General features: G+C 28.3%; 8 protein-coding genes and 1 long non-coding RNA gene across 16 annotated transcripts in view; 7 read left to right on the top strand and 2 right to left on the bottom strand.

The window, feature by feature from the left end:
• Nucleotides 1-17,057, top strand: part of LOC122520103 (protein tyrosine phosphatase type IVA 1) — a 53,411-nt gene extending 36,354 nt beyond the window's left edge. For 3 of the 5 annotated variants that reach the window (XM_043640056.1, XM_043640057.1, XM_043640058.1), the window contains exons 2-6: nucleotides 14,059-14,518; nucleotides 14,913-15,618; nucleotides 15,971-16,102; nucleotides 16,513-16,679; nucleotides 16,872-17,057. In XM_043640056.1, the coding sequence (XP_043495991.1) occupies nucleotides 15,502-15,618; nucleotides 15,971-16,102; nucleotides 16,513-16,679; nucleotides 16,872-16,983 (528 nt within the window). In that variant the 5' untranslated portion in view covers nucleotides 14,059-14,518; nucleotides 14,913-15,501 and the 3' untranslated portion in view covers nucleotides 16,984-17,057. Of the gene's footprint in view, nucleotides 1-173; nucleotides 249-1,284; nucleotides 1,369-14,058; nucleotides 14,519-14,912; nucleotides 15,619-15,970; nucleotides 16,103-16,512; nucleotides 16,680-16,871 lie in introns of those variants that run through there. The other 2 variants (XM_043640060.1, XM_043640059.1) reach the window with 2 other exon arrangements.
• Nucleotides 17,058-21,377: 4,320 nt separating this feature from the next.
• On the bottom strand, nucleotides 21,378-22,866 carry LOC122519726 (proteasome inhibitor PI31 subunit). Its single transcript, XM_043639392.1, has 5 exons — nucleotides 22,569-22,866; nucleotides 22,206-22,355; nucleotides 21,880-22,130; nucleotides 21,633-21,788; nucleotides 21,378-21,547 (listed from the first exon to the last, which is right to left on the bottom strand). Exons 1-5 carry the CDS (start codon nucleotides 22,716-22,718, stop codon nucleotides 21,418-21,420), a joined length of 837 nt encoding a protein of 278 aa, XP_043495327.1. The 5' UTR covers nucleotides 22,719-22,866; the 3' UTR covers nucleotides 21,378-21,417.
• A 434-nt stretch (nucleotides 22,867-23,300) lies between these two features.
• LOC122519093 (G patch domain-containing protein 4-like) lies at nucleotides 23,301-26,143 on the top strand. The gene is made up of 4 exons (XM_043638287.1): nucleotides 23,301-23,513; nucleotides 23,691-23,813; nucleotides 23,893-24,076; nucleotides 24,165-26,143. Exons 1-4 carry the CDS (start codon nucleotides 23,441-23,443, stop codon nucleotides 25,945-25,947), a joined length of 2,163 nt encoding a protein of 720 aa, XP_043494222.1. The 5' UTR covers nucleotides 23,301-23,440; the 3' UTR covers nucleotides 25,948-26,143.
• A 123-nt stretch (nucleotides 26,144-26,266) lies between these two features.
• LOC122519089 (eIF-2-alpha kinase GCN2) lies at nucleotides 26,267-32,593 on the bottom strand. Of its 2 annotated transcripts, none has more exons than XM_043638282.1 (13): nucleotides 32,520-32,593; nucleotides 31,915-32,084; nucleotides 31,574-31,835; nucleotides 30,953-31,495; nucleotides 30,470-30,844; nucleotides 29,843-30,385; nucleotides 29,558-29,715; nucleotides 29,060-29,493; nucleotides 28,698-28,974; nucleotides 28,091-28,610; nucleotides 27,549-28,031; nucleotides 26,583-27,475; nucleotides 26,267-26,436 (listed from the first exon to the last, which is right to left on the bottom strand). In XM_043638282.1, the coding sequence occupies exons 2-13, from the start codon at nucleotides 31,983-31,985 to the stop codon at nucleotides 26,310-26,312; spliced, it is 4,686 nt and encodes a 1,561-aa protein (XP_043494217.1). In that variant the 5' UTR covers nucleotides 31,986-32,084; nucleotides 32,520-32,593; the 3' UTR covers nucleotides 26,267-26,309. The 2 variants fall into 2 exon arrangements, with proteins under 2 accessions (XP_043494217.1, XP_043494216.1); XM_043638281.1 differs by having other exon boundaries at nucleotides 32,194-32,587.
• Nucleotides 32,594-32,651: 58 nt separating this feature from the next.
• On the top strand, nucleotides 32,652-35,043 carry LOC122519091 (nucleoside diphosphate kinase 7). Its single transcript, XM_043638286.1, has 10 exons — nucleotides 32,652-32,907; nucleotides 32,976-33,131; nucleotides 33,216-33,382; nucleotides 33,465-33,623; nucleotides 33,698-33,905; nucleotides 33,978-34,098; nucleotides 34,179-34,303; nucleotides 34,394-34,507; nucleotides 34,700-34,807; nucleotides 34,882-35,043. The coding sequence occupies exons 2-10, from the start codon at nucleotides 33,015-33,017 to the stop codon at nucleotides 34,915-34,917; spliced, it is 1,155 nt and encodes a 384-aa protein (XP_043494221.1). The 5' UTR covers nucleotides 32,652-32,907; nucleotides 32,976-33,014; the 3' UTR covers nucleotides 34,918-35,043.
• Nucleotides 35,044-36,293: 1,250 nt separating this feature from the next.
• LOC122519092 lies at nucleotides 36,294-46,408 on the top strand. The gene is made up of 2 exons (XR_006304243.1): nucleotides 36,294-36,400; nucleotides 46,336-46,408. It is a non-coding gene; the product is annotated as an uncharacterized LOC122519092 (long non-coding RNA).
• A 3-nt stretch (nucleotides 46,409-46,411) lies between these two features.
• On the top strand, nucleotides 46,412-51,575 carry LOC122519090. 2 transcript variants are annotated; one of them, XM_043638283.1, is made up of 11 exons: nucleotides 46,412-46,593; nucleotides 46,961-47,115; nucleotides 47,241-47,455; nucleotides 47,897-48,041; nucleotides 48,136-48,360; nucleotides 48,470-48,839; nucleotides 48,921-49,101; nucleotides 49,219-49,382; nucleotides 49,491-49,694; nucleotides 49,785-49,952; nucleotides 50,548-51,575. In XM_043638283.1, exons 1-11 carry the CDS (start codon nucleotides 46,497-46,499, stop codon nucleotides 51,108-51,110), a joined length of 2,487 nt encoding a protein of 828 aa, XP_043494218.1. In that variant the 5' UTR covers nucleotides 46,412-46,496; the 3' UTR covers nucleotides 51,111-51,575. The 2 variants fall into 2 exon arrangements, with proteins under 2 accessions (XP_043494218.1, XP_043494220.1); XM_043638285.1 differs by lacking the exons at nucleotides 46,412-46,593; nucleotides 46,961-47,115 and having other exon boundaries at nucleotides 47,373-47,455; nucleotides 47,886-48,041.
• Nucleotides 51,576-52,357: 782 nt separating this feature from the next.
• LOC122519088 (histone-lysine N-methyltransferase set1) lies at nucleotides 52,358-54,687 on the top strand. 2 transcript variants are annotated; one of them, XM_043638279.1, is made up of 4 exons: nucleotides 52,358-52,723; nucleotides 52,975-53,124; nucleotides 53,289-53,625; nucleotides 53,841-54,687. In XM_043638279.1, the coding sequence occupies exons 1-4, from the start codon at nucleotides 52,563-52,565 to the stop codon at nucleotides 54,387-54,389; spliced, it is 1,197 nt and encodes a 398-aa protein (XP_043494214.1). In that variant the 5' UTR covers nucleotides 52,358-52,562; the 3' UTR covers nucleotides 54,390-54,687. The 2 variants fall into 2 exon arrangements, with proteins under 2 accessions (XP_043494214.1, XP_043494215.1); XM_043638280.1 differs by having other exon boundaries at nucleotides 52,720-52,808.
• Nucleotides 54,688-56,938: 2,251 nt separating this feature from the next.
• On the top strand, nucleotides 56,939-58,275 carry LOC122519408. The gene is made up of 3 exons (XM_043638815.1): nucleotides 56,939-57,006; nucleotides 57,217-57,448; nucleotides 58,057-58,275. Exons 1-3 carry the CDS (start codon nucleotides 56,939-56,941, stop codon nucleotides 58,273-58,275), a joined length of 519 nt encoding a protein of 172 aa, XP_043494750.1.
• The last annotated feature ends 13,518 nt before the right edge of the window (nucleotides 58,276-71,793 follow it).

Raw genomic sequence — 71,793 nt, 5'->3', positions numbered from 1 at the left:
GTGTTCTACTGTGTGTGTATGTGTGTGTATGTATGTGATAATTTCTTCCATACAGTTATTATCGTTTTAAAATTATTGACAACAAAATATTTCTATTTATGAATCTGTGTAATATATAGTTACTTTTCGTTTTAAAAGGAGTAACATTAGTTACACAATCATCGCAGAAAGGAAAATAGAAAATACAGAAAAAGAGAGAGGAAACGAGACCTTAACCCCTCTCGGTTTCAAACAAGTGCCACTTTGAGGTTAGCTCATTTGCTCATTCTTTCACTTTCGAAATAAACATTATTTCATTTTTTTTCACCTCCCCGTCCATCGTTTTACTTCTAATTCTTGATTACCCTTTTGTAAGAAATTTTTAAATGACGATTAGAGTGAAATTTTCTTTATCTAATCTAAAGTGTTAAAATCGATTAACGTTTCTTGAAATAATTTGATAAAGTTATGAATAAAATCATTGAGGAAGCGGAAAGGGAGGAAAATACGGGTCAACGATTTTCGTTGTATAACAACGAGTCCTAAGTCAAGTTCATTTTTAGAAAGAACAGAGATAGAAATAAGAACCGTGACATTTGAATCTTCATTTGAGTATGGGCGCCATTCTGGCAGAAGTCTGAAGTTTGGAACGATTCGTTGCGCGCGCAATTCAATTTCTATATATTTAATACAACAAAATAATATTGTGTTTTTACTAAAATAATTTAATTCTATATACAAAATTACTATCATTACACAAATCACCGATAGTTGATAGATATTACTATAAAATATTATTACATCGAATATAATTTAAATTTAAGAAAAAAAAAAAGAAAAAAAGAAAAAAACAAGAATACAAATTTTATAGCAACATGTAATTTGGAAGCAAAATCTACATGAAAACAAAACTGCTCGGCTTTAATAAATTGAACAAACGTTTTACAGTATGGTTGTAAAAAAAAAAATTTGTTATATTAATTCATATTAAACTCTAACAATAAAATTATTACTTTTATCGAATTTTCGAATAATCGTTATCATCGTTACTTGGAAAAATAAAAACAAAAATAGAGAAGGGGGGGGTAAAATAATATAATAAAGATTAGAACGGATATGCATTGGCATTCGTGGCGCCAGACTTATGTTAGTCACGTGGCACGTTTACGTTTCGATTCTCTCTCTCTCTCTCTCTCTTTCTCTCTCAATATGTCTGTATTTCATAAAACGAGTCCATCGCGCAAGATCGTAGGAAGATCGAGAACGAGTATACCTTCCTTCCTTCCTTCTTTGACATTGGTGAGAACGCTTTGGCACGCGGATAATATCATCATCTTATTCTTCACTATCCTCAGTTCATACAACTGTGGCTGAAATATTTTTACACGCGTATGTAAAATTTTGAACAATATTTTTTGTTTTCTCTCTCTCTCTCTCTCTCTCTCTCTCTCTCTCTGTCTCTCTCTTTCCATAAAGTCAAACATTTTTTCGTCATTTTATTTTCTTTGGATCTCTTTTTTCCCTCGAGAAGAAGAAGAAAATAATAATAATAATAATATTATTATTATTATTAGATGATTATCGTCAATCATTTGGAAGAATTCGTCGTTTTTGTTCATTGAAATTTGTAATAATCGATTTTGTTTCTTTATTTACTAGCATTTTTATATTTTATTCTAATTGAATCTTATGTAATTTTTTAACGAGCACTTTATACGGAAATATAGTAAATTGTAATACGTCGTCATCGTCGTCGTCGTGTGGTGCACTAGCATGAGTGACATTTCGATAAAAGAACGTCATCGTATAGCTGACGTTATTTCTTGAATAACAAATAATATTTTTCCGGTATATTTTTTTTTTTCCGAGACTATCAGCTAAGATTATTTATTATGTTTTCTTTCGTTGTTGTTGTTGTTATTGTTGTTGTTATTATTATTGTTGTCGTCTTATTTTTGTTTGTACAATATGGAGAGATTGATTAATTTGTTGTTTTTAATAAAACAAGTAGGTACAATCAATACTATGAGTGAATATATATACTCTAATGTTTTATTGGTGACACCTACTCGGCCAACATAAATGTTTATCCGATTCTGTTTTCATAACATCAAACAGATTAACCAGTGTGGTCGTTCTTATCGAATTACAAACTATGACGACGAACGGTCACAAGGATAGATTTCTTTCAACGTAGAAAACATTTTCTAGCTGATTAATATATATGTCGTCATGAAAAATCATCAACTTTTTAATTTATATATATTTATATTATTTATTTATTTAAAATTTTTTTTTATTTTTTTCTTTCTCTCTCTCTCAAAACTCGTGAAACTTTTAATATTTGTCAAATAAATGATTATTATATACGTCTTATGCTAGACGTATTTTGAAAATAAAAAAAAAACTAAAAACAAAATAAAAATTAGAATATAAAATGATTGCGATAAGATGATGATATTTTTTGGTTTTGAACTAATTTTTTTTTGTTTTATACAAGGAAGGAAGAAAGGAAACTTATAGTTTAGTTTGTGGAGAATCTTAAGAATCCGAACTAGCATACTTGAATCTAATAGGAAAAAATAAACTAGAAACACGCTAGAGCTTGTTCGTTAAGATGCTTATGTAATATTATTCAGACTATTATCGCGTTATGTGAAGAACTTGGAAGGATTTTTATTAACAGAAACTGAATTTATATAGAACCGACTATGTAAATGTTTTTTTTTGTTTCTTTTTTTGCTTTTTTTTTTCTTACGAGTAAAATCACAAACGATTATTCAAAAATATCTTTTTCTCTTAACCGTCGAATTTGTCTTCGTTTGATTGTTTCAATTCTAGAGATTGGAGAATAAAATTGATAAAGAAAAACAAACAAACAAAACAAAACAAAAGAAGAAAGAAAAAAAGTAAAAAGTTAATTATAATAATTTATCCGTAATACTTGCAATATAACTTATATACCCACTTATCAACACTTTGATCACGGTGCATCACGTTTTTACGCGGTTACAGTTGCACGTTCGTTGACTTTTGTTTTTTTTTAATGCGTGTGTACGTAGTCAATTAATTTGTTATTTTTTGTTTTGTTTTGTTGTTTTCATTAGATTGAACAATCGTGACAATCAAAAATTTCCTCCATTAAAAATCACGTATGCAGTTTCTTTAATAAGAACGCGTGCGTGTGTAATCACTTTTATTAAAAGATACTTTGCTATCGATCAAGTCGCATGATTTTCTTCTACGACGTAAGAGAAAATACAAGTCACCTGTCTCAGTCTTTTACGCTCTGATGATGCTTTTTTTATTTTTAATACGGTAGCGCAACAGTTGTTGCTTAAACGAAACAATAGTTCCATTGCGAATGCTTGACTCTTGTTACTCTTGTTATAATAGAATCATTGATCATTGTTTTACATATATATATTTTTTTATTTATATTTTTGGATCGCTATTGCAGTTAATGCAGTTGCGTATTTTATTTCACTGTTCTCTCCTTGAGATTGTTCTTTCTTTTTTCTTTTTACCATTTATTTTACGATACGAATTAGAAAATGCAATATGCAATATTTCGTATGCAACGCACGATCTTTAAACAAAAAATATATGAAATTATCATAAAACGCAAATCATATGATATATATTTGTTTGAACAAAACGAATGACGAATGAGACAAAAAACACACACACAAAAGTGAATATATTCAAATTGAATTCTTTTTTCTTATAAGTCATTTGAGTTCTATCGTTAACTTTAGCAAATAAAAAAGAAAATCCAATTTGCAATTATTTATCATTGGAAAACATATATTTTTCGATATAATTACTTGTCTTCATTTAAAAAAATAAATACTATATGCTTATCGCGATTATTTAACCACGTGATTAAAAAAAAAAAAGGGACAATTATAATTATAGATAATATAATATATTAACACTCTAATGTGTTAAACGAAAATAATTGCACTTCCGACTAGTACGTATGATTGAATATTATAAAAAAAAAAATTTGATAAGGACGTGTGTAATATTTAAAAAGAAAAGAACAAAAAAGATATCAGTTTTTTGGGTATATTCTATTTGATTCTTTAATACGAGACACAACTTATGTCAGAAGAGAAATCCATTCGCGACACCAAGGTCTCGTTCATTAGACACCCAAGTCGAACACCTTGAGCGAATGCACCTGCGAGTAATGCTGAAACACGTATGAAAGCGAGTAAAGTGAGAAGAAGAAGAAGAAGAAAAAAGAGATGGAATAGGGAGAGAGGGAAGGGGGTGGTGAAGGGGGAGGAGGAGACGTATTATATGAACATATCTCAAGAAACGATCGACCTTGTCGTTAGTAGTATGCTTAACGAACAGTACCCTCTCGAACTTTGTTAAACGAGTGAGGGGGAAGAGAAGGGGGTAGAGGAAGGGGAGATCTAGACCTGATGATCATGCTGTTTTATTATAGATCCTTCGATATCTAATTATTTTATACCGCAAATTTTACGATTACTATTTTAACAACAAAAATATAATGGTTTCCGGTTTTTTATTTGATTTTTTTTACAATCATTATTCAAACGTTGATGTTAATTACGCGTTCGTCGAAAATGTTTTTTTTAAATTGAAAATTAATCTATCTTTTGAGATAGGTTTTTTTGTATATGTGTTACCGTCAAAGTGAGAAATGCCAGGAGGTTTTTAGGCAACGTAAGAAACAGAAGAATTGTTACGGACTTTTCCTAGGCATTGTACATAATACTTAAGCAATTTAGGGAATGTTCAGAAGAATACATGATCGGACAACAGGCACAAACATACACATAACACACGCATAAATGCGATCATGGAACACAGTAACAAATTAAATTTTTTTTGTTTTAAATTATTTAACAACTTGACTGCTACGCGAGTTTTTGAGACTGTGCGTGCCGCTGTATCATGCGCACCTCCATAAACTGAAACTTAGTCAATGTTGGTGTGTTATTATGTAGGTCCCACTGTTACTTATCGTATTAGAAGATTATTACATTTAGACTGTGATATTCATAGAGATCACCATGAAAAATCTGTATCTTCTGCTCGTTATCATAGTGGAAGATAAATAGGTTTAATACGAAATGTTTCATATCTGCATTCCATTGAAAATCATTCGAAACGAATAGAAGATGTATTTCTTACTTTATCGATTTCTCATTTGTCATTCTACGGAATATCTAGGAAATGTGAGAAATGTGAATACATTTCCTACATTGCCAGTTAGTTTTTGGCGTTGTCAACAATGCTTAGGCATAGCTCACAATGTCGGATTTCTCACGTTGTCTGTAACATATATATTTAACTGGTATTTTCACATATTTTTTATGTCAGTCAAATATTAATGGGTTGTCTTTTTTTCTTCCAATAATTAAAAATTATCTATCTTTCGGAGTTGTCGCGTTACGACCAGAAATATTACGTTTATTTTTTTTTTATTTTTTTTTTTTCCAAAAACCAAGAGAGGAAAAAAAAACATTGTTGTTTCTTTCTCAACAGAGATATTTATTACTTCGACACAACTTTTTGGTCATTTTTATTTATGATAAATTACAGTGTGATTCTTTTTTTTTTTGACATTCTAAAAATGTGTGGTTTAATCTGATGTAAAAAAAAATGTTGAACCTGAAAAATTGTTGAAAACGAACGATTCGCGTGATTAAAGCGTAATAATCAGTCGTTTTACGAATCATCGGAATTATATATTCATAGTATAGGAAAAACGATGGGGAAAGAAAAAAAAGAAAAGAAAAGAAAAAAATATAAATCATGCGAAGTAATAAATGTTTATACGCGCATTATCCTTCATGGCAATTTGTGTCGATATAATTGCAATAAATTGCATTTCAAATTGTTATCGATATATTCGGTAATTTATTTGTGTACATTTTTGTTCGATAATATTATTATTATTATTATTATTATTATTATTATTATTATTTTCTAACAATTTTTCTAGTTCTCACTTTGCATTAAGTTTCGTCGAACGTGTTACGTGTAAACGTAATACGAGCTCAAATATTTAGCAACTAGTCTTTGAGTTACGTGTTTAAGTTCGTGTTACTTTAGAGTTATATACGATGTTAAATTACGCACACTTTTCTCGTACCTATCCGATAGCGGATAATGAAAAAAAAAAATAACGAAATGCGATATTGTAAATTGAATGAATATATACATATACGGGATATTCCACAAATTGCTTTACCGAGAAAACACACGCCGATATTGATTTATTAATAAAATTACAATATTTTCTTCTTCATCTCGTCATATAATAATCGACAATTTTTAGTTTTACTATTTAAGAAAAAAATATATATATGTATATGTATATGTATATGGATCACTTCAAATAACTGGCAAACAAATTTTCTAAATTTTCGGTTCGGTAAAACTAATTTTTTTTTAATATTTTATATATAAAATTAATAATTATATTTTTCATATATATGTGAATGTATAGTACATGGAAATTTAAAAAAAAAATAATTTTATATATAAAGATACTTTAAAAAATATATATACATGTATACTACTATATAACTATGTATATGTGGATACTTTAAAAAAAAAAAAAAAAAAAGTAACCATTTTTTGACTTCAACTATAATATCATTGGACGTATCGTTACCGTAAACTTATCGGTTACCACGGGTACTGTTGAGATTAATTCGACGACACTGACGCCGTACAAGGACAAATCCGTTTCACGCGCTTTATATAGAAAAGCTTGTGGGCGATAAAAAAAAATGAGAGAGAGAGAGAGAGAAGAAAAATGTCTAACCATCGATACGATAAAATAAACCTGAAGCATTTTCATTCACATAGTTAAAAAGAATGGATGTATTCTCACACGGTGTTGAAGGGTGGATGGTGAAGGTTGGTGGAGGATGGTGGGTGGAAGACACACGAAATATTTTGATGATGGATGTGTTAAACATTGAAAATCATGCTAAGTGTCGCATCAAATAATACTTGCACACATTTACACATATAAAAACCTGTTTGCAACGTATTTGACGTAACAAATATGGGCGTGTTATGTTAAAACGTGATTTTCCTATATTTTTTTCTTTTTTTTTTTTTTTAAATAACATTCCTATGCAACTTTCGCGAATTGCGCTTTGTTTATTATCGATAGTTTGATAAAAATGAATTTTTCATCTATCAGATTTTATACTTTAATTAAATTAAACTAACAAAATAATTAACTAACGTTGATATTAATTAATTCGCGTTATCCTTCTATTAAATTTTTCATAACATTTTTCTTTCGTGTTTCGTTAAAAAATTATCGTTTATATTGGTTATCTATAATTGTTGTTATATTACATAGAAACAAATTAGATAAAGAAATGGACAATGTGGTGTAGTGGTAGTGGTATATTTGTGGTTTCTTTAGTTGAATGTAAACTTTTCGATAAAAAATGATCAATATTATTATACAATTATTCATCTATCTCTTGTATTATAACTCGTTACGTTTTAATCTTTTGTTTAAGTGCAACAAATTATGCTAATAATTTAACTTCTATTTATGGCATGTGTGTCGTGCGACCGACGTTTAATGAAGAATAAACTTGATAAAACTTGATGTTTTTAGCTTAACTAGATTAAAGCATGTTAATATAATAAATTTCATTTAAATATTGTAAAAATCATGCGATGAATTCTGCGACGAGTAAAATTACGTAGACGTAAAATCAACGACAAAGAATTTTTATGCGTTAATTATTTCCTATTTTTTTTTTCTTTTTTTTTTTCTTTTTTTATTCATTAATATTCTATAACACCGTGTGTAACTTTAAAATCATATAATTAAATATGTTCATATATTAATATCTATCGCTATAAAAATATTTTTTATTCATATCTTTTATTTATATTATATTATTATTTTTTTTATTTATGTTATTTATAATATTTTTTTTTTATTTATGTTTTAATTATATTTAATATAATATTCTATATATATTTGTGTATATAGGGAATTTTTAAAAATTTAGTATTAAAAATGACCTCAAATAACATTTTGAAGATATGGTTTCACATGTGATGCTTGGCGTAGGGTATAAGAAATCCGAGGTTTCGATATTCCAAGTCAAGCGTCCTGCGTCAGAACCCGGAATGGATGGGTTACCCGTCTCTGACGCACGCACGTGTTACTCTTCCTTGTGAAACCTTTCTCCCATAAGATTTTTCATTGAAGTCTCTCTTATCCCATAACTTTGCAATCCTACACTTATGGGTAATACCTAAATCCTAATCACCATTCAATAATTAACCACCCTTCGTTATAACACATCGTGTTTTCTGTCTTAAAAGGAAACATGATTCAAAACGAAGGAAGAATAAAATTGGTATCAATCCACCCTGGTGTTTCTTGTATCATGAAACGATCAGGACTAAAATGGAACCAACAAATATTTTTTTTTTCTCTTATTAAATGGGAACTTATATTTTTTTTTTATTATTTTTTTTTTTTTTTTATTTTTTTTTTTATTTTTTTTATTTTTGTTTTGTAGAATGGTGACATTTATATCTCACAAGGCAACTTTTCTAATATCATTATTTTTTATTCTTTTTTTTTTTTATCATTGGCTATTGTAGTTTTTCGTGTTGTTTGTTCACGCTTCGTTTTTCAATAGGAAAGGAAAAGAATAAGTTGAAGTTTATTTATCATGTATGCCATTGTTTAATCGTAAACGTGTGATTCGTAAAATTATTCCCATTATCATCGACACTTTACAACCTACTACTACTACTACTACTACTACATTGTAATTTTTACTATACTTCTTACATTGTTACGATTTATAGCTGTTTTCAAATTGTTCCCTCGACGTTACTGATCGATAAATCTTTTACGACATGATCGACCTTTGACCATTCGAATGATTTCCTTATAGCCAATCGTATATTATTATCTATAATGAAAAAGGGGGGAGTGGGGGGTATGGAATAGTTAATCGCATTTCTCTTGTAAATAATAAGCACTCGATTGTTACAATTTTCCAAAGATACGCCAATAATTATGAAAATATTAAACCAAAATAAAAAAAACAAAAAAAAAAATATATTTTACAATGATTTATTATCTTTAAATAAAATTATCTTATTTGTTTCTTTTTTTAGTTACAAATGCATCATGACAAAGTATTTGATAAGTGAAAATATTGAATAAAAAAAAAAACCATTATTTTATGATTTATCTTCTATTGCAATGATTATTATCTTTAAAAAATTGTACCATTTGTTCTCTTTTCTTTTCCTTTTTTTTTTTTAGTTACAAATGCACCGCCATAATTATTGATGCAATTAAATTCTTTGGAAAAAATGATATACTATATCGAGTCAAATAAAAAATTCTCATTATTCTTTTTGATCATTTGGAAAATTATTAATTACGGATCGTCGTGAAATGATGCAAGATCGGAGGGCAATTGCTTTTGGCGTAGTAAGTCTTTTTCAACGGTCTTGAGATCTATCTTTTGCAAGAGAAATAATGAGAAAGAGAGACATCGAATCGAAAGTCGAGTAGGAGTCGGTTAATAAATCAATTACGTCGAGCGGTATAAAGATGACACTTCTATTTCTATCCTCTCCGTAAATATAAGGTCTTTTGTTTACCACACACATTTATTCTACATATCTTATATACTGTATATTTCTCATATACTTTATTACTGAATTTATACTATATAAAGATTCGTTGAAATGAGTCTCCAAAAAAAAAAGAAAAGAATTTACGAGATATAATTGCAGAAAGAACAGAATTTTTTATAATAATAATTATAATAATAATAATATTATATTTATATTATTATATATAATTTATTATATATAATATTATTATATAATAATATTATTTATATTATAAATTTAATATAAATATTATTATATATAATTATATATAAATATAATATTATATATATTATTATATATATATATAAAATATAATTTTATAATAATAATAATAATAAAAGAATGTAATTGTAAAATCAAAATCAAATATTTTCTTTGATCAATGACAAAGTTTGGAACCATTCTGTCGTCGTCATCATCATTTCAATCATCAGAATTTCGTTTAGTTTTGAGGTAAAGGTAGTGGTGGTGGTGGTGGTGGTGGTGGTTGACTCGTGACAGATGCCACTTCGAGCATGGCAATTTAAAGCAGATTGAAAATGTGTGCGTTGTCATCGTGGGCGGATGTTGCATATGTATATGTGTACTACTACTACCATCACCACCAAAGTGAAAATATATTTACTCGAGAATTTTCTTCCTGTTGGCAAGGGGCAACCTATCCTAAGTATAATTAAAAAGTAAAAAAAAAACACGCGCGTCCATTGTTGCTTAGTTTTTTAATTTTTTCAATAATAAAAATCTATTATATTTGTATTGTTTATATTATTGTTTTTTTTTTGTAAATAATAATGCATTTTTAATGTAATTGGTTATTATTGGGGTGGAGGTAAGGAGAGGGGGAGGAATTGTTCTGACGTATTTCAACCAAACATAGTGTTAATGAATCTTCATTGTCTTCAATTAAATTCTCTTTTTTCCTTTCTTTCTTTTTTGTTGGCTGACTGGTTAGATATCTGTCTGTCTGTCTGTCTGTATGACTGTTTCGTTAAAGGGTTTCTTTATAAGAAAGGCAATCAAGTTGGCGATGACCCATGAGTTCTCTCATTCTTTGCCTTTCTCAGTCTTCTAAACGAGTGAACTGCTTTTATCGACCCTTTTAAATACATTTCAACGATTTCTATTAATTAACCGTACAAATTGTAATTATATTAACTTAACTATAGTATCTTTTATATATATATTTTATTAATAGAAAAAAAAATATAATCACATAATTTTCTGCGAAAATATTATAAGTAATTATTTGCTATGATACATTAACACGAATATGATACATTACAATGATAAATGTAAACATATATCACTTTATTAACATAACAAAATTATTATTAATTAGCCAAATCTTATTTCTAAATGAAAAAGATCAATAGAATCTTTTTTTAATCAACGTACTAAATTAGAGTTATGAAGCAAATTATTTTCTAGAGGGTTCGGGATGATTTGCTAAACGATTTTTTATACCTTTCACTGAAATATATATATACATAATACATATATGTATACTAACGAGATATATTGAAGTATGAGGTAATGTTTTTAAATATGCGCATCAATGTATTTTTGTTTGGTTATCCCCGTCCAAAGATAAACCACGCGTTTGAAAGTGCATACAAACAAATAGACATACACATACACACACATACACACATACGCACGTATGCACATATCTTTAGGTACACCATTACGTCGTATATATATATTTATACAATAAAAACATTATCACACAAGGACACGTTGAATTTTCCACGAAGGATATATGGAACACATGCGGAAGCACGTGTTGTAAAGGGGTTGGGAGGAAATGAGGGTGTTCAATTATCGATCAGAATATTATTATCTTTCTTTTGATTATAAATTGAAAGAAACGCGTGATGATAATAAAAATAGTAGTAGTAGTAGTAGTAGTAACATTTTTACACGTGTAAATCGTTTCAAGATGAAATAGAAGATTGTTGGCAACTTCGAAGAAAATTTTGGTTAAAGTTTCGTTCCAATGAAATGTCATTAAATATATATATAGTCATCACAATATATATAAGGCTATTTGTGAAATATTTAGACTTAATTTTATAGGGCTGATTTTATTTATTTATTTATTTATTTATATATTAGATATATATTTATTATAATAAAATATTTATTGTTATTTAATGAAAATACGTATATATGTCGTATGTCGTATTTTTTAACATTGAACATGCATATAATGTAATCTTAAAAATTTTCTTCGTTTCAATAACACCTGATTCTAACAGGTTGGAATCAAGAAAAATAATAACAATAAGGATATAATACCTGACACTAGCAACAATGCATTTAATCATAAAATTAAATTAATTTAATAATAATTTTTAATTAAAAATGCATATAAAGAAAATGAATATTAATAATAATAATAATAATAATAATAATAATAATAATAATAAAAGGAAAAGTAATTGCTTCTCAAACGCAGCAAGTGTGATATGTGTCGATAATGGTGACACAAATGATGACAACTAACGTTAAAACATTTATATACGTGTATATATAGGTGTTTTCACTCACGTTTAAACGGGTTGAACCTGAAGTAGGTTTCTAGGTTGTTTCTCGGTGAATCTCTTTTTTTTTCTCTCTCCTGGATCGGGTTTTTAGAGAGCTGTGACGTTGCTTATTCACTTCGTTGAAACAAACCGCAGCTTCCTTCTATCTTAATCTTTTTATTTGTTTTAATTTACTTTTTTTTTTTCATCATCATCTTCTTCTTCTTGTTCTTCTTCTTCTTCTTCGTCGTCGTTGTCGTTGGATCTTAGAAACTCGACATTCATTATTGGCACATGCGTTAAAGAATTTGAAACGATAAATTCGTATGTTTATATAAGAGATGGAACTTCGCAAAATATCTTTCATTAGGTCAACGAGTGGCTAGTTGAACTCTTTTAAAGTAACAAATTGAGACGATGATTCGTAGAAAATGTTTTTTTTTTTTCATTTTTTTTCTTTTAACGATCTTAAACGAGGGTTGTTTAAGATCGAATTTAAAAATATTAACTAATTGTAAGTATTATAAAAGGAAAAATAAGTTTTAACTTCAAGTAAAAAAACACACACACACACACATAACCTGATATAATCTAATTTTTCTTCATAATTCTATTTGTGATATTATAATATTGTTTATAATAATACGGTTATACTACATTGACAATGGATATAACATATAGATATAATAATTAACAAATATTAACTTTTTTTTGATATAATCGTATAATACTTTGTTTTACCAACAACAATAAAATAAAATAAAATTCAAATAATACGCAATATAATATATAAAAGTTAATCGATGTAACAATATACAAGATGTAATACTAAAAATCTTGTTACCAAACTAAAAAAAGAAAAATAAGAAATTCTTTTGACAGACATTTGCGAAACGGTGACAATATTCTAATTAAAAATTCATATATTCAAATTTTGAAAAAAACTAAATATTGTAATTTTTATATACATGCGTCGTGTGTATATTATAATAGTTAAATTTAGAGTAATATTGACCTAGACATTCCTTTCGAACGATCATTGGACGCACCAAAGATATAAAAACCAAGAGGGAGGGTTTCATCCGAAACGGAAACCAGGACACAATTCTTGCACGACCGTGGGGGGTGATATATAAACTTATGTTAGACTAAATCGTCTGTTTTCTTTGGCACGAATGCAAAACTTTAAACTTGGATTCAAAGTAAAACAACGCAAAGGCCTAAAGTTTAAATGGATAAACTCGTTGCTTGTACGCGTTACTTTTGAAACAAAACAAAAAAGAAAACACAAATTGAAAGAAAAACAATTGTCTCTCTCTCTCTCTTCTTGTTTCTTTTTTAAATGATTTTTATATATAATATATTTTAAATATATATTATGTCAAGTATTATACTTTGTAATAAAATTTCACTAAATTTTTAATTTACTGATTAATACATTTCAAACACTAAACATATTACCACGTGTTTAAGTCAAGTGACCCGTGTACTGTAATTTGTATAAAAAGAAAAAAAAATAACTACGTATAAAAACCCATATATAAAAACATACATTAATTTTTAAATAAAAAAAAAAATAATTCGTTATAACCCTAACCAATTGGCTTAAAATCTTATTTTACATTAGGATATATTAGGTTTACATTAATTTTTAAATAAAAGAAAATAATTCGTTACCCTAAAACCAATTGGCTAAAATCTTATTTTACATTTAAGATATATGATTTTTATTTATTTTTGTTTTAAGAAGTCATTTGATCATTCACGATAAGAATTAAGTTATCGGTTAGGTTTGATTGTTAATATGAAATTTAATTGAATATCTAAGATTTTGATTGAATACTTTAAACCTTGATTTTGTTGTTTGTTCTGATTACAGTTTCCTAGTGAGTGCATCCTCACATACATGGAGTTTCAGCTGGATAGCGCAGAGTACTGCCAGGCTCAACACAAATAGAGAGATACGTCCAAACATCGTGACAACACCTATCATCAGGTATCATTTAATCGTGGAGTGAAGGTTGGAAGGTAGGAAGGAAGGTTGGAAGGTTGGAAGGTAGGAAGGAAGGAAAGAAAGGAAGAAGATAAAATATCTAGAGAGATAGGTGAACATCCTGGGAAGAGATCGAGATATTACAAATATTTGGATCATCATCGAAGTGTATATTGTCAGAGAGAAAGAGAGAGAGAGAGAGAGAAGGAAAGAAGAAAAATCATCAGCTAGTCATCACGCAAGACATAGAAGAATTTAATAGAAACAATTGTTAATTTACATTAATAAATGCAAACGCCATAGTCACCGATTCGCGCCTGATCCAGGAGCACTTATTGCCAAATAGGTAAAATATCCAAAATATTATATAATTTGTATGATACGTGTTTATTAACACGTTAGTGATTCACCATTATTTGGTTAAAGTTTCTCACTATGTCATATTTTATTCTTAATCTAAATTAATCAAAAGTATGATATAACCTATAATATATTTCATTTTGTTTGTTATTTTGTATATTTTATATTTCAGTGATTTTTTTTTTTCATTTCAATTTAATTTGAATAAGAAGAACGTCATCCATGTTTTGAGTTTTAAAGGTTGAGTTTAAGAGGGCCCCCCTTCACCCCACCAATATGGCTGACAAATAATGGCGACACTAACGTGTTAAAAAATTATTTAATTATATATATTATATTCTATTATTAAAAATCTTATTTGTTCGTATTTTCGTTTACAGATAATCTTCCGAATATTAGTCGAAGAGAAAGATTCCTTGGTGGGAATAATAAAATCGCATATCAACACCGCCTAATGTAACTTAGTCCTCACCAATCCCCCTCCCCTCTTCCTTCGGCGAAATTCGCGCTCAGCAAAAACCCTCTTCCCCTAAAAATCTACATGTAAAACACCCCTAACCCCCCCTCACTGTTCTGTCCTCTGTAAAAAAAAAAAGAAGAAGAAAACAAATTAATAATTAACAAAAAAAAAAGAAAAGATTAACAAAGTATTCGATTAGTTAAATGAAAAACAACTTTATAAGACTGACATCTATGGGCTAAGTTGTCTAAATTCAGCCCAGCTTCGCATTAGTGTGGCACATTTGCAAAAGATTCAACAAAAAGAGAAAAAGAAAAACGGAAAAATACAAATTAAGAAACATTATAAGTGTGAGCAACCGTTGTGTCGGGTATACAAAAAAACAAAAAGTCACCCGGTCAAGAAGAAGGAAATCCTTTTAAAAGAAATTTGAACTTAAACGATATAGAAAAAAGGGAGAGAAAAAGGAATAAAAAAATAAATTAAACACTTGTAGTTGTAAGGAGGAAATGAGCAACATGAGGGTAAAGGATATCAGGCCGGCGCCCGCCGAGATTGAATACAAAAACATGAAGTTCCTCATCACTGATCGGCCCAATGATCAGACCATTCATACTTTTATTCAAGTAAGTTTCATTTATAATACGTAAATAAAAAAGAAAAAAAGAACACTTTCATGGTCCGATGGTAAAGAATATTATTAATCAATTAAATATTTATACTTTTGCCAATTTCGAATATTCCTCTTAATTTAACAATTTGTTATAATATATTGTAGCGAGTATAAATCAGGTGAAAGTGGGATATTGAAAATTGTTAACGATTACTATTTCCCTTTCTTTTTTGTATCTTTTTTTTTAATAATAATTATTTACAAATGAATTTGCTAATAATTGCCGGAATTAATTGCGGACGTGAAAGTGTTAAAATATATATGCATTTATAAGAAAAAAATGTTCATCTTCCTTTTTCTCATAGGAACTGAAAAAGCACAATGTGAAAGAAGTAGTGAGAGTCTGTGAACCAACGTACAAAGTTGAAGAACTTAAGACAGAAGGGATCAATGTCATAGATTTGGTATTCGACGATGGGACGTTTCCACCAAACGAGGTCATTAAATTCAATTCATTTCATATATATATATATATATATATATGTTTTTATTTCAATATTCTTTTTTATCATTTCAAAATATGAATCTCCAGTTACAACGTTGTTAAAATACGAATTCACGATACCACCGTTTCAAAAATATTCAAAATATATACAATAATAATATATACTGAAAAATATTTCTAATTTTTTAGTAGATAAAATGATTATTATTAAAGAAAACACTCTATATCATTGTGTCGATAAAATTATGATAACGATACAAATATTTATGATATTAAAATAAATCATAAAATCCAATTTGTTCACAATTTGTTGACTCTTAATTATTCCAATTATCATAATTATCGACACATTTATGAGTAATATATAATTATGGTTTTTATACGATAACGTTATAATTACAGGTAGTCGATGAATGGTTCGAATTATTGAAAAATCGATTCCGTGAAACACCTGATGCTTGTGTAGCGGTACACTGTGTAGCAGGACTCGGCAGAGCACCCGTATTAGTTGCCCTAGCTCTCATCGAATTGGGTCTCAAGTACGAGGACGCTGTTGCTCTGATCAGAGAGTTAGTATGATTAACCAAATACTAATAATAATAATAGTAATAATATTCAATCAAAAATATTTGTTTGAACAATCCTTTCTATCTTAAATTTGAAGTTTAATTATCATTGTTCTTCAATTAATAATAATTGAAATAGTATTAATAATGAATATAATATAAAAATCAATTAATAATGAAATAATTCATTTTTAGGAAAAGGCGAGGCGCTATTAACTCAAAACAGCTGGCCTACCTTGAGAAGTATCGTCCCAAGTCACGATTGAAGCTCAAAAATGGACAGAAGAATTCTTGCTGCATTCAGTAGATTTAAAAATAAAATTAAAAAAAAAATTAAATAAAAATAATAATAAAAAAAGGAAAGGAAGAGAGAAGAGAAGAGAAGAAAAGTAAAGTAAAGTAAAGTAAAGAAAAAAAAAACGATCTTTTTCAAATGAACTTAAATAATTCATACTGATTGGTATACCTAATTGTATGGGTTTCCTCGCCTGATAACAAATGACATTGTACCGACTCTTTCAAATGGCCTACCAGTGGAAATGCAACCAAACATGAGTCATTGCCAATGGCGATGTTTATACCATCCCACGTGTCTAAAATAAGCAATCGAGAGAGAAATAGAAAAAAAAGAGAGAGAGTGAGAGAAAGAGAGAATAATTCAGGTGCTTTAAATCGTGGCACTTTTCATTTACGAAAGTTGTATATTTATTTTTGATACTTAACCCATATTGAATTCCATAGGACAAAATAAGCGTTTATATTGTAAGAACTGTACCTCTAACATTAAAGAACGAGTATTACCGAATGCCGAAATAATAATACATTTTTACGCACTATTTGTCAAATTTCTAATCGCAATTGAATAATTATATTGTATTATTGTATGAAATATATGGTCTGAGATTTTATCTTTTATTTTTCTTTTATTTTTTTTTAAGTTTTTCTTTTCTTTTTTTTTCATTTTCTTTCGTTTGATTTTACAATATATACAATATCTTCGGAATATCTATCGATCTATTTTGTTAGAGAGTTCTGGAGGCCAATCCACAGACTTACATATTAGTACAACAACATCACGTTATACGATCGACGAAATAATATTTTTCAGCGTGCGACTGAATTGGAATGCTTTATCGTTTATTATTAAACCGATCGATCTCTGATAATGATGACGATGATGATGATGAAGATGATGATGATGATGATGATGATGATGATGATGATGATGAATATGGTTCCTTTCGCGTTGAAATTATACTAATAAATAAGCTGTGTGATAAATGATGCAGCTTTTCCCGAGGAATTTACGTGCAATACGAATGGCGCATAAGATTTTTTCCGAGATAAATCACACCAAGCATTAAAATAGCACCCGTGTATATATCCGTTTAATATTTAAATGAAACAACAACAACAACAAAAAAAGAACCATCATTTGACTGTTGCTTTTGCTTTCTTTTTTTTAATAATGAGGAAAAAAGAAAAACCAAAAAACAATTTTTCGTTGTGTGAAAGATTTTTTTCGTTGTCGACGACGTTTAGGGAGGGGGGGAAAAATTAAAAGTATCGCACTTTGCAAACGCAAGATAAATCAGAATTGATTTGTTTAAAAAAAAGAAAATAAATAAATTAAAGAGAGTCTTCTCTTCTACGATATTAATAATGAAAAATAATCATTTATTATTAAAAAGAAACATATATATAAAGGCATATATCGACAAGGTGTGGTACTTAAGCTAACAATATTTAATTATTTCTATCTTATTTGAATTACACACGAGAAGATCATGAAAAGCAAAAATTTAATTGTTGCAGAGTAAATTCTAAAAAAACGATCACACTTTATTCTTGTAACGAATACTTACATTTATCTTGAGATATTAAAAGAGGAATAATAATAATAAAAAAAAAGAAAAAAAAAAAAGAAGAAATAAGAAATAAAGAAAATGTTTATAGCTGTAAAATGTAAAATATTTGAAGCTAACATAAAGCGCGATTCATGCAATATATATTTAGCGAAGAAGCTGTAAAGACGCAATGTTCCCATGTACGTGTACTTAAATGTACCCATCACCATTGTGGAGAAAATGCCTAATCTGTACAATATATAATGTAAGAGAGAGGATATCTCGACCGTTCTTGACAACACTAGATTATATAATTACGGTAATTAATAACAAGAAGAGAAAGATTGCGTTGCATTTCCAATGGAATGCCTAATTGGTGGGTGTTCTTAACTCTTATTGGACTTGGAATCTGCGTTAACTTGAACGGCAAATATTGTGAAACCAATGCGAAGTAATTAATAAACTCCAGAGCTGTATATCACTTATCGTAGCACAACGACAATTTTATCAATACTTTTACAGCAGCCTCCGTTCTATAAAATAATATAATATACAATTTTAGATGTGTCATAATATGCGTTTTTAAGTATATAACATTTTTCTAATTCTTCTCTCCGGTATATATTTGATAGAATTGTCGATGTCACTACACGCCACACTAAACTGTGTTCAAAAGATTAGAAAAATTTCACTCCTAAAATAATAATGAATGTAATAAATTAGATCGTTTCATTATAGTCCGTCGATCAGTCGTGAACGTGCACATATTTTTGAAATAAAAATAACGCGTCCTATTATTCGCGTTCCTTATTGTCCGTTCCATGCTTATAAGCTACTACTAATACGTTCGTAACGACTATTGACATTTTTGTCAATCGGCCGTTTTTATAATTTTTCATTAACAAAACGACTGCTAAAGTTGCCTGTTAATAATCTTTAATAAACTAAAGACAAGTTTTGTCATTGTTTTTTTGCATCTAAGTATGCATGCATGTATGTATGTATGTAAGTATGTATGTATGTACAATATTGTGCTGTACACATTCACCCACGATCACGGACTTTAAATGAAATGTTAATCTGGTACACCTCCTGTTTTGTAAGATTGAAAATAACTGCAATATTTTTTACCAGAGGATGGAACGAGGGATATTCGTAAAATTAACTTAATATTTCAAACCTTTAAATCCGAAATTAATTCATAATTGATTCCACTATTCTGATCGCTACCTTAGTTCAATTACCGTAATTAACATAATAAAATGACATTATTTTAAGCATGCTATTTGCAAACAAAATAGAATACTAATAATACATATTTTTTAAATAATTAGGTATACCTGATATATTTCTTTGAAAAAGTTACCATCTCTCTCAAATTTGTATTATGTATTTTTGGTTTTAGTTTTATTATATATACGTACATCGATTCACTTCTTCAAGCGGCATACTTCATCAATGAAGTAACAAGGTAAATGATTCATTATAAATTTTTATCTGTGATACAGTTTTTATTTTATTTTTTTGTACGGGAGAGAGTCAAAGTAGAAGGAAAATTCAATTGGACTTATTGCGATCTCATTTTTCATAAATAATTGCATTAAAGTTATATAAAGAGGACGTATATATATAGATTATATATATATATATATATAAATAGATAGAGAGAATGAAAAAGAGAGAGAGAGAGAGAGAGAGAAACAAAGAGATAATAAATCGAATTTTAAAGAAGAATTTATAAATATATCTAAATTAAGTTTAATATAAAAAGAAAAAAGAAAAAGAAAATAGTTGTTCTCATCTCTATAAACACCAAGAGAGGTGTTTAAAAAAATAATACCAATCTTAATTTCTTCCCTTTTGTTTTCTTTTTTCTTATCTTTCTGCTTGGTTTTTCTTTTTTTTTTTCTTTCTTAAATTAAATCTGCTGATAATTTTTGACTCGTGCAAAAGTTTCTGATAGATAGAAGGTGTGTAAGGAAATAAAAATAGGGAATGATGATCCTATTTAATGAGAGTACTCACAGAAATATGTATATTTAAGAATCACGGCACTCGAAGAAATGAATCGAATCGCTTCTAAACATTTGTCTTAATCAATTAAAGACATATTAGTAATGTAATTTATCTGTAAATCTTTTTATAGTTACCATTTCATGATGGTGACCGTAAATCACGTTTGTGTAATGGTCAATATGCTTCATTTTAAAATAAATTTTCATCCAATGTGAATACCCAGAACAGGAAAAACTTAGGTAACAAAGATATCCTCTATTTTGAACAAGACGTAATATGAAATAAGGGACAGTCACGCCCTTCAAATCGATTAAGTAAGAAATAAATAAATTTAACGAGTTAGCGCAATTTAAACAAGATTATTATAATTATTATTATTATTATTATTATTATTATTATTATTATTAATATTATTATTATTATTATTATTATTATTATTATTATTATTATTATATATTTAATTTGTTAATGTAATTTACTATCTGTCACCATATTATTGACATTGATTAAACTAAATAAGAAATCGTTTTGTTATATTGTAAACATCAGTAATGAAATAAAAAAAAAAGAACAGATAAGACGTTTTTGTGAGGAAAAAAAATGTTTTACGATAATTTTCAAAAATTAGATAAAGATGCTAAAATAAAATATGTTTTTACAGACTACAAAGATTCATGGCTATAAAAATGATTATTATTATTATTATTATTATACAAAACGTCGACAGTATCAGTTTTAATAAATTTTCTTTTTTAAAACAATATCATTATAAAAAGAATTATCAATTATTAAACAAAAAAAGTGTAAGAACTAACGAATGAGAAAAACATCAATGAAATTTTTTAATGAACATATTCTTTTTACTTAGCTTTCTTTTTTTACATGAACATATCATTATATCCTGGTGGAGGAAATTCGTCGTTGTCAGGATTTTGTGATCTACGTGGCATTGGATTTACATCAGGAGGTCCAAAAGGATCAAACCTTGCTCCAGGTGGCACTGCTCCGCTAAAGAAATATTTTTATAGTTATACAATTATTAGTGCGAAACTAAAAACAATGCACAATTTCAAATGATATTTTTTAAACGTACTGCGGTAATCTTCCAGGTACTCCTAAGCCACCGATTCCTCTCGGATCCATACCCCACCTGAATGGTTCGAAAAGCATTCCTCCACCACCACCCCTACCTCTTCCAAACGGATCTAAATCTGCTCCACCTACTCTTCTTGGATCTTCTTCAGGTATCCTTTAATAAAAGCATGAAAAATTCATAAGGTAATTTAAAAAAATTACTAAGAATATATAGACAGACCAATATCAATCAATATAAATATTACCAATGTCGCGAAGGATTCCTTGGAGGTGGATCAAAATGAGCCTCTCTAGGTTCTCGTTCATTAGGAAAATTTGATGTTTGTGTAAATTGATCTTTACAATTACTAGGATTTAAAGGTTCTATAAGTTCTTTATGTAATTTAAATAAAACTGTTGAATACGATGGTATCATAACTTCTAATGGACCATGAAGCTCGTTAACGGTTTGTAATAAAGGAAAATCTACATTTGTTATTATTTCATCTTCTGTTCTCTGAAAAAGTATCCTATTAAAATAACGTCTGTACGATAAAACACATAAAAGACTTAAAATATATTCTTATGTTACCAATAAATTCATAAGCATATCTTCATCGGATTGTATTCCATGGAAAAGAAACAATTTTCCATCTTTTAAATAACGCAGCCTATAATTAGGACCTTTGTTCCATTCCTCTGGAAGTAATTCCGTGCCTCTCTCGGATGGATCAAATATTCTCTGAAATATTAAATAAAATAAATATTATAATAATTTCTTGGAACGGTGCATAATCATAGGTATTTGGTAGAACTTATAATGCAAGCAGATTAAAGGTTAAGTCATAATGCAATATTATGCAATGATAAAAAATGACACGCAATAGTTTGTCCAGGAAAAATATTTGTATCCTATAAGAATAATAAAAAGTATACTAATACTTAAAATACTTACAGAAATTCCGCATCCTAGACATTTAAAACCACACTTTACGAGATACCAATGCACCAATAATATAATAACATCTTCCTTTTTACGAATATCATTGTCAACAGTTTTTTGTAATAATTCGAAACCATATTCGACCTTTATATTGCCGGCCATTGTCAAACAATGCAATGACAATTATCTTTTTACAGTTTCAGTGCATAAAAATCTTACTGAGAACGGCACTTGTTAGATTTATGATAACACTAGGTGACCTGACAGACGTTGTCTTGTCTTATCAACTTTAAATATATCTACTGTAGGTATACCAACTTTATTTTTATTTTTTTTCAAAGTGCGCTTGCACCTTAAATTTGAGGTTGCGCATGCATATAACATATCTCCCACTCATGACGCGCCATTTCATAATTATTCAAAATGTAATAATTATTTTCAACTAATTAACGATAAATAAAAAATGTTTAATAAAGTAGAATTAAGGAGCTAGACAAACAAAAAGTAAGCAATTGTTTGAAAACAAAAAAATAATAGAAAACTTCATTACTTTACTTAGAAATAAGAAAAAAGTTTTTGTATTTTCAATTATTAATAACTAATTAAATAATTAATTAATAAAGTTAGCAATTATGGATTTTAAATTAACAAATAGCTAGCAATTAAATGCACTTATTTATTTTTTCAGCTGTTAAGGTTCTATGTCAACTTTTTAATGCTCTACAGAACTGATGATGTAACGACCTATGCACAACGTAATCTGTTTTGTCGACGCAGACTAATGGCACATGTCTAGCATAACCACAATTTAAAACACACTTTTAAGATATAAGATATTATTATTTTATAATTTCTTTACAAAGAATATTTTTATCAAATAAAATATGTCTATGCTCGCAGAAGCTCGAAGGAAACAAAAGTGGACGTTAAATCCACGTGGGAAAGATTGGAGTAATGGTATGAAAAATAAAACAAATAACAATAAGATTTTATAAGAATAATAATGTGCTGTTATGATAAGTCTTTTTATAATTTATTTTTAATTAAAGAATAATTAAATTTATTAATATTATTAAAAATATTATATATTAAATATAATTTAATACACTTCAATATAAATATATTACATTTTAGATACTAATAAATTTGGACAAAGAATGTTAGAAAAAATGGGCTGGACAAGCGGCAAGGGTCTTGGTATTAATGAGCAAGGTGCAACAGATCATGTAAGAGTTAAAGTCAAAAATGATACAGTTGGTATGTACAATCTTATACGTACATTGCATTAAAAATGTACTTATTGTATAAATCTAACTAAGTTCTTATCTTTTAAAAGGCATTGGTTTTAAAAATGAAGAAGACAAGGCATGGACGGAACATCAAAAAGCATTTGATGATTTTTTGAGTTCTCTAAATGAAAATGCTGACTCTAATACGATAAGGAAAATAAATGCAGAAAATTCTGGAATCACTACTCAATCCTTAGAATTGAAATCTAAACAAAGTCGTGCAAGAGTACAGTATGTATATTATATTATTATTATTATTATTGTCAAATGAAAATATTAGATACATTTAGTTCTAATCGATGAATATTTCACTTCACAGCTATCAGAAATTTACACGTGGTAAAGATGTAAAGAAGTACAGCGCAAAGGATTTAGCTGATATACTTGGAGGTAGAGATATTTTAAATAAGGAAAATCAAATTGAAGAACCGCAGGACAAAAATACAAATACTGGACACGATGTTGAAAATATTCCAGGAAGTACAATTACTATAAACAAGGGTAGTATTACTGATTATTTTAAAAAGAAAACTTCACAGTTTCTTAAAGATAAAGATAATAGTAATACGAATTCTGTGAATGGGTCTGATGATGAAGTTGAACAATACAGAGGTTTCGGATTTTTATCCAAAAGTCCTAACAAGAAAAAAAGTAATAAGTCAAAGCTTGAATGCAATTATATCTTTGATAATCCTGCTTTAGATTTACATAATAGTAATGATACCGTATTACAAGAAAATACAAAATGCTTGAACAAGAGGAAAGGGGATACATCAATTGAAAATGATACACAAAATTTAGATTATGAACAAAATTGTGCAAAAAAGATAAAAATTGATGATAATGATCAGAATTGTAAGGAAGGTTTTATAAATATGGCCCTCGATTTAGATACAGACAATAATGAAAGTCATGTTACAAACAAATTTGAAGTTTCAAGAACAAATCTTGGTCTTACGAATGATGCATTAGATTTAACTGATGAAATTAAAGAAAGAAAACGGGTAACATTTAATGATCACGTAGAATATAGTACAGATTTTAATAAGAAGAAGAAACATACCGGTACGCTGGATAAATTTGAAGTTGATTCCAAAAAACGTAAAAAGAAACAAAAACAATTAGTTAATACTGATGTTTCGAATAAAATTGGTATCATTAATGAAGCATTGGACATTAATTTAATGTCCGAAGAATTAAAAGATAATAAAGTTAATGAAAGTAAAAGTAAAAAGAATAAAAAACTAATAAAACAACAAAGAATGTCTAATCTTGAAACGATAGAGGAAACATCAGAAGAAGCAGGTACAAACAGTGATAGAAAAGTTGAAAACTTGGATAACAATGTAGATCCGAGTCTAATTAGTGAAGAAAATGCATATGAAGAAAAAAATATAGAGATAAAAAAAAAGAAGAAAAAGAGTAAGAATAAAAAACACGAAACAGAGACCGACGAAACCATTAGTCACATATCAGAAAATATAAATAGTTCAAAGAAAAAAGAAAAAGTCAAAAAGAAAAATAAACATATAGTAATAGATGATGGTATTATTTATGAGAAAGTTATAAAAAAGACAAGTCATAAAAAAGAATCAAAGGAGACACATAGAAACGAAGAAGATATAACGAATGTACCATTGGATGAAATCAAAGAAATTTTAGTTGTTGAAGAAAACAACGTAGTTGAAGATGAGCTCAAAAAAAAACTAAAACATCAGCGAAAGAATGATAAAAAGCATATAAATGTAATTGATCTAGAATGTAAATTGGAACAAAATATTGATAATCCAAGAATAAATGAAGAAGTAAAAGTAAAAGCAGAAAGCAAATATGATATAAACGGCGAAGAAATTAATACTTTGAATGATACAAAAGAAGAGAGAGATGATGGAACAATCAATGTAAGCAATTCAGAAATGCAATTACAATATAGGAAACTTCCGAAAATAAAACACGAAGAAAATATAAAAAATAGATTTTTCATAGAAAGTTCAAAAAAGTATAAAAAGATAATATTGCAATATAATTTAAATGACATAAAAGATTTTCCAGGTTCTAATTGGAAAAAAATAAAAGATTACGGTGCGGATCTAATTCAATAATTTATGATTATATAGATTGTTTGTGTTACTAGATAGTTATAGCGACGATATTATTTATTTGTATTGCTAAGTGTATATTCCGTTTTTAAAATGTATAATAAATATACTTCCGTGATCACACTAAGTCTTCGAACTCCGAAAAATTTGATGTGTTAATGGTTTTTTGTATATTATTAAAATTTCTTTTTATAATTCACTATTTTTTTCTATCATTATTTTTTAGAATTTTATAGAAAACATTTCCATAAAACTAAGAAAATAATAATATTAGATAAAAGTAAATATTATACATGTGTTTTTTTTAGAATAATATTATGAAAATATATATTTTACAAAGTTTATGTTTATATATATACAAATATTCATATCAGAGTCTTATAACCATTTTCTTGAAGACTGTACAATATTACAACTGGTCGTAATTTTTCCTTGCGAATTTCTCTCATTTCTTCACAAATTAATTGGATATATTTCTTATGTCTAGGGTGCCTGAAAATAAAGCAGTAAAATATAAAATAATATAAGTATTCTAATGAGATATATATTGGGTATGCTAATTGTCAATTAAAAATTATGATATACGAATGTAGGATTCGTGAAAAAATTAGACCATTGGACTGACTGTAATAACTTACTTATCGATAACGATTTGAATGCTTTTCTGAAAGTCTTGTTCCTCTTCGTCTATTTCCAGAAAACTGGTTATCGTTCGTATTACTGTCATATCTAAGGAGACTGCAAAAATTTCAATAGGAACTTTATGAGATATTCTTTGTAAATAGAATGACATTTGAGCGAGTATAGTATTTTTAAAAATACGCTTTGCATTGCCAGAAAGTTTATCTCTCTCTGATATGATAAAGTTTATATTAGCATTCGTTGGATTATTTGATGAAGTAGTAACATCAGTTGCACTAGCTTTACTTTCAGATCTATTTAAAATTGGTAAAGGATTTTCAGTCTGTCGTTGAAGAAAATCAGCAATTTCTTGAATTCCAATTTTTCTTTCTTGAAATCTATCTTTTTCCCATGTTTGTACTCTTAAATAACTTTTTTCATTGTTCTTTAATAATATTATTTGCGATATAGAATGTTCTTGACAATATTCTAATACTTCTTCTACAGTATTTGTATCTAATATAGTAGTTCTTATTCCTATCGACCATAGTTCACGAAGTACATCAACCATTTCTTTTTCTCTTCTCGGAGATCCGTCACAATAAACAGCTACATCAATACCAAATTTATTTTCTCTGCAAATACTTTCAGACATTTCTTCAACTGCACAAACTAACTTGTCCAGTGATATACTGATTCCAACACCATACTGTTTAGTTTCTTTGTTAGTCATTTCTGTACGTTCTAATATTTGTCTAAATGACATTAACATCTTATCGTAACGACCACCAGCAGCAATAACGTCTTGTCCACCTTTTCGTCTGTGTTTCAATTCACATGTAATTTGATATATGACACCGCTATATTGCTGAATTTTATAAACCAATAACGGAACAATCATAACTGGCCACTGAAATATTCGACATAAGATTTACTTAAAAATTAACATTCTTATTATATTTTCTTCTAAGTCCATTTATTACCTTAACACCTAAAGCTTCTATATTGGCGATAACTACTTCTATGTCATGTAAAGCTTCCTTTGCTAAAGCTGCAGCGTCACCTTTTCTTTTTGTTATTGTTTTTAAAATACCTCTAATCTTGGCAATAGAATTTTCTGTTTCAAATAAATTAAAGAGTGTTTCCATTGCTTGGTCGGTAAGGCATAAACTAATTAAATGTGTTTGTACTTGAAACTTTGTACATTTTCCATCACGGGCATCACATAATATTGAATAAATATCTTGATATTTTTCATGTTCTATTCCGCAATACATTAATACAGCTTGTAATAATAATGTATGGTTTAAACGTATTGTAAAATTACGTTCTCTTAAATGTGGAATTTCATTAAAAATCTCCCAAGCTATAAAAATTAATTCAGCTTCCGCCATTAAATTACTTGCCATAGGACTTATTATATCAAAAGCACATTCATACAATTCTCTCGGATGGAATCCACGAACCTATAATGTAACAATCATTGAAATTTTATAATTCCGTAATGTGTATTGCGCATATTTACCTTTTTTTCTCGAAAAACACGTTCTATTGTATATCTCCGAACATAAGGAATTTTATTCCATACAACATATCTGGCAAATGGTACTCTTAGGTCATGTGGAATGGAAACAATACTTCCAGTTCGCGTCATAAGTTGTACGCACGCATCAGTAAAATTATTATGCTGACTGGACTTCGGCATTAAGAGCGGAGTGTTTAAACATATACCACCATGTTTTTGAAATATTTCAATAACTTTAGCTTTAACATTCTCTTGTAAATACAGTCTTTTTGATGAAATAAGATTAGCAATTTCCCTAGCAGTCAAATTCATATCGTATGTGATGTCTTCTGCTGCTGTTACCTCTTGCATAAAACAAGAAGCAACTAAATACTTGTATGCTTTGCTTTGAGTATTAGATAAGGTATGTCGCACCATTTCTTGAAGTTCAGTTTCTTCTAATTGTGGAGGAGGTAAATATTCAGATGAAAGTAATTCTTGTGCTGTCGGTCGTTGACTAGGATCATGATTCAATAACCAACTATAAGTAATAAAGCAAGAATTTTTACATTCTATCTTTACAAATATTTAATAGTAATAAGAAATAAAATATTATGCAAATTATTACCGAAAAATATGCACTTGATGAGGCATATTGGATTCCGATATGTCAGAAGGCAAAATAATATCTTTTGATCTCAAATTTAATAATACTTTTACTCTCTCCATTCCAGTACTAAGAGGTTTATAACACATTTCAAAAAGTATAATTCCCAAACTATAAATATCTACTTTTTGGTTGTAAATAGCCTTTGCAGTTTTTGCAGAAAGTTCTGGAGCCGCGTATAAAGCTGTACCTACCTCACCTGTTAAAGATCTTAATTCATCTACATCATAACTTGCATCTAAATAAAAAATAATATGTCTCACATCATTTTAATAATTAAATAATTATAATACCAAATGTAGAGAAAATATTAAAAATCATACCTTTGTCTAACTTATCAGTTTCTTTGTCATTATCTACAGTCTGCGCTAATGATGATAATATATTACTTGTAGCAAGACCAAAATCCCCAATTTTAACATGGTCATTACTATCCAAAAAAATATTAACAGGTTTTAAATCTCTGTGTATCATACCCTGCTGATGTATATGCGCAAGACCTTCAACAATTTCTCTGAACAATCTCCACACTCGTTCTTCATCTTCATATAAACCATTATCAATTGCAGTTCTCAAAGTGCTTTTCTCGCAAAATTCCATTTGTATATACATAAATTGTATTTCTTTTCCTCCAGAAGAATTAAGGGTATTGACATTAGATTTTTCATGATCATTAGCATTATCAGGACTGGCTTGAGAAATGTCTTCTTTAAATTCTATACTATCTGAAGAATCTATTCGACGGAATGTTGTCACTCTAAAATGTATTTATTATAAGTTAAAACATTTTTAAAATTATCTTATTACAAAGTATTACTTACACAAATGAGCTATCATCATCACTATCGGATTCAGAGGACGCATCTGAATTGTTGCTTTCACTATCAGCTGTATTAGCTGCACTTGCTACAGATTCATATGATACACTCCATTCAACATCGTTTATAGGTGGTGCAAGCTTTTCGTCACTTCCCAGATGCTAAAAGTTTACGTCAGACATTTTTACAATATAAGAAAAGTATACAACGGTATAAACATATTATAGAACAATTGCTACATATTATTTGATTCAATTTTATTGACGTCATCATTAATAATATATTTACATTAACTGTATCTAATTTCGTCTGATCGCTGTTTATATTTATGGAAGAAGTAGTCAATTGTAATATTGATTCATTATCTTGCAACGAATCATCTATGGTAGCACTTTCAATCCATGAGTTATAATAACGAACGACATTTTCATGATTCACACGTGAAAGTAATTTAACTTCACGTGTAATCTTTCGATTTAACAGACGTTTTTTTGGATTTAATTCAATTCGTTTGATAGCATATACACCTCTATCTAATTTGTTTTTAACTTTCAAAACATCTCCATATGCTCCCTTTCCCAGCCATTTTAATATCTCAAATTCATTTCGTATGCGTGATTGTCCACCCAATGTTGGCAGATGAAGTTCAATGTCAGAATCTGGCTTCTCAGGTTCATCATTTTTTTGTTCATTATTAGTTTTCAATTTGAGACGAGACAAACTATGATCGAGAGGTGTTTTAATGAAACTATGTTGTAACAATTGTTCCGCAGACCAACGCAATCTTTCATCATTAACAAGACATTTTGAAATGAAGTCTTTTAAGTGGGGCTGCAAAATAGAGAAAAAACTATATTATTAAGAATAAAAATATTTCAATATAATAGATACATATATATATTCATTATAAAATACCTGTAATATTATTGTTAAATCGATATCATTTCCTGATACTATAGTTCCTTTAAGTAAAGAGAGCATCAATATACCAAATCGATAAATATCTGTTTTTTTACCACCTCTGCCTTGAATCGTTGGAATATCATGTTCTACTTTGGCTAAGGAACTAGTGCGATATATATCTGCTAATCTTTTATCTAATGAATAATCAGCTAGTTTTATTCCACCGATATGATCTATAAAAACACTTGTATCGCGCAAATCCCTATGTACAACATTATTCTCATGAAGGTACTGCAATGCTGAGAGAATGCCAGAAGCCAAATGCCTGAGTATGTCTATATCAATCGAAATGTTTTCCATAAGAAAAAATGCACATGAGGTACCAACCTATTTTTATAAAGTATAGATATTTTATTAAAAAATATATCATTAATTGTTGAATAGTAATAATACATTATATATAAATTCTCAATATATAAATGTACAAATACGTACCACAAATTCTTGAAGTATGTATATTACTATATTATTGTTATCTTGCACATATTTCATATTTAAATAATGCACTAAATTTGGATGATGCAATTTGTGTAAATGATTGAGTTCTTGCTCAAGACTACTGATTTGTTTCATAGCACACTGTAAATCTGCAATATCACGCTTTTCTTGTTTCTCTTTATGTGTACCATATTTTAATGTCCATTCTGTAACCACTACTAATTCACCCGATGTCATGTCCAAACCAGCATATACGATAGAACCTTTATTGTTATGACCTAAACACTTTCCTCTATGTATTTGTCTTTCTCCTTTACTATTATCAAAATGGAGTAACTTTGTGCCTCTATGTTCACATAGAGAACCTTCAGAACTTTCGGATGTACTAGTATATCTACGTCTAGAATATGTCCTTACTCTTTCTTGCGGAGATGATGGTAAAGTTTGAGAAGCTACATCTGATCCAAAGTATTTTCGAGCAAAATTACGCATTTCAGCTTTCAATGCGTCTTGTCGCTTTTGAATCTCATCTTGTAATACCTTATCGAACAATGTTAGATTATAATAGTTAAACTAATAATATTGTATACGTATTATATAAAATATAATAATAACAACCTGTCTCTCCTTGTTTTCTTTAAGCTGTTTCTCTTGCATCTCATACTGTTTCTTTTCTTGATGTCTAGATATCATTTCTTCGTAGAAGCTGCTATAACTTGGTTTATTGTGTTCATGTAAATATTTTTGAACGTGTTGAGCAAGTTCAAATATCATAACTTCGCCACTTAATTGATAAGCTAAACGTGTAAGTTCGGTGTATAAAACTTCTACTTGCTGATTTGACAAACCTTGGCTATTTTTTAATTCCATGGTGGGTACACTAAAAAAATCAATAATAATTGAATACATCAGCAGAAATAAAAAAGCAGGGAGTGGGGGAAGGGGTAGCTCATACTTACACGTCAGGATACTTTTCTCCGCATGTTATATGTAGATCTATTTGCGCATAAATTTCGGCTGGTCCAGACATTCCTTTCTGTGGTGTTAATGTTATTGAAATATCTAATGGTTGCCATTTCCTTTTAGTCTTATTTTTTCTCAAATCGCGCAATTCATCACCAAATATAGACTGCGAATATTCGATTTATTAATTATTATTATTATTGTTATATATATATATATATATAAAAAATGTAAACACTGATAATAAACAGGCAACGATAAAAAAAAAGGTATACTTTCAAAACTTCCAATTCGTTATCCTGACGATCTTTGCATGATTCAATGTTAGACATTTTGACTAAATATTATTTATACATCTTAAACACTCTTGCCGGTTAAAAATATGAGCACAATATTATTCACTTTAGTTTAATAGTTTCTTATAGGACATCGCTGGTGGATTATTTATTGAAATTTTAACCTTAAAATCCAATATTTCCAGCATACTAACATTTATTTTACAGTGAGAATACTCCCGGCAGTTTTCTTAAAATATTACTTATATGTATAATTATTGTTAAATGATATTTTTGAACGTGCACTTTATCTATTTAATTGAAACCTTATAGACGAAAGGACGAACGTGGAATCCCGCATCTTTCGGCACTTCTCTAAAATTTCCGTAGTATTCGCGCCGTCAACATATTTACGTGCATGAAAAAAACTGATTCTCGTTAGTGTCCATTATTACCGACAGAGTCGCTACGCTAGTGTACCACGAATTCATATTTTTTTTGGCTGTGTTTAAATTCGTGTATACTTATATTCTTTATACGTATCCTACGCGTAATAGAAAATTTATTAACAATACTTGTTATCGTGGATATAATGTTTATAAATTGTCATATTGTTTATAACTTGTTTGCATAATGTTTTTGTTCTAACCTATGCAATGCTTATTACCATAGAAACTGTTAAACGTTACGTCGTCTACAATTATATAGTTAAAAGTATGTATATTTATGTTTGATATTAAATATTTTTATAGACAATTAATATAAATAATTTTAAATTTAAGGTAAATAGCTCTTGTGTTAGTGGTTATAATTTTATAACAATGTCTATGGACTATACAGAACGTTATATCTTTGAAGCAGAATGGTACGACAAGGTTGCTTGTATATTGAAAAAATTTTATCTATATTATTATCTAGCAGACAATACTGTTGAATTGGTATGGATTAAAAATTATATTCTCTTTTAATTTTGTATTATATAAATATTTTATTTTTAATGTTTGTGTTTTTTGATATTGCAGTTTGATTTGAAAACAAAAAAAACCTTTTTAAGAAGAACTAAATGCGATGGCATTCAAGCAAAAGATTTTTATGTTGGAGCAATTGTAACAATATATTCAAGAAACATAAAAATTACTGACTTCGCTGATCAGGGTACGAAGACTAAATTGCAAACGTTAACACAAAAGTAAGAGTCATTATTTTATTGACGATAATATTTACTTAAGATTTAGATATTTATAATTATTAATTATTATTTTACATTTCAGGACTTTTGCAATGATAAAACCAGATGTAATAGATAAAATGGGGGAAATATTAAAACGAATAATGACTCATAATTTTCATGTCGCAAATATTAAGATGATAAAACTTTCCAAAGAACAAGTGACAGAATTTTGGAAAGGGAAAGAATCAGCTCAATTACCGTAAGTGATAAATATCTTTTAGGTATACTATATGTGAGTTCTTTGTGTATATACATATATTTTTCCTCGTACAGATATATTATAAATTTCCTTACATCTGAACCTGTCGTAGCGCTAGAACTTTTAGGAGATGATGCTATTGCGCAATGGCTAAAAGTCATAGGTCCAGAAGATAGCGATGAAGCTCGTAAAACAGCACCATCTTCTTTAAGAGCATGTTATGGGAAAGATAATATTCATAATGGTTTTCATGGTTCTGAGAATCCAGAAGCAGCGGAGCATGTAAATTTTTTTTAAAAATATGATAAGCATTACAGATTTCAACTTTAATTTAATTTAGCTTATTTGTTTCAGGAATTATCTTTTTTCTTTCCAGATCAAAAAAGCGGGAAGAAAGGACCCGGTAATACTGCAACGTTAACCAATTGTACATGCTGCATTATTAAACCTCATGCAGTACAACAAAAACTTATAGGTAATTAATATAATTTTTCTCTTAAGTAATCATTGAATTATATAGTAGTTATTTAAATCGTATTGCATAAATATGCATAGGTCACATTGTTGAAGATATCCAGAAAGCTGGTTATACAATTTCTGCAATTCAACAATTTCATGTGGATTCAGTTAATGCAGAAGAATTTTTAGAAGTTTATAAAGGAGTACTCACAGAATATGGAGTAAGTTTTTAATAGACTAATTTTTAATAAGAATGTCAAAGCATGACATAAAACAGAATTATTAATCTAATACTAATATTTCTAAAATAGTCTATGGTAAGTGAGTTACAGTCTGGACCTTGCGTCGTTATGGAGATAACTCATAAGGATACAGATTGCGATGTACATACAGACTTTAGAAAGTTTTGCGGTCCAATGGATCCGGTAAATATTTTAATTTAATTCTTCCAATAATATTTACATTGAAAGCATTTTCTTTTTACACATTTATAGAAGGATTTATGCTATAAATTCTATTCTAGTATTTATTTTCAAAGATAAAAGTTTTCTAAGCTAGCCAATTATTTCATATTTTCGAACATATGTTGTTGAATGTCTTATTTAAATGTTTTGTAGGATATTGCTCGTCAAATAAGACCAAATACTTTAAGAGCAAAATATGGAAAGACGAAAGTACAAAATGCTGTTCATTGTTCGGATTTATTAGAGGATGGACCATTAGAGGTAAATCAATTATATGAATTATTTAATATGATGAATCTATCTATTTTCAAATAACATTTGTAAATTTTCTTTAGGTTGAATATTTTTTCAAGATACTTGATGAAATGTGAACATTATAATTATTGCTGTCAAGCAACCATTACTTTTTCTTTTTTTTTTATCAAGGAAGGATTTTTAGATAAAGATGAACTTTATTTTAATTCCTTTTATTTATAATAAAACTTCAAATGCTAACATTTTCGTTTTACTTAATGGAAACGTATAAAACGTTGCGCGGTATACGCCAGAGGGATAATTTAAGTCTTTAAAACAAAACTTTCGTAACATTTATCTTTTATCGTGCGGAACGTCAATGCCGTAGAAATCTCAACTCGATAGTTTTAAATTAAAAAGTTTACTTTTCCCGTTTCTCTTGAAACGGCTATTATTCTGATTTATGTGGCAATCTATTATTACTATATATATAAGAGGTTTATAATATTTAAGTAAAACAGAGTTTATATAAATAGATTAAATGAAATACTAAAGAAAGAAATTTATCTCGATAAATCATTTCGATTAATAATTTATTTCAATATTAAATTTATTTTTTTCTTTTGATAAAAAGAAACGCAGGACACATTTTTATTGCGTTTTACTAATCATATCAATTTTGGCTCATTTAAATAGATAATAGATTCATTGTTTGATATAATACTAGAAAAGTAGAAAAAACTAATAAATTAATATACTATGTTCTATCATTTATTATTTAACAGTTATAACAATTATTTTCATTTTGTATTCATTCATTATTAAAGAAATTTCTTTTAAATATGAATAAATGAAGTATCGATGAAATACTTTTTGATAATAAAATTCACCAAAATTTAATTAAAGTGAATGATACAAATAATAATACAAAAAGAAAAACAAAACAAAAAGGTAAAAATAATGAAATTGTATTTATTACCAAAAAATAATTTGTCTTGTGTTCAATAAATTGTAATGTATTATACTGATAATACATAAACTATGATCGTGTAGGAAAACTTAGGTAACTATAATACTAGCTTTGCTTTATTAGAATACGCGTTTTCAAGCTGGTGTTGCTATAACGCAATCGGAGAGCTCAGTAGCCTGCACGACATCGCGTTGTGCAGACATACAAGAAAACTCGAACGTGATCGGCACGACTTATTCGCGAATAAAAAAAAAAAGAAAGAGAAAAGAAAAAGAAAAAAAAGTTAAATAACTGAACTTTAAGAAGAGTTATATGATCGAACTAGAACAGGATCTTCTTGGTAATATATAACGTGAACCATAAATCAATTTTATACGAACGTATCGATCTTTTCAATTAATTAATTCATTCATTCATTATATACTACTTTATATATTTAAAACAATATATATATATATATATTGTTAAATTTTATAAATAATACACTGGACACAATCCTAGTAAGTATTATAAATCTTAAAAAGAAAACAATTTGGTATCGATGTAATTTAACAAACAAAACAAAAAAATAACAAAATCAACGATCGATATTTTCCCTACTCGAAAATATATTACAAAACGTGAGTGAACTTTTATGGAATGCATTAAAGGTAAGATTTTAACTTTCATAATAACGAATTATTTAATTTATTTAATATTATTATATACGGATAATGGAAAATTGAGAAATAAATATTGAACTTTTTTTCAATAATATTTTCTGATACTTGTATTTTCATACAAACAATATATTATATATATGTATATATATACTTTTTTTTTATAAGTTTCGAAATCAATGTGATCGATGTAAGGAAAATAAGAAAGCGTAAGAGAGTTCAACAACAATATTCGCGTGTGAAATATTTATCGGTAATTTGCCGAAGCAACAACCCTAACGCGTCCACTTTTTATGACATCCGTCTTTCGATCTAAACTAATTCGCAAGTTCCTTTTGTGAATTCGTTCGATGTAAATCACGAAGAAGTACGTCATCGTTAATAGAAAGAGAACGAGTGAACAAATTTGATTATTCGTGAGTGCAACGTAATTTCATTGAATAATTTTGAAAAAGAAATATAACGTATACTAACGAAGGTTGATATTGAAAGATATATATAATATATGGTTTGTTTTGTTCAATTAAATTATTTCTATTTCAAGAATTAGTCGATTCCACGTTGTATTATTTCATTAATTTTTATTAGATCTAACAAGTCGTATTATTTCAACAATAATTTCGACGATACGAACACGTGCCACGTGGTTTTAATTTAAAACAAAAAAAAAACCATGAAAATAATTAAATAATTATTTATAATTATTAATATTTATATATATAATAAAGATAATTTTTATATATAATATAATATTTTGTTTAACGATTCTCGATAATTCCAAAATATATAGACAAAATATTATACGTTACATTTATACATTTATTATTGAACTTTAATTATTATATACTATCATACAGTTTTATATTTTTATCATTTATAAATGTAATTATAAATATATATTATATTCTTTATTAATAACACCGTACAAATAATACAAGGATAAAAAATTTTGTTGTTGTGTACATATGGATGCATATAAATATGCATATGCATGTATGTGTATATATATATATTGTAATATGTTCTTTGAAAGCTCGAGGGTAATTTGCGAGTTCCTCTTTGGACGCACTCTAGAAAGAAGACTGGAATCTCTTCTTTGGATATAGACACGCTAATAATCATCAACCTCGATGCACTTGACCCGATTTGTTTAGTTTGTCTCGTTGGTATCGTACTTGACTAACGACAAGCATAGTGAAAGCAACGTCAAATGTGTCCGATCTCTTGAGATATTGCAATGACTTTTACCTAACCAACAAGTGTACGGGGTCTAACAATAAGTGGAAATATATATTCGAATATATATATATATATTGCTAAACGTTCTTTCTCTTTTTCTTTTTTTTTAATTAATATTTTTCTTTTTTTTTTTCAACACTAATCGTTCTCAAAAAGATCATCATTAGTATATAAAATTCAATATTATATTCGATACGTTTTGTTATTGCATCGTAATTATAACTATTTTTACATTTTTGTTGTTTTATTATTAGAGAAAATATTTAAATTGACTAAATTGATTATTTGTATCAAGTTGTACGAAATATAACGTTTCTTTTATTGATAGAAAATTGAGTTGTTTGACCGGTTATGGTATAAATAGAATACACGAATTATCAATAGGTTTAATGTTAGAGAAACAAAAAAATGTTTGATTTCGAAAAGTGTATTTATTTGAAACAAATAAATTATTAACGAATACTTTGCTATATATTATTGTTCTTCTATCAAAGGAATGAGGAACACGTTGGATTGAAAATAATTAATTTCGTAATCAATTTAAAAAAAAAAAAAAAAGAGAAAATAGAGAAAATAAAAGATCTATCAATCAATGTTCCTTTTATCCGCGTTCTCAACTACGCAATATTACCATTTTTTGTTTAAACTTACTTCTAGAAATGTTTATTTCAAATTCCATTGTCCAATGGTATTATTAGTATTAACCTGCATAAAGTTACGTTTCGAAATGCATTTAACGTTATTATTAAAAGCTGTAATATAGTTTGAACGGAATCGAGTAGAGTAGAGAACGTGTTTTTAAACTGAAATTCGATCGCTGATATTACGCAAAACTTTGTTATACTAGGTTTACCTTTTTGTGATTTAGAAAGAAATAAAGATCGTTAAAAAAATGTAAGATTTAATCACAGACGGACATTTTTTTTTTATGTTAATCAACGTTATTCACTCGTTACGCGTTATTTTTTCTTTTATGTACGAGTTAAAAAACAATTACTTATTATTTAACGATCTATTAAAAACAAGTTAAATAATGATAAATAAATATGTTACGAATTTTTATACGATCTTTATAAACGTTACCAATGCGATCTCTTATAAGTAATCGTATTTAATTATTATTATCACTGAGACACGTGAAAATTGTTTCGAACGTTATTAACGACATTCTTTTATGTTATAAATCGATTTAACAAAAAAAACTAGCAATGGTAATTATTTCATTTATATTCCACTGTCACGATCAATGTAAAAAAAAATAGCTTTGGATCGTTAGAAAAATCGAAGAAGGTACATACCATCATCATCATCATCATTATCATCATAATCATTACCAAAGATCAGTTTCTGTGAATTGACTCATATATTACTCGTACAGAAAAACAAAACTTACTGAAAAAGTTAAAACCTTGATATAAATGTTATAAATTTTTAATTACAACTAATTAATATATAATTGTCAGTAAAAAAATAACATAAAACAACATACATATTATACTCGTTAAACTTATTAATAATAAGTAAAATACTTATATATATAAAAAAGATCAAACACCTTTTGTGTGTCTATTATTAATTGTATACTTTCTTTGATACGATTAAATCACTTTAAATGATTTGACATTTGACACTTGTGACAAGGAGTAGTAGCAGTGTGACACTGTCACGATTAAAGTTCACCCGAAATTAACCCCAATTTGTTAAATACGATTTTACAAATATTGCATACTCTTTTTAATTCGAATAAATAATTCAAACGTTAAATAGAATTTAAATCATATATAAACGACACGTAAAGTTACACACATATATATTAATATTTATATTGTTCGTAAATAATATTTATTCTATCGTGATCTTTATCTCAGGATCATAAGTTGATATATAATATAAAAAATGAATATAACAACTTTCTCTAATATGTACATTATTAATACTTTGAATAAATAAGTCCTGTAAAAATAGCAGCTGTTGGGTTCACCCAGTTACGACTTTCTATGTCTCGATAACATCCGTTACAAGAAGAAGAGCTTCGAACGTAATCAGACAAAATGGATAATTGAGGTGACCCATTCTTATAAAAGATATACTGTCTGTATATATGTATATATACATAGAGATATACATATATAGATATATTAAAACCCTCTTATTCTCTGTTATTTGATCCGTTCCACGAACTGTACTCTTCCATTTTGAAAACTGTTCCATCTTTAAGATTTGTCATTTCTATCGTACACTCTCTGTTTATTTTTTTCATCTTTTCCCCTAGATCGTAATTCCACTAGAAAAAGTGAAAGTTACTTATTCGATATCTCGCAAATCGTGGCTTCATCTTCGTGCCAAGCAAAAGGAATAAACGATGCGATCGTGATCATCGTTGATCATCGATCATTGTCACTCATTTCATACTAATGTAAGATGTAAGAATAATTCGTGCCTAACCTTTATTATTGTCCTTCGTTCTCTTGACATTTAAAATAACTTTTCCCTTCTTTATAAAGATAGACGTGGAGGATCAATTTTATGGGTATATACATTTGTGTTAGTAAGTATTCTCACTTACTATGTAACACCACGTCGTATCATTTTACAATTAGAATTATTCAACGATTCTTATTACATTCTTCGACGAGAAACTTCTTTTCTATCGTCAATTTTTACGGCTACGGGTCATCTCGATTTAATTCTATATTATACGTTACACATCGTGCCGAGAGATTAATTTCAAATTTATTTTAATATTTTGTATCTTATTGGCGTATAAATAATTGTTTCGTTATGATAAATATTGAATTCTTTTTTTATTTTTTTTTTATTGCAACTTCTTGAATTGTTTTAGACACAAAATCGTGTTCTTAAATTATTATTATTATTATTATTAAGAAATAATAATTAAATAATATCTCATTTTACCTCATCTCATCTTCGAGTCAAGGCAATTTTCTTCACGAGATTTGTGAAATTTGATTTTTTAACAAAACTTCATTTTATTACAAATATTCATTTTATTTAAAAACTTTCGATTGGACGATATTGTTAAACGATGAAAATAACGATAAAAGTAAAATACAATAATGCAAGATTTCATTCGTTACAGTAAATAATAATATTAAATAAATGATAATTAGAACACAAAATTTTCTATCAAATGATTAATACAAATAATATAAAACCGTAATTATTTGTTTCCCAAACCGATATCCTATGATACTTTTAAAACGATCATTGAATAAAATAATCGAAAAAAAACATTTAATTAAATATTTAACAGTTTAGAATCAAGGAAGGCTATAATAAAATTACTACCGAGTGACCCTCATTTATGTGAACCTTGAAAGAAGAACGTGCAATCCGTTATAATACATAGTTCTACTTCCTAGTAAAACTATTAAACACTTTCGTCAACGACAATGTACGATGATTCTTTAAAAACATTTTCGATCGTTCGACCAATTATAATCGATTCTTCTCTGTCGATATCAATATGTTTTTTTTATCTAATTTTTTATTTTCATTCAACAATCATCGAGACCGGTATTTATAAATAACTCGTTTGAAATCGTATAATGATGCTCGTCGTATCAACCATTAAAAAACTAGTTCCTCGAAAATTATCCGAGTAACTTAAATTCAACGTGTTGTTAGTGTGTAACTATGTATACGTGTGAATGTTTCCATTCGACAAATAAGTAAATTGTCATGTTCTTATTGGCCGTTTTCTCGTAATAAAATCATTTAACGAGAGTATAACACACACCGTTAAATATTTCAATTTATTTTAACAGACTTCTTTAAGAGAGAGAGAGAGAGAGAGACCAGAAATGTTTTTAATTTAAATGTGTGTGTGTGAGAGAGAGAGAGAAAGATAAATCTCATAAAAAAAAATAAGGCCGATATCTATCATAGATCGAATGATACAAAAGGCATTCCTACACGTGATTCTTTTTGTTGCACCAACGACGGAAATGAATCGATCATTGGGGAAGTGGGAAGTGGGTGGGGGGGAGGGTGGGGGTTATTTCGAGAATGTTTAAATGAAATCGCGAAGCGTGAAATTTGCCAATGCAACCAACGTTCTCTATTCGTTTCAAGAATTGTATGTTGCATATATATGCACTGGTTTTTTCAAATATGTTATATAGTTATTTTTTTATTTTCTTTTTTTTAAATTCTTTTTCTTCTTCTTTTATATAAATTATAATATAATTGAAATGAATAAATCTTCAAATAATTAATTCAATTAAATAAGTAATTTTTTTCCAAATTAGAAAAAGGTTTAGTTTGTTTCTCTTATTCATTTCTGCGTTTTTGTTTTTTTTTTTACACATTTATATCAAAATTTATTTCTATCTTTTAGAAAAGAAAATGTCTAATTCTTAAATACGTTATGGTTTCTAAACTCGTATTCCTAGCATGAAGGAAATAAGTATTTAGCATTCTATAATCGTAAACTCTTATTACCGGTAACAACCAGTGCCTATCAACCTTAAACATTGTTCATACGAACGATACGTTTCCTTCTCTAACCTTCGATCAATGTTGTCTTGTAATCACACGATTACTAATCATTTGTATCACGCTTTAAATTCAGGAATTTCTTCTTCTTCTTCTTCTTCATTCTTTAGTTTAGGCATGTTGCCTGTTTCGTGGGAATTTCTTTTTTATGGAAATTTTTATCATTGGGTAAAAATAAGCCTAACACACACACACACCTATATATTGCGTATTCTCAATTTACGACTTTTCGTTGAATTTTTCGTAGAATTTTGAAATCGTATAATTTTTTTTCGTAGAATTTCGAAGAATTCCCCCAAAAAATAAAGAATAGAAAGAAAATTTGAGAAATCAAGTTTACGATTCACGCTTGTTTGTTGAGCCATCAATTATGTTCTTTTCCAAACATTCCAATTTAAATTTAAAACATTTGTATAAACGATTACGCATATATGTATTATAATATTCGTTATATCGAATGCATGAACATGCTTGATTACATTTTTCTTAACGTTGACGTTGGTTACATATTTTCACGCGTTTTTATTATTCAAAACGTTTTATCATATTTTGTGACGACCTTGAAAGATAATCATTCTCAACGCTTATTATAAATATAACGATAAAATTATTAAAAAATGAAAAAAGAAAGAGAAAAAATTAAAAATAAAAAATAAACCAAACCCATCCAACCTCTTCTTTCGGAATCACTCAAAATAAATAAGAATAACATTTACAATTTTTTTTCAACGATTCCAAGTATCGTCAAATCAAAAAAAAAAAAAAACAAAAAAGAAAAGAAGAAAAAAAGGAGACGACAAAAATAAAAGAACGATCCTAAAGTTGTCAAGAAAACGTTGAAGGAAGAGAGTACTTAACACTCAACTCGTCGTTTTCTTACGTTAGCAAGGTCCACCGGCATGCGCGTGTGCGCGCGCGCGCACGAGTTATGCAATTACATTTGTAATGGGGGCCAACGTTGATCGTCGACCAACGACGGTGCCAGTAATTCGTGGTAATTACTATATTCGCGTCTCGTAATCCACCGTGATCCTTCGGTTATGCGAGTGACACGATCAAAAGATTTTTACTGGTTTTTTTTTTTTTTTTTCTTAATTTTTTTTTCGAGATTTTATTGCAACATAAAGCGAGCATACACTAGTTAAGAATATATACACGTACGAAAACACACAAGCATATATATATATTTGTTAATTTTTTTTTAATTGATTCGTTCATGCTGTTTCTTTTTTTTTTTTTTTAATTTTTTTTCTCCAGATTTTATTGCAACATAAAATGAGCATACACTAGTTAAAATTATATATATATATGTATGTATGTATGTATGTATTTATCCATTTGTTCTTATTTATTAATTTATTTTTTGATTGATTCGTTTATGCTGTTGCTTTTTTCTTTTTTTTTTTTTTTAATATTTTTTTTCAAGATTTTATTGCAACATAAAATGAGCATATACTAATTAAAATTATATATATATGTATGTATGTATTTATCCATTTGTTTTTATGTATTAATTTATTTTTTGATTGATTCGTTTCTGCTGTTGCTTTTTTCTTTTTTTTTTTTTTTTTTTTTAAGTGCTTTCACAAGTATATATTTACACTGGTCAATCATAGTCGACACGACAATTTTTCCATTAGGTAACATTAAATTATCTAATGTTAACGAACGTACATCGTTCGTGGAATTTTCTTCTTTCCCCTTCCCCGTCGAATGATGGATGGCTTATATTTGTTTATTATTATTTATATGTTCTTTTCTTTTCTTTTCTTTTTTTTTTCTTTCCTATGCATTTAATCGATACTCATTCGAGAAGATTATTGTGCATTGTTTGTAACCGGTGAAATGCATAATTGGTAATTATTTAATAGCTCTAGTATTGTCTGGTATCTTAGCGAAAAAAATACGAAGGATGATATTTATGTAATTTTATTAAACGTGTCCTATGGTCGGTGCGTTTTATTACAAAAAAAATGAAAAGAAAAAAAAAAAAGAATAAAAAAAAAATGAAAAGAAAAAAAATATAAAAAAAAATGAAAAGAAAAAAATATAAAAAAAAAATAAAAGAAAGAGGAGACGGAGATAAAAAGAAAAAAAGAAAAAAAAAAAGAATCGTACGCGCGAAACAATGATTGGTGCATGCTTTTCAACACGTGATACACATTCTACGTAATAAAAATGAAAAATTGTTTTACAATTATAGATCGTATCAACTCTTTATTTTCCAGGGATGAGGCAAACGGGAAGGAGGAGGGGTGGGGAGGGATAAAAAGAACGTAAAAATATAATTTCGTGTCATTTGATTTTTGTCCGATTTCGAGATCGCTCTTCTTTTTTTCTCGCGATATCGTTGGTAAAATTATACTCGAGGTAAATAAATTGCAGCAGGTGACAATTCTTTACGTGACAACACTTGACAATTATTATCTCGACAATTGGAGGCGAGTCATTAAAATTGGAGGATATTATCATAAATAAATAAATGAAAAAAATATTAAAAAAGAAAGAGTATTCGAAAATTGTGATGAAGTATTATTTTATTTTGATCCAATTCTTCGTATATATTTGTATGTTTGTTTAATTAATTATAATCAGAAAGTAATTAATCATTCGATAAACAATGAATGACAAAATGATTGATAAGATACAAGTTGTTTCGATTAATAATATTATTTAAACAAAGAAGATGATATTCCAATTGAAACTTTTATAGATTAGGTTTATTTTATTAAGTGGGTATAAGAATGAATAATTGTTATTGTTATTGTAGTTGTCGATGACTCGAAGATCGATGGAATTTTCAACGAACATATTTTTGTTTGAAAAGATACTTTTATTTTCGATCTGTTATTATTTATACTGGATTTCAATAATATTTTTAATTTATTATATTTAAAATATGATTAATCGATATATTTATAATAAAATATCAGTACGTACATTGTATCAATATGCAACTATACGATTTAATTATAATTCTATTATAAATATTAATCGTTTATATTTTTGTAATATATTTAAACATATTTTGATACCATTTATTACTGATGATTTATTTTAATGAAAATTAAATAGAATATAAAATAAAAATATCCAAACCTCTTGATTTTTTCCGAATACAATACTTGGTGGTTTAAAAAAAAAAAGGATTCTATGGTTCATCGTTAAACCGGACGGAAGTATCATGGCACGATTGGTCGTATATTGTGAAAACCGTTATGTAAAAGTCGTGACATTTCTATTGACACACTGTACTACTATATGATGATCAAGTGTTTGTAAAATATCATTGACAGGATTTAGTCAATCAAACGTTAACAATTAATCAAAAAAATAATATTATACGATCGAACTTTTTCGAAAGAAAATTTTGTTGTTCATCTTAAATTATTTCATTCCACGATGTGAAAAATGATTAAAATTCAGAATTATTTTTATTTAACGAAAAGAACAAAAAAAAAATAATTACAAATAAAATCTGGTTAATTCGATTCGTTTGAAGTTCTGAAATTCGATAAAGAAAATTTCATTTATTTTTTCTAACATAAGTTTCTAATGATTCGGATTATATATACATGTTACTTGTTAAAACAACGTTAACGTTCGTATTTCTTGTTATTTTGCGTTGACACTAGTTTGCTAAAGATTTCTACAAATATACTTCTATTATTTATAATATTTGTTTTTTATCTTTGTTTTATTTTTCTTTTTCGTAAAATTAAACGTAACAAATGTTTTTGACACGCCCAATTTACAGAAGACAACGGTATCGATACCACAAACGTTTCTCGTTTCTTCTTGTCAGTTAGATTTGAATCGTTAGCCTGTCAAGTACTCGTACTCACAAACAATTTATAATCGTTCGACAAACAAATTATATTTGTTTTAACAAATAGTTATCTTAACAAATATAATAATATATCTTTAATATTCGAATTTATCGTAAGTGAGATTACGTTTCAACGAAAAATTATGTGTTTAACTTGTTGAACAGGAAATAAAATGTATTGAGAGATAAAAATAACAACGATTAAATAAAATACTTTGTTTGTTTGTTTGTTTGTTTTTTTTTAACATACATTAAGTAATGATTATCTCTCTATTATATCATAATTTAAATTTCTAATGGACTGTTCATAAATAATTAATCAATTTGTATTTATGCACAGATTACGAAACGACGAGGATTGAGTGTTGAGGATGATAAGACGATTAGGTCAGACGAGATTTTGTATTTAAAAATTGTCACAGTAGTTTATTTACGAACTGCTTTTATTGACGAGGTACAAAATTACCCAAAAGAAAAACAAGAAAAAACAAACCGAACGAGATGATGCTGATCAAGAGTTTTTTTCGGCGTATTGCCAAAGATTTTCGTCACAAAGAATTATTACCACTTAAATTAATATTCTTCGTTCAGGCATCCAGTAAGCAATAATATGATAATCAACCAAATTCTTTTCTAGATTTCATTTTATCGATATTTTCAAATATTTTTCATTGGTTGTTTCTTTTTCTTTTCTTTTTGTTCCTTTTAAATATTCAATGTAATCGAGTCAAATATCTCACGTTCTATAATATCATCGTTCAATATAAAATAATAATTTATTAATACATTATATATATAAACAATTATTATAATAATAATAAGAAGAATAATATTTATATTATCAATATTATTTATTTTATAATAATGATCGAAAAAAAACAAACAAAGAGAATATTTAAAAAAAGTACGCCAAACCAAGAGAAAAAAAAATAATTCCTTTAATAAATATAATTTTTACTTTTTAGCACTGTACGTATTATATCCGTATTTGACGATTCACATGAGAGAATTAGGTATAAACGTTGAAGAGACAGCCATAATGAGTGCCGTGACACCAATAGCAGCTATAGTGATGCCACCGTTAGCCGGAATGTTTGCCGATCGGGTTGGAAATTTTCGGGTAAATCGAAATGAGAAAGAGAGGAGAAATTTTTGTTCTTCGTAAAAAAAAGCAAATCATCGTTAATTCTTCCTTCTATCTTTTTTTTTCTTTTTTTCCTTTTTTTTTTTCGATTCTATTCGCAGATATTATTGTCATTTTTTTCTTCCCTGGGTGGCGCGGCAGCGTTACTTTTATTACTCGTACCAATAGGCAGAGTTACCGTGGAATTTCCAGAGAGAGTTATAATGGATGCTAATTGTGAAGGAAAAAATGGTCAACTTATCTATTCGATGAATCAAAATCATCCTTGCGAGACCGATTTGAGCTCGGAAATTGCTACAAGGATAGAGAGTTGTGGGTAAGAAAAAATATATATATTTAATTTAATGATTAAATCTATTAAATAATAATAATATATATATATATATATATATGTATATAAAAATTTATATCATTGCATCGTTATTATAAATCTAACTCTAGAAAAATATTTTGTAATTATCGTCAGATGTATAATAACTATTAATTATCACGAGTATACGTGGACGTACAATTGAAAAAGAAAATTATAATAGTTATTACGATGATCACCAGTGATTCGACACTAAAATAATTGTTATAATTTATTATTACATATTATTTTATCTTGTTTTGGGATTTTTTTTTTTTTTTAATTTGTTCTCTTTTGCGCGTCTCATTTTAATTCGTGCCATTGGTTTTTTTTTCTTTTCTTTTTTCTTCTCTGTTGTATAAATTAAAAAAATAATTGTTATCTGAATAGAATAAAGATGTTTTTTAGGTATGCCTGTCACATAGACGAACAAAATGAAACCATTTCTCAAGCCCTTTTAACTTCGAGATTGTACACGATCATGAGTTACGATTTTAAAATAGGTATTAACGATTCTTTCAAATACACTGCCTCTTTAAACAATATCCCACAGGTATTTATATTTTATTAATTATTATAATAATCGTAATTTTATATTTTATATTAACAATTTCTTGTTTCTTTTTTTTTCTTTCTTTTTTTAACAGGATATCGGCCAAATACAAGACATGAGAATAGATCGTAAATTGAAGAACAACGAATTCTTCAAAACTTCGGTCAGACGTTTGTCAAAGAACGATTATTTCTTTCCAACAAATCCCCTTTACGAATTTTCTTGTACACCGTCAACCTTTCTCGAGGATTTAGATTCGGTTACAGTTCACGAAAATAAAACTCTTTGTACTTTTGGTCAATTTATTGACCCGTCCAAGGTAAAAAAAGAAACAAATCTGTTATATTTAATTGGATTTAAAAATATAAACATAAAAATAAATATATGTGTAGATATTTTGATTTCATTGTAATAATATTTTATTATAGGAAAAAACAAACCGAACGAAAAATCGACAATCGTATTTATCCAAATTAAATAAATTAGAATTGACGGATGATGATATCACGGAAGAAAGATTAAAATTTGTAGCAGACGAAGTATCCTGGGATGGTGAAACTTTTGAAAAAGTAATGTGTAAAAATACGAACGAAAATGATCAAAAGATAATAGTAAAGGTACCGTTGCTCGATTATGCGCAAAGTCCAGAACCATATCAAATATTAAATATCGAAAATTGCGTTAAGAAATGTATCGTTAGTATGCCTAGAAAGGAAGTATGTTCTAACAAGAATATGCAAGTAGAGTATAACATAACATTAACGTTTTGGTTATATCTAGTGATTAGAGTATTTATCGGTAAGTTAATTAGAATCATTTTTATCAATATTAATATAATGTATATTGCATTGAATAATTGAAAATATTGAATTATTTTAGGAATAATCGGTGGAACAACCTTTGCTATGTTTGAAGGAGCAGTTATTGCTATATTGAGAGAACAAGAAGCAGATTATGGTCTTCAAAGAATTTATGGAAGTATCGGTGGTATGATATCATCACCGTTATCTGGTCTTTTGATAGATTATGCTAGCAGAGATAAAGGATACACGGATTTTAGGTAAATTCTTTTAAACAGTATATTATTGATTTTAAACAAAACTATTTATTTGTTATTTTCATTTACACAAATTATGTTCTTTTTTTTCTTCTTCTTCTTCTTCTTCTTCTTCCATAGACCCGCATTTTATTTATACGCCGGTTTGAAACTCATATCGGGTTTATTAATGTTAGCAATTAATTTGGAATTCAAATCACCAGCCACCAACGTTGTAAGCGACGTTCTTACAGTATTAAAAAACGTCGAAGTTGTTGCATTGTTCATAGCATGTTTTATTCTTGGTAAGAACAATTGTAATATAAAATAAAAAGAAAATATATATAATTTATTATTATCATTAACATCTGAGACGAATATATACAAAGTAACTAAAAGTTTCTATATTTCAGGAACCGCTTGGGGATACATCGAGTCATTCCTTTTTTGGTTGATACAGGATTTAGGAGGTTCAAGATCACTCATGGGAATTACCATAACAGTTGGTGGTATCGCAGGAATTCCTTTGCTCGTTCTTTCCGGACCGATCATATCGAAGATCGGTCATGCTAATGTTCTTTTCATTGGTTTTGTCTTTTATGCTGTTAGGCTTTGCGGTAAATACTTTTTTTTTCTCGTAAATAAAAAATTAGTTGCATTCGAAAGGATATATTTATATTAATAATATTTATTATCGATTATTATAGGTTACTCATTGATATACAATCCTTGGTTTACCTTGATTTTTGAAGCACTCGAATCTGTAACATCGTCTCTCAGTTTTACGGCAGCTGTTACTTACGCAGCAAAATTATCTACTACCACAACGGATACTTCGATACAAGGGTTACTAGGTGGACTGTATTACGGTGTTGGTAAGATAATATATGTATTATTTAATATATATATTTGTATCTTAACTCTTTGAGGCAAATTCATTTTTACGAAATTTAACAAGAAAAATGATTATTTTTAATTATTAAAAAAAATTTGTATTACCGAAAAAAAACAATAAGAATAAAAAGATTCTTTTGTTTATTCAATTATAGAAATAATAACTTCGAAGTTGTGCTTCAAAAGTAATTTAAATCTTTCGAACATAACCTATTGTACATATTTAGGTAAAAAGAAGATGGCGGACACTTTTAAACTTTATCATGCTTCAAAGAGTTAAAAAAGAAAAAAAAAGAAAGAAAGAAAGAAAAAGAAAATTTACTTTTCTTTAGTTTACTCAATTATAGAAATAATGACTTCGAAGTTGTGCTTCAAAAGTAATTTAAATCTTTCGAACATAACCTATTGTACATATTTAAGTAAAAAGAAGATGGCGGACACTCTTAAACTTTATCATGCTTCAAAGAGTTAAAAAAGAAAAAAAATGAAAGAAAGAAACTTTGCTTAACAAGTTGTATTTGATATTTTCTTTCATTGTGTTATTCTTGATACATATATACATGTTTATTCACACAGGTAAAGGTTCTGGTAGTTTGATCGGTGGTTATCTGATGAAAGCATTCGGTACGAGACCAACTTATCAGATCTTCGCAGTGATCTCTTTAGTGACCGGTTTAATATACTTCTTCTTCAATGCGTTATATTTGAAGAAAAGGCCTCAAGTGGAAGGGAACGACATTGTTAAGAAGAAGCCAAAGACGATGACGAGTAATCAGAATGGTCTTGATCGTGGTATCGTTGAGACGATACCATTGGACGAAAAAAATCAGCATCATGATATTACCAATGAAAAAAATAAAATGTCGATAGATACCTTCAGTGGAATCGACAATGAGAGTTTTGTCAAGGATAAGGACAAAGTTACCTTGAACAACGTTACATTAAAAGATACGAAAGATCTCGAAGCTATTAATAACGCGAAAAATCTCGACAATATGGAAAAATCATCAACGAATCAGGATAAAATAGAAAATGGACAAAATGGATTGGTTAATCCTAATTTTATCGAGGATCAAGGGGATGATCAAAATGAGGAAGACGAGTGTAATATTACGATAGAGATACGACCGGACATTTAAAAATGATCTTTTTATTTTTTTTAATCAAGTTCCTTTAGAGATCTCTCTTTTACGTGAAACGAAATTTCTTTTTATTCTTTTTTTTTTTTGTCGTATTCCGATAGGATGGAGATAATATGTATGATCACGAAGAAAAAAATATTATGACTATGGAAAGTATTATATATATAGGAGAATTATTTTTTATTTTATTTTTTAAATAATTCGATGCACGCGTAATCTATTGGATAACAAATATATATACAAATTTTTACGTCCGTTTTATAATAAATTGTTATATATTATATATCGATTGATGTTATTTCGTTTAATGATAAACGGAAGATCGATAATATGTAAATTTTATAATTTACTATTATTTGTACATAAAAATTGTATAGTTAATATCTATGTTTTGTAAATATTGTCCTTCACTGGGAACATTGCAAATTTTATCTTTTATTAATATATATACATTACTATTATTATATATTTAATATAAAATTTCTTTTTTTTTTCTGTATAATAGTATTTAGATTATGCTTAATAAATAAGTATGTTTCATTAGAAATGGATGATAAGTTTTCCATGAAAACAATAATCTTGTAAACCGTTATAAATATAAATGGCGATTTATTATATTATCCTTAAATTACCTCGAATATGTTTTCTCATCTTATGTTAATTTCTTAAGAACAAACAATTTTATTAAGTATTATTCAATTTATGTAATTTTCTTTTCTTATCGATACGATAAGTATACGTATTTTCGAGTAAAAAAACAAACATCTCTCGCACACGAGAGAGAGAGAGAGAGAGAGAGAGAGAGAGAGAGAGGTCGAATTAACGTGGTTGTTTGTCTTTATCTTAATTCACACGTCGTTACGACAAAATATTTATCCCCAGTAACGGTTGCGGCTATAGTTTGTGAAGAAAATTAGAGCAATTTTGTCCGGACATCGTTTCGTCCAATTAGTATACTCGGGAAACTCGACGGGATATTTATTGACGTCATTCAAAATTTTGTCGACTAATTTCATTTCTTTCTTTTTACACTCTACGACAATGATCGATAATTTTAAATAATAGAACAACGATGAATTGCTATTAAACAATTAAGTTAATAGCGTATAATTATTGTAGGAAAAAACAGGAAAGAAAGAAACTCGTCAATAAATATGAGCAAATTTTATTCGAGAAAAGAAAATTATTTAAAATTAACGATACTTGTATTTTATATACGATACGTTATATTTATATTTAAACAAATGACAATTTTTTCTTTTCTAAAAAAACAACGATCCACGTTTAATGAAATTTAGAATAGAAAGTTTCTATACGATTTAAGCGTAGAAAATACTTTTGGACAAAAATTTTCCCACCACCGTAGGACGGACAGTTACAGTTAGGAGTCTATATATGAATACAAGAAGTAAGGTGGCGTTGACCATTCACCCATAGAAATCAGAGAAGATGATACCACGAATTTTGGTCGCTTTGTTAATAACACTCGGTCTTACATTAAACGAATCATATGCATTGACGTTACCGGAAATAACGTCATACGCGAAAGTATCGAAGAATGGTGAAGAGACGAAAAGTACCGGAAACGGGCCATTTTCATGGATCACAAGGTTTAATCGCAAACACATCCAATAAAAATACAATAAGCATGCTGTCGTCTGACGATTAAAAAAAGGATTATTATTATTGTTACATGTAAATCGTGACATTATTATAGTAGAAGTAAAATATAATTAAAAGAAAATACAAGCGTGCTCTCTCGTGTCAAATAAAATGTCAATTTTATTCGGATACTAACGTTAATATTGGGATTAAAATAGTTTGCACTTATATACATATATTTTTTTTATTTAACTTAAAGGGCACTCGCAAGAGCCAATAATTCCGGGATTGTCGAAAACGAAGGAAGAAATGCAAAGGACGTTGTTATTACTATGTCACCTGTTTACGTGCCATCAAGAATTTCAAAATTAAAAAATGGAGAAGTTATAGATCATCCTTCCACGAAACGGTAAGTAACAAATAAATATAATACTAATATAAAAATTTATTTAATACTAATAAAAATCAAATAATTATATTTTACTATATACACTTATTGTCAATTAAATTTAAATAAAATATACGAAACAATGAATACTTATATACTTACTTATATATAATACTATTTATTAGATACTCAACTATAGACGAAGAATTATTAGCCAAATTAGATTCGACCAAATCGAAAAGTAAAATACAAGACAGATTTCATCCACCAGCAAGTTTCGAGCGTAATGTTAAACAACAAATAGTTTCATCCGGTCCAACACCTATGTCTTCAATGTCAGCTGATACGAGTCCAGATGTTCCATCAAGTTCGAGTATGTCAGGATATTCGAGACCTATATACACTGGCCCTTATAGTATCAAAACGAATGATTACGATAAACCAAAGGATTATCTTATGGATAAACCAATTTCAAAACCAATTGGTATAAATAATTATCCGTCTATTATTACGGATGATAAAGTAAATATCATTTATTTATTATATCGGAACGAATCAAAAAGTTCGTGCGTTTTTTAAATTAATATTTTCAAAATAAATTTTATAAAAAAAAAAATGCAATCTATTATGCAATTTATATAACACAATAAACGTACGAACTTTTGTTTCACACTTTAATATTATAATTAAATCAGGCCAAAAAAATGATAATTAACGTGTATAACTTTTGATTTTAGCCGATGGATTTATTTCCAAATCATCAAAACGATGACACTAATTTTCCGAATTTTTCTTCGGAACCATCTTACGACGATCATGCAGCACCTAAACCAATCGAATTTGATAGGCCAACTTTTGATGATAATGATGACAATGATGATAACGATGATACGTATCCTCGCGATCATTATCATGATCATCATCACGAAGTGATTTACGATCATATACCGGATTATCATAATTATCATCATCATCGTTATACTACTACACCAGAACCCGAGATGAATGATCAACGACTCGACAAAAGACCATATTCGTATTATTTCATTGGGAAAAAACTTTGGTACATTCCACTTTATTTCAGTATTTATTTTATCGTTTACATAGCTGCGTTAGTTTTGAAGAGTATAGCTAGACACAAAATTACTTTTCCCTCACATTTGGCAGAAATTGCTGGACATGGTAGAATGAATAATAATGAATCATTTGATTGGTGGGATTTAACGAATCGTGTTTTCAACGGCATCGAAGATTTTTCCGAAAGATTTGGAAAAGGATCGCAATAATTACGATTGTTTTGAGAACAAAATCCCATTCACCATAAATCACGACGAATTTGCATTCTTGCAATTATTGTTGTTCTTTTTTTTTTTTATAATGTGTCGTTAGAATATATATATTTATAAATTATAATAAAATAAGTCAGAAAAAAGTATTTTACGTTAATACGACGTATAATACTGAATCGTAGAATAATTATATGTTTTACATACATGTAATATATTAATGTAAAAAAAAAAAACAAAAACATTGAAACTATCGATCAATTAATAATGTCACATCGTGAAAAATACTAGGGAACGTGTTATTATTAGATATATATTATCTTTCTTTGAAATTTTATTCAAAGATAGTTAAAACGAATATAACATTTGTAAATTAATTTTAATTCGTTCCTCAACAAATCGACTCTTTCAGAGTTTCATATGTATTATATACATATATATATATTATTATGTAAATAAACGTAATTTAAGTTAAATATCTACGACTAATCTTAAAAATGTCTTCATTCGTAAAATATTTTTAATTTAATTTTCAATTTTTAATCTCTACTATCAAAATTATATAAATATTTATAAAAATAATATCAAAGATTAAAAAAACACTTTCAATTAATCGAATTTCTTTCTAAATCGTTGAAATATTCTTTTTGATCATTTCATTGAAACCCTTGAATTTGAGAATAATGCAAAATGAGCATATTTGGCGACAACCGCTTCTTATCGTCGTCCTTGAAATTCTTTCTGTCAGTTTTTGAGCATCCGAGTATTGAGAATTAATCGGTATTGGCAAAATACGCAAGGATTACTTTAAAACGAGCCGAGAATTTTGATCCTGTTGGCATTCCTGATCAACCCAATTATGCCTAACTGCCGGTATCCCTCTCATCTTCAAAAGATACTACTTAAGTATTTACCTCGAATCAATTTCATTTGACAACGAGATTCGAATATAATTAAATGCATCGATCGCATTCACATCAATTCGCAAATTTTATAATATAAATTGTAAATTGTTTCTTTTTGTCTTTTTCTTATTTCTCAATGAATTAAAATAAAAATACGAATGAACATTTAAAATTAACATATTACTAATTAATCCAAAAATATTTGTCACCGAAAAATAAATTAAATATACATATATAGATATTTATTTTAGGTATTATTATTTCTTTTTTTAGATATATAGATATATATATATACTTGTTATATATTTAAAGTTAAGAAAAATATAATAGGGAAAAACAACACACGTTTCAATCTTCCTCTTCTAACCAACGTTATCTACCTGTAATTATCACCCCATGCTCGAAGATTTTAGAGTATCGACTGAACGGGACTCGATTAGGAACACGCTAATATTCTGCTCTAATACACCATAAAGGAATGGTGAGACTTTGGTTTGGTTCAATTTTGCATCGACATAGATAAATATTCATTCATTGAAAAAACTCATTATTATCTTTCGACAATTTTTTTTTGTTAAACTATTTCCCATATCGATAGAAAAAATTCGTTCTTCGAAATTATATTGAAATGATTTCTCAAGAATTATTACATTACAAATAATGAACAAAACTAAATACCAAACAATAAAAATAAAATAGAGATACATTGGTAAGAGAATAATGAAATGATGAAAGATGAAATAGAAGAATAAGAATATATTAATGGGATAAATTTATGAAGCGTTTACCTTGATAATTATAGGAAAGAAAATATTTCTTAACATAAATGTCACGATCCGTAACAATTAGTACTCTTAGCGTTACCACCAAAAGTCTCCTCCCCATTTGTTTAACGTTTCTTACGATACAGTTACGGTCTGGATAATAAACAGAAAAACGGTTCATTACAAAACTAACTTCGAGAAATCGTTCAGTTCGTTCTCTATATTCATCGACGAAGGTTCCGGATTACTTAAATTGTGTCTTTCTTTTTTTTTTGTTTTTTTTTTTTGTTTTCTTCTTCTTCTCTTAAAATATCTCTCTCGCGTTACCCTAATCTCGGAACATGTTACGTTTCTATCTCGTTTCTCGCATCGATGAATTTACGTGTATCGATCGATAACCTGTCTTGTGGTTTAGTAAATTATTATTACGATAAATAAGTACAAAACGTTTTCCTATTAGTTTTCTATGCTTTTTTTTTTCTCGTCGTTACGAAAGAATATCATCAAAAAACCGGTTTTTTCATAAGTAACGTAATAATATTTCGTCGTTAAATAATCTAAGGGATATAATATCATCGTAATATATACATTTAGGTGAGTTAATTATTACTATTATTTTTCTTTTTTTTGTTTTCTTCTAAACTCAACGAATAAATATTTTAATCAAATATATATAATTACGTATATAAATAATTATAAATATAAATATTAAAATTTTATTCAATTGTAATATATATATATAATTAAAAGTATAATTATTATGATAAATTTTTATTGCAACAGAATGGATACTGATCGGTTTATTCGATTTCTCGTGATTTTCGTTTATCTCGATCATGTATCGACGAGAGAAACAAACTTGGAATCGATATCAACTACTATGATTAATTTTCAACCTGTTACGATGACACCTGTTGATCAAGGAAACACGGAACTTCAATCGTACAGGTAACAACCAATTCAAGAATCTTCAAGAATGTTTTTTTAAATAATTGAAAAAAGAAAATGTGTGTGTGCATGTGTGTGTGTGTGTTATTTCTTGGAACAACGATGATTGTTCGAGTGTTAAAAATAAAATAAAATAAAATAAAAAGTGTTCCACTCGAGGATGTAATTTTTTTCTGTTTTTTTTTTTTTCTTTGTATTTTTCGTTTCAAGTAGACGATCGAGATATTATCGGCGTGGTTATAATAAAAAACCAGACGAGGATGTTCCAGACTACATGAACGATCAGGATGATAACGACGATCATCGTCATGACCATGATCAGGATGAAAACGATGATCACGGCGATATGAAAGCTATAAGTCAACCGAAAGTCGATTATTGGGCCGGTTACTATGATTTTCTTATAAACGAGGGAAGCTACAAATTTTGGGCCGTATTTCAAGTACGTAATATTTACATATGTAAATAAATTCGATGCAAATAATTATAAAATTGGATTGGACGATATGTGTTGAGAATATTTCTGAAATTATTTTATAATGTGTTATTTGAAAATTTATTAATTATTAATATTATATTAAATAAATTTCGAGAAAAAAAAGAAGTTCGATTGTTTCAAGTGTTATCGTACATATGACAATATAATTGTAATTTTTTAACGATATTTTATAAATATCTTATGACAACAATTATAGAATTGAATTAACAATATGTGACGAGAAAATTGTATATAATGTTATTTTTAATATTTATATTAATTTTAAAAATAATTATATTATTAAATTTTATTTATATAAAATTATATTTTGTTATATATTTATATATTTATATAAATATAAATTATATTTATATAATTTATATTATTAAAATTTATATAATATTATTTGAACAAAAAAAAATGAAATGTCGAAACAAAAAAGTTCGATTGTTTCAAGTGTTACATCGCATTTTTAAATTCAAATGATATAGCAATTGGTATATTTGAATATAATTATACGTTAGATCGAGTGTATAAATATATATTTAACGTTAAATAAATTTTATTTACAGCTTGCCACAGCAGCTTTGTTAATTTACAGCGGATTTGCAGCATTGTATTACGCGAAAGTAAATCCTCCTACGACCGATGAAGATTACGACGACATATTTCGTCGAAGACGGAGGAAACGTTACGTCCTTTCACCCTCCGCTTTGGATAGACCCTTTTCTGGATTAGACGATGTTACCTTTCAAAGGATACTCGATGCTGTTGCGAGAGAAATTCATTGATAATACAACAACAATAATTTGATTATGTTATATAACATAACATTCATTGATATAATACAACAACAATAATTTTTTTTTATCAATTTAATTCACGAATATCAATGATCACTTTTGTATATAATAACGTTACCATTTAGGTATATATATAATATATAATATTTAAGTATAAATATATACTAACGTAAGAAATATTAGTAAAAGTGTATTTTTAATATACGATTAATTATAAATTTTAAAAAGCAGAAAGAAATAATATTAATTTATTATATAAAGAAGAATTATACGAGGTAATATTTGAACGAGTATAAAAAAAAAGTATCTTCGATATGAAATAGATAGAAATAATCGATACGAAAGTGAGACATAATCGATATTAAAAGCTGTTGCAAGAAAAATTCATTGAAGAATAATATTCTTATCAATTCAATTAGCGAACACCTATGATCACTTTTATACATGATAACGTTACAATTTATATATATATAATATATATATAATATTTAAGTATAGTTAATAAATGTATTTTTAATACACAAGAGATCAATTATAAATTGAAAAAGTATAAAGAAGAAAAGAAAGGAAATAATTCACGAGTATAAAAATAACAATCCCGTATTTTTAATAATAAAAATATAATCGATATGAAACAGAAAGAAAGAAAGAGAGAGTAAGATAGAGAGAGAGAGAAAGAAATAATAGTCGATAAGAATACGGATTTTATTCTAAGATTTTGGATAAGAAGGTGCGTGTGTCAAGGTGCGTAAAAGGGGAACGAACGTACGGAAGATGATCATCTCGTTCGTTCATGGTTTTCCTTTTCGTGGTTAGTGGCCGCGAAATGTATGCGAAAGGAGAGGGATCAAAACGTAATAAAAATACCCCCTGAAAAAAATGTCGATCGATAAATCAAACGTGGTGGCGTGGTGATGGCGGTTTGGTTGGTTGGTTGGTTGGTTGGGGTGCCGGTTAAAACAGAAATTGGCCCACGATATGTGTAACCAAACCGATACACTGCACAACACTGCACTGCGGTGCACTGCATTGCAGTGTATTGCATAGAAGGCAAATTTTCTTGTCGAATGAAGGTGCTACGTAACGAGGGGACCCTCAAGGGACTTCCCTTCAATGAGTGCGAGAAAGAAAACAGGACCGTATCGATGATTACACTTATCTAATATTATTTTCATTATTTTTATTATTCGTTTTACTTTTTTAGATTTTATTAATACTTTTTATTCTATTGTATTATAATTTATAAGAAAACTTTTGATAGAATTAATATTAGACGTTTGTTTGTTTATTTCTTTCTTTATTTCTTTTTTCATCGTGAATTTCTTTTGCTCTCTCTCTCTCTCTCGTTGTTTTAGATTTCAATTCTATTCTATATTCTATGTATTTGTATCTTACCAATTTTTCAATTATAACAAATTTAAATATTTATTTTTTTATATGATTCTTTAAATTATAATCAAATAAGATTCCTTTGAAATTTCGTATACACCAATAAATTTACCACTAGAAATTAATTTTTTCTAATTAATTGTTCTCATCAAGCGCACACGATCGATATTGGGAAGTAACATTTGTAAACGAATATCATCGAATTATTCTATCGAATTAAAAAAAGAAGAAAAAATAAAAAAACAACAATTACTTCCAATATCAAAATCCCCCTTCGCCCCACTTCCCAAATTTTCCTCCGTCATTTAAAATATATTTGTTACGAATGATAAACAAATCATTTAATTGCACGGAACGAATGAAGAAAAATAAATATCCGGAGATTCAAAGATTTTTGTTTCATTTTTTCTTTCTTTTTTTTTCGGATCAGTTCAATTCATCGGTATATCGTACGGCCCTGTAAAAATCACCAACAGCGTTGTACAGATGCATTCCACCACGTAACCAAGCTGCGATAGGGGGTTCTACCTTCGAGCAAAAGTATCGCCGATCTTTTGCGTTCCCGTCGACGACGACGATGAGGACGAGGACAACGAAGATGAGGACGAGGACGAGGACGAGGACGAGGACGAGGACATGCCCAGAAGCAACGAAGAACTTGGACGACAGAAGAAGAAGAAGAAGAGGAAGAAGAAGAAGAAGAAAGGGGTGGAATCAAGCTGGTTGACCACGATAGGTGGTGGGGAGAAGGGGGAAGAGGGGGGAGGGGTAGGAGGGTTGCGAGAGCTTTTTTTTTGAAATTTTTCAGATAAATCTCCGAGGATGAACGGGAAACGTTAAGGGGACTAAACTGAGGGGGGGTTAGAGGAGGAGGAGGAGCAGGAAGGGCTTGGGGAGGGAGAAGGGATTTGATGTAGGGCTATTCTCTTTCTCTCTTTTCCCTTTGCTCGAAATCCTGACAGCCAACGATAAAAACTGTAATTTACGATCGTCGGTAACGTCATTCGATAATTTTCTCGTCTTTTCTACTTACGGACGTTTTACGTTGCATTTACCGAATAATAATAATAATAGTAATAATAATAATAATAATAATAATAATAATATGCAATGTCGATAACCAAATGGGAAAAAGGTTTTGAAAGAGATAAGAAAGAATATTTTAATTCTTTGGTTAATATTTTTAGATACATTTTTATGTATAGTAAGTATATTTTGTTAATTATTATAAATAATTCAGTGCTTAATATTCAAATCGTGAATACTTGTTTTAATTATTAATTTATTATTCATTATATTTATATTTATATTTATTTATATTTATTTAATTATATTTATATATATATTTATATTTATTATTAACTATAGTTTAATTATTTAATATTGTTTTAGGCTTATTTAAATGTTCGATCGTTGATATAAAATTATTGATTTTATTCTATTTTTTTTCTTACATATATCACATTTTATTATAATTACTCTTCTAATATTACTTCTATTATTTTATTCTATTTTGTTTTTTTTACATATACTATTATATATTTTATTATAAATATTTCTAATTTATTCGTAACACATGAATTTTATTAGTGATTATATTTATTATCAACGATTAATATTCACCCGATAAAAAGTCATCATTGATATAGTTCATAATATCGTATATTATTATCAAATAGCAAAATTTATGATAAGATAATTACCACTTAAAAATTGCCATTACTTTTCTTAATTAATAGCAACGAAGATGACAAATTAGAATTGTTAATACACTTTCGTCGAAATATCTATACTTATTTGTGGTATAGTAATAAAGTGAACGTTTAGTTTGTAATAATAATAAAAACAAAATCAAAAAAAAAAAGATCAAATAATCTTCTACGAAGTTAATCGACGTAGAAGGTAGGACAGGTCGATGTTCTTATTTAGCCCGAAGCATATATAAAAGGTAATGCAAGAAGAGAAGTTAATTTTTCGGCACTATGTCGAGCATCGATCGATAATTCTTGGCTTGGTTCGGTGTTCGTATATATATATATTTTTTTATACGTATAAATAAATATATATACATATACATATACATATATGTATGTGTAAAGACTCTGGTGGTGCATTTTTATACGCATAGACGCATAGATATAATATAAAAATAACAACGGCAATGAGAGAGAGAGAGAAAGAGAGATAATAATGACGGTGCGAGACAAGAAGGAGGCGGGTACCCCGTTCAAAGAACCCGTTCGAAAGGGAACGTATGTATTATATTAAATATATATATATATATTTATATATATATGTATATGTATATGTATATGTATATATGTGTTTGAGCAGGAAAGAATTCATTATGACGGCTGTTATCTATCAGAAACTTTATCTCGATATAACCGAAGAAGAGTATACCGTGTCGGCATGAAGAGAATCCACGATAAAGATGTTATTTACGATGTAAGTCAAAATCGGATAACTTCCTTTTAGTAGTTACCTTTTATACATTGTTGTTATAAAATATAAGTAAATATGAATCAAGAGAACCCTTTAACTTCTCTTCCTTCCTCTCGTAGATTTTTATAAAGATTAGATTATTCGTTAAATAATATATATTAATATAAATTATTATTTATGATGTAAATCAAAATCGGATAATTATAATATATTAATATAAATTAATTATTAATTGATTTATATTAATAAATTAATTATTAATATATTAATATAAATTATTATTTATGATGTAAATTAAAATCGGATAACTTCTTTTTAGTGTAGTTACCTTTTATACATTGTTGTTATAAAATATAAGAAAATATGAATCAAGAGAACCCTTTAACTTCTCTTCCTTCCTCTCATAAATTTTTAAAGATTAGATTATTCGTTAAATAATATATCAACACATACATCTCTCTCTCTCTTTCATTTAACATTTTGAAATAAGAAAATAACGAACAAGAATTCCTAACAATACTCGTATCCGTGTTATTTCATAGAATATTTTTGATGAATTTGTATAAATGACTTAAACTTGTAATGAATTAATTGTAGACATAAATTTTGAAATGAATATAATATCTGCTGGACTAACTTGTATTGGAATGAGAAAAAAAAAGAGAAAAAAAACAAACAAAAGGTGGGTGGAGGGGACATGTAATACAGGTTTTACAAATCCGAAAGAGAGAGAGAGAGAGGAGAGATTTTTAACGAAACCGACTAATACGAAAGTACCATAACTTCTTTTTCCGTGTTATTTGAGGATGTATCTTCTTTTAGTTGCTATCATCAACCGTTTGCAGGGATAAATCGGTACGAAACTACGAACAGCATCCTTTTCTGATAATACGAGAGACAGCTTTTTCTTCGTTGCCAGTCGGCGATCCAAAAGAGGAAGAAAGAATAAAACCGAATGAGAACGAGAGAGAGAAACAGAGAGAAAGAGAGAAAGAGTATCCAAGAAACGCGGAAAGAAATCGAACGCTTAAACAACGAAAGCGAAATGCCAGGATGAGGAACCGGAGTTGTAAGAAGGGGGGGGGGTTGCGTGAAAGAAGAAGGATGAAACTATAGTGAAAGAATAAACTAACATAAGAAAGAAAGAATCAGAGAGAGAGAGAGAGAGAGAGAGAGAGAGAGAGAAGTGAGGAAGAGGGGTAAGGGGGGAACCAAGCCAACGTTATGACGCGAAAAACGGACAGAATGCAAGCTGGAATTCGAAAGGGTTGCGTTCCAAGCTACTTTACTCGCTACAACGTCCCGAACGTTTAGAGAACTTTTGTAAATAAACGAAACATTTCAACGTACTGTTAAAGTAAAATGGACTGAAAGAGGAGAAAGAGAAGTAGGGAGGTAAGTAGGTTTGAAAGAAGAATGGTAACGAATTTATAGTCATTTTTGATATTGATATTAGTTATGATTAACTGAAGGATTACTTGAAGAGATTACTCGAGTGGATGAACGTGTTTCTTTTGAAGTACTCTTTCTCTTGACGATATATTACTCGTGTACGTATGAGTTTAGTCGCGTTAATATAAGAACTAGTATTATAAGAAAGTGGAGGAAGAATATTTTTCTTCCCTTAAAAAAGAAAAGAAAGAAAAAAAAACAATAAAACCGATTTTCGAATGAAAACGATTCTATGCTGGCGCCTGAAAACAGGCAACCCTTTCTACGTTGGATCATGGTAACTTTAGAGATAGAAATTATAAAAGATTATTATGTGTAAAGTGTATTATTAATCGAATAATAAAAGATATAGGAATCGTTTATTATGTTTTTTATTGTTTTTTTTTTTTATAATTATATTATTAGGGTTAACTTAAAAATGTTCGTGAATTTATTGTGTTATAAATTGCATAATGGATTGATTGTTCTTGTAAAATTTATTCTGGAAATATTAATTTAAAAATGAACGAACGTTTAGTTCATCACGGAAGCGATTTCTTTTTTCGTATTAATAAGGAGAGAAGTACGGATATATATATATTATTTTTTATTAGATTCAAATAAGGATAAGATTAAACGTTTGTAACGATAAAGTTTGTTGTTATCGGCGTATAAACTTTTTTCAAAAGAATAAATACATCTCTAGTGATTCCTCAAAGATATCGTTGTAAATATTTACGTTAAAACGTACGATTATTGTAGTAATGTGCATATACTGACGTTATAAAGAAAGAAAGAAAGAAAGAAAGAAAGAAGACTAAAAAATTCCAAGGCCTAGCACGAAGAGAAATCAAGGTTGTACGATGAGAAATAACATTAGGCATGTAAAAAGGCAAGTACACGCAAAGTCGTCGTAGTCGTTGTAATAGAATTCATGCGTGTAAACGGCCAGCTATTTTACAAGCAACAGCTGCCATTCGGAAGCGTGCATGCGCGCGCGCGCGCGCGAGCAAACTCGCGGTAGGTTTTATATAGTTAGTTAATAACGTGCATGTAGGTAGAAGAAAATAAACTATTACATTGCGATAATACTACAAATTAAAATGTAGAAAATTGTATTGAACTCGATTATTAAACGATGATTCTCTTCATTTCGAACCTAACCTACAAAATTATAACATACCAGAGAAAATAATTCGATAATTACGATAAAAACGTGTAACTTATATTAGAAATACATATATTTGTTGATATATTATTTAAAAAAAATTTAAAAATATACGAGTCTCAATATTATATCGATTCATTTTAAAAAGTCCATTTAACAAGAATAGAAATCGAATCGAAGTGCTTGCCAAACGTCGATGACTCTTTAATCTCGATCGAAGATGAAACAGAAAAGAAGAAGAAAAAGAGAAGACGAACAGGAGAAGAAGAAAAAGAAGAAGAAAGTGGAGGAGGAAGAGGAGGAGGAGAAGGAGGAGGAGGAGGAGGGCCATTTACCTGGTTTTAATCGGAGGAAAAAGCGTAATATCCTGAATGACGATCTTAATGGTTTCGAAGTTGAGAGGCGTGCTCACAGTTTGCTCGTGCACAAACACACGCTAACGTTTCAAGTGTGGGAAAGCCAAGTTGTGAATCGAGTCCCCATTCGTTGGGTTCTCAAGAGTCGCTTTGTTTTGCTTTGCCATACTCATAGTCCCTCGGCTATTTACCTCAGTGTGCTTGGTACAGTCTTGCCTATGCCAGGCCCTGGTTACACCAACCAACCAACCAACCAACCAACCAACCACCATCACCACTACTACCACCATCAACTCCTGTTTGCTAGCCCTCATGGTTATTGCAGTTGCTGCTAGCCTTGCTCGTCTGCTTACCTATATACCTTTCTTCCTTCCTTCTAACTTGCTTTTCCTTACCTGACCATGAATTTGCACCTGAACGTGCAAACCTGAAAGATGTCGCGAGTTAGTTAAATTCATGAAATTCCAACTTCGATACCGGTTTTTCTTCCCCCTCCCGATCTAATATTTTATCTTTTGGAATATGTTATTTCTGATATTAACGATAAGTAATTATTATGCTTATAAGTTGAATCCATTTTTTGTTTGTCTATGTTATTATTTGATTATATTTTATTTTAATTAATTATTATTGTATGTATAAAGCTAGAAGTATATATATATATATAGGAATAATACTTTTACTAAAATAGATGCGGGCTGTGAACTTAATCGCTTATCATTGTTATATATATAAATTGTAGTTAACTTTCTATTAAAAATAACGATAATATATAGTAGACTATTAAAAGCGAAATAATTCGTTTGAAGTTCTAGATATTTTGTAAGAGTTTTGAGATCAAACCGCGTTGCAGTCTAGTTAGGATGGAAACCGTTTTGGAATATTTTAATATCAAGGGAAATCACTGAGATAAAGAATTATGGAAATAGCGATCTGCAATTATGATAAACAGAGAACCCGTTGCTCCTGTAAATGCCATCGGTACCGCATATTAATTAAATGGTAAAATTGAAGTCATTGGTACTACCAATTAGATCATTAAAATGCATAGTTTGTGAATTCTCTCGATGTCCACCGTGAGAAATCTTTCCTAGCATTGAATTTACTACCGTTAGATAGAACAACAACAACAACAATAACAACAATAACAACAACATCGACAACAAAGGGAAGTGCAACGGTTTTTCTTGATCTTTAGCATGAAAGGGTGTTAGCAAGGATAATGAATAACATTAAGCGAGATACGTAATATGCAAAACTGGAAAATTAATGGATGGATTATGCGAAAAATGTACCTATTCATAAATTAATAATAGGTAAACGGGAAAAGGAAGGAAACGTGAGAGATGGAACACGGTGACCTACTAGCTAGCTATAGTACGATTAATTTATTTGAAGATGTGCACGTCATACGTGAGAATGCATATTACGTGTCACGCGGTATATATTCAGGACATCGTACGAAATTTAAAATAAAACAAGAAATATATTTATTGTAATGCACCTGGTATATAAATTAGAAATTCTAAACACGCGTGGCAAAAACGTGAGGTCAATTGAAAAATAACGTACGTATTGTACTAGATATATATATATATTTTTCGTTACGCGTTAAGCGTTGATGTCTCTCGTACGTTTGCCACGCATCGAAGTCTCCGTTAACGCGGGCATCGAAGTCTCCGTTAACGCGAGCATCCAATTGTCTGTTATATTCTAAGCGATTTTTCCAATGCGATCAGAATTATTATTTCCAATCGATTTTTTTTAATGTAATAATATATTTCTTCTCACGATATATATATAGAATGAATCGTTCTGAAATAAATGGGATTAGTTAAAATGTCGTTAAACAATTCCGTTCAAAATTGTACGATGTTATTAGTGGTAATACTTGAAACTAGTTTATTCACTCGTTCCGGTCGACCTTGTTTTTATTCGTAAAAACGTCATTTCAACGAGCAACAACAAGAATTTTCTAATCTAATAATAGATCGACAGATCTATTTTTAGAAACTATTTTTTTTTTACCTTTTTTTTGTTTTTCCTTATATTACGATATATAAATATGTAATTATTACGTGTGATACGTTAAACAACGCGGAAGTAATTTTTTTTATTTTTCAAATGACGCGATGATTAAGATTTAACGCGAGCAAGGATATTTATTTTTTTTAAATGGATTTAAACGTCGTTGAAAAATACCGTGTGCCCGTGAAGAAGAAAAAAAAAAGGAAAAAGAAAAAGAAAAATACACACACGCACATTCGATGTTATTAAGAAAATTAATATTTATATTTGTTTTTCATTTTGAGATACGAGTTTGTTTAAAAAAAAAGAGTATGAATACCAAGATGTCATCGTAGTTACAAATAAATTTTCGTATTTGTGTATAATTATATACGAAACAACTATTTTTCCATCCAAAACGAGACGACTAATGCGATTATAACGAGTAATCGTAGTTTCCTGTCGTAGGAATAATTATATCCTAGAAGTTTTAGACAACGTCTAGTAATCTCCAATTACGATACGGTAAAAAAAAAAAAAATGAAAATAGGTATTATTCTGACGCAAGCCCGATAACGATTGAACGACGATCATCAAAATAAAAATATTCCACGTTAATCCATTAACCTGGTATTTATCTTCGATGATATAAAAGATGATTGGAAAAGTAAAGAAACGAATAGTAAATGGTTTCCCAAGATAAGAATAAATATTTTAATTAGAGAGATGTTATTAATTATGAAAAATAATAATATCTAAGTATATAATTATATATTTGATGTTTCAATTCAAATATGTCGTAACTTCGATAAAGAGAAAAAAAAAAAAGAAGAAAATGTAAAATAAAAATAAAAGAAGAAGAAAAATCAACAGCAACAGCAAAAGGAGCAAAGTAAAAAAAAAATGAAAAGTAATGGTTTCACACGATAAGAATAGAAATTTTCAATAGACATTATAATCTATGAAAAAAAATAATAATAAATATTAAAAGTATTATTTAAGTAGAAGATTGTTCGATATTTTAATTCAAATATGTCGTAACTTCAATTGAACTTTTGAGATTCTAAAGTTAGAAATTTGATTGACGCGGATATCAAAGAGAATTAAAAAAAGAAAAAGAAAGAAAATGTAAAATAAAAATAAGAAGAATCAACATCATCATCAGCAACAGCAACAGCAGCAGCAGCAGAAGTAGCAGAAGTAACAGAAGCATGAGGAATAACGAAGGCGGCAGAAGAGGTGGCTACAAACGTTGGTTAGCCGAACGGAAAGAACGAAGATAAAGAACAACGATGCGTGAAGATCTCTTGCTGTCAGTCGGTGGTCAACCGTCCCGAAGGAAGGACGTTGGGTGTGCTTGCGTGCCTTTAAATTACGATTTCTCTACCTTGCATTTCTTCCTTGGCAACGATAAAAGCGACAACAGTAGACAACAATAAGGAAGAAGAAAAAAAAAAGATCGTAGAAAAAATTTCTTTCGAAATTTTAACCTAATCTAATATTTTTTATCTTCATTTATATATATATCATATATATAAATAAATAAATAAATAAATAAGAATATAAATTCTGCGGGTATATATGGAAATATTATTTGGGATTTCGTAAGAATTTTTGAATGACAGTTCGATAAGAATTTACAAGAAGAAGAAGAATAAAAAGAAAGAAGAAAATAGATCAACCAAAATATAATGAATAATAATTATTTAAACAAATCTATTATCCACGATGAAAAAGAATTAATCGTTAATTCGAAGAACCCTTTTCTGAATATTTAACGGTAACATTGGAAATACGAAATAAGAAGAAAGAAAAAGAAAAAATAAGAACGTATATCAGTGGCCTTGTGCACACCACGAAACTCGCGTAATCGGCCGGCCGACTTACGGTTGTTCTCCCGCGCTCATGGGAGTCGAGTTTAAGTCGAGGTTTTGAGTTCGAGTATTATAAACCGAACCGAAGTTAAATACGAGCTTGTGCCAGCAAAAGCAAACCTTACCTACATACCTTAGCGAAGATTCCACTCCCTCGTATATGTGTGCCCTATACATATATGTCGTCGAGAAGATTAAAGAGGACGTACCACGATCGGAGTGTTATAACAATGAAAATGATTCATAATGGTTGTCACATAATTTCATTCAGTAAATAATTAATCACAAACGAATTGTATACGAATTATCGTGCGATTTATCGTTCATTGAAAATTATCGTTAGAAATTTGTGTTTTTTCTATTCGTTGTTTTTCATACTTATTTGACGATTAAATAAATTCGATAGAAGTAGAAAAAGACTAGAATATTGTTTTGAAAAACAACAAGAAAAATGGCTTCCATGTGTGGTAGCAGTAAAAGTCATCCTGCTTTGACTACCAGCAGCTATTACAGGAGCGGTGCTTATCCTTATCAAGTAAGTCTATTTTGTATATTTCTTCTTTTTTGTTTTTTAATGATTCATTCGTATCGCAGGACACTTGAAATATTTTGAAATTGTAAACGACGTGATTAGAACGAAATGTATTTATGTATAATATTATAGTGAATCAAAAGTTCGTGCATTATTTTGTTTGTTTTTTTTTTTGTATTATTAAATATCTCACTTGCCACATATAAAAGTCATTTTATTGATTTTGAAATAATTGTGCACTATATATGAAACAACGCAATAAACGCACGGTGAACTTTTGGTTCATCCTAATAAAAGAAAAAGAAAAGGAAGGAAGGAAGAGATAAAACGAGATAGAAAAAAAGTATTCGAAGATTAGAATCGATTAGTATTGCAAGGAAAATAAGAAGTGTGGTTTTTTTTTCCTCGAAAACGGTACTTCTTCTCCGAGTGAAATAATTAAGTCGCGTAAACGTGACTACGAAACTCGTTTCTACGGGCAACAACCATTAATAATTTATTATGAGAAACGCGACGTAAATTGTTCGCGTGAACGCCTACGTAGTACGTAATATATATATATATATAAAAGTACGTACATACGTATGTATATATTATATAGTTACGTACTTACATACTGAAGAAGAATCCTTCTTTCATTCCCAACTCATTGGTTGGTAAACTTTTTAACGTAATTCTTATCTCTCATCGCATATTTAATATTTCGTTTAATAAAACAAACCATTAACCCCTTATTTTAATTTTTAATTCCAATTATATATTTTTAATCCTAACTTTTTGATTTTAATACTATTCAATCATTATTACAGTTTATTAATATATACTTGACACATTATATTAAATAACATTTTTATTATATATATATACTTTATTATTATTATTATTATTATAATATAATTAATATTATATTAAGTAATATTTTTAATCCTAACTTTGATTTTAATAACATTTAATCATTATTACAGTTTATTAATATATACTTGACATTATATTTAAGTAATATAATCAATCCATACCTACCCACTCCTACTATAATAATAATAATAATAATAATAATAATAATAATAGCGTAATATCAACGATAAAACACACCTGGAAGAAACCTAATGAAACTTCGCGAAGGATACTTGCCATTTGAAATTATCGTGATATTGTATTGAACTGTCATTACTGCGAAACGATTTGAACTAATAATGGTCATCAATAAGCACTCAACTCGAACTCATTGCACGATTCACGTTCTATCGTTCAAACACATTTATAAAATACATATATATATATATATATATATACTTCTCGAAATATACTTTTTACACCTGTAGGAGGTTTTATATCTTTTAATATTACTTTTCCAAATATGAAAATGATTTTGATTAAAACATCAAAAGTTATAAACGAGTTTTCGAATCTAGGTCTTACAAACTAGTATAAGTTTAATTGTTTTCTTTTTTTTTTTTTTTTCAAAAAGTAGTCCAACAAATATGATATTTACTTTTTTTAAATATTTTTTCGTAACTATAATTACACATTCGAATTTTTAATGACCACGATTGGTGGTTGATCATTTTAACAATTACCTAATGCAATTTTTGTTTGTCGTTATCTCATTGGTTTTCTTAACAAAAACCGAAATATCGGTTTAACAACGAGAGTGACGAATAACGGTTTACTTCTTTAACCTTCTTTGGAACTCGTTGGACGAATTTCCTCGTTTCTTGACCTCAACCATGATACTCGTTTCACTATATCGGTGGTAATTCGACGAGTTTGTCAACGAAAGTGAGGGGAAACAATGTTTTTTCTTCAACATTGTGAATCTTATATATATATATATATAATCTTATTAAGATAATTGTAATAATATGTTTCACGGAAATGATAGAAATAGAAAAGAAAATATAATACTATGAAAAAAGAAATGTTATTCCTACTCGCGGTAGAGAAAAATAGTGTGTAATTAAATTAACATTTCAAATACGTTTACATACATATATAATAACAGAAGCTTTATATATCTATATAGGTGTGTATTAAAAATAATTATATAATAAATACGAGATATGTGTTAACGCGTCGTTGTAAAAAGTAATTCAAATATTTAATTAGTACGAACAATGAGAAATTATTCTAGTATATCAGATAGTTAATAGAAACAAAATATATTTTTTATTTATTTCTTCTCGTATTCTAATAATACTGTTGTCCATTTTTAAATTACATATTGATATTTTATTATAAATATTGACATAAAAAAAAAAAATACTGATCCAATAAATCACAGTCGAATAAATAGGGGTACCAAAA

The sequence above is a fragment of the Polistes fuscatus genome, unplaced genomic scaffold (genome assembly GCF_010416935.1).
Source record: "Polistes fuscatus isolate 324 unplaced genomic scaffold, CU_Pfus_HIC Scaffold3, whole genome shotgun sequence".
NCBI classification, from domain to species: domain Eukaryota; kingdom Metazoa; phylum Arthropoda; class Insecta; order Hymenoptera; family Vespidae; genus Polistes; species Polistes fuscatus.
Note: the sequence above shows the minus strand (reverse complement) of the source record. Positions and strands in the feature narration are given on the sequence as shown.

Bases quoted from the DNA above. Each gene is read 5' to 3' on its own strand.
- LOC122519726 (XM_043639392.1), bottom strand. From the start codon at position 22,718: ATGGCCGGCAATATAAAGGTCGAATATGGTTTCGAATTATTACAAAAA. The intron at 21,789-21,879 runs GTAATATTTATA...CTTTTATTAAAG, and splicing joins AGGAATCCTTCGCGACATTG to GATACCTGAAGAAGATCCAA. The intron at 21,548-21,632 runs GTACGTTTAAAA...ATATTTCTTTAG, and splicing joins GTACCTGGAAGATTACCGCA to CGGAGCAGTGCCACCTGGAG.
- LOC122519088 (XM_043638279.1), top strand. From the start codon at position 52,563: ATGATACCACGAATTTTGGTCGCTTTGTTAATAACACTCGGTCTTACA. The intron at 52,724-52,974 runs GTTTAATCGCAA...TTTAACTTAAAG, and splicing joins CCATTTTCATGGATCACAAG to GGCACTCGCAAGAGCCAATA. The intron at 53,125-53,288 runs GTAAGTAACAAA...ACTATTTATTAG, and splicing joins GATCATCCTTCCACGAAACG to ATACTCAACTATAGACGAAG.
- LOC122519408 (XM_043638815.1), top strand. From the start codon at position 56,939: ATGATTAATTTTCAACCTGTTACGATGACACCTGTTGATCAAGGAAAC. The intron at 57,007-57,216 runs GTAACAACCAAT...TTTCGTTTCAAG, and splicing joins ACGGAACTTCAATCGTACAG to TAGACGATCGAGATATTATC. The intron at 57,449-58,056 runs GTACGTAATATT...TTTTATTTACAG, and splicing joins AATTTTGGGCCGTATTTCAA to CTTGCCACAGCAGCTTTGTT.
- LOC122519091 (XM_043638286.1), top strand. From the start codon at position 33,015: ATGTCTATGGACTATACAGAACGTTATATCTTTGAAGCAGAATGGTAC. The intron at 33,906-33,977 runs GTAAATTTTTTT...TATTTGTTTCAG, and splicing joins ATCCAGAAGCAGCGGAGCAT to GAATTATCTTTTTTCTTTCC. The intron at 34,508-34,699 runs GTAAATATTTTA...AATGTTTTGTAG, and splicing joins TTTGCGGTCCAATGGATCCG to GATATTGCTCGTCAAATAAG.
- LOC122519090 (XM_043638283.1), top strand. From the start codon at position 46,497: ATGATGCTGATCAAGAGTTTTTTTCGGCGTATTGCCAAAGATTTTCGT. The intron at 47,456-47,896 runs GTAAGAAAAAAT...GATGTTTTTTAG, and splicing joins ACAAGGATAGAGAGTTGTGG to GTATGCCTGTCACATAGACG. The intron at 49,102-49,218 runs GTAAATTCTTTT...CTTCTTCCATAG, and splicing joins AAAGGATACACGGATTTTAG to ACCCGCATTTTATTTATACG.
- LOC122519093 (XM_043638287.1), top strand. From the start codon at position 23,441: ATGTCTATGCTCGCAGAAGCTCGAAGGAAACAAAAGTGGACGTTAAAT. The intron at 23,514-23,690 runs GTATGAAAAATA...ATTACATTTTAG, and splicing joins TGGGAAAGATTGGAGTAATG to ATACTAATAAATTTGGACAA. The intron at 23,814-23,892 runs GTATGTACAATC...ATCTTTTAAAAG, and splicing joins AGTCAAAAATGATACAGTTG to GCATTGGTTTTAAAAATGAA.
- LOC122519089 (XM_043638281.1), bottom strand. From the start codon at position 32,250: ATGTCTAACATTGAATCATGCAAAGATCGTCAGGATAACGAATTGGAA. The intron at 31,836-31,914 runs GTAAGTATGAGC...TGATTTTTTTAG, and splicing joins GGAGAAAAGTATCCTGACGT to TGTACCCACCATGGAATTAA. The intron at 29,716-29,842 runs GTAAATATATTA...GTAAACTTTTAG, and splicing joins CGAAATTAGATACAGTTAAT to CATCTGGGAAGTGACGAAAA.